Genomic DNA, 61,029 nt, shown 5'->3' on the forward strand with positions numbered 1-61,029 from the left:
TGTGTGGTGAAATGGAATGGAAATTGAGAAAAACAACCTCCGGTGGTAGCGAGCGAAGATGTAATGGGAATTAATTACGGGGTATGATGATCAATGCGCGGAATGAAGCAATGATCCACCAATACCACTACTTGTGGGGGGTCGCTTCGATTCGATGGTCAAAACACCGTCGACTGGCTGACTGGTGAATGGAATTCTTATTGGACTGGTGTGGTAGTCATCATCCAACACAGTTTCCCAAAGCGCGGTGAATGAAACCTTCCAAGTGGCTAATGATGTGTTGATGGGTGGTTCTGTGGTTTCGGTAGACGCAGAGGTGGATTGCAGCAGTAGTGATACTGAAATGGTTGCACATCTGTGTGTAGGTAGATGAAGGTACAGGGATGAATCGATGCCGATTATAGGGGCTTTCTTTGGAAATATGCACTCATATTATCGTATTTTCAAACAATCTTTGTCTTTTTTCTCATACATTGTAGCACGTAAACGTCACTTCTGATCGAAATGACGTCTGATAAAAAAATATACACATTACATTTTTTGGTAATTAGGGGAACTAGGGGCATTATGGCCACCCTAAGGATTTTGCCGATTTGACTTTATAGGAATCAAAATATCGCGCTGTATTATTTAATACAGATTTTTGACACTAAATTTAAAAAAATAACTTTTTTCTTCTTAAAAAACATTTTGAAAATTGTTACATTGTTATCGTTTGTTTTTAAACAAGCAGGTTAGGGTGGACCCTAGACAGTCGGCATTCTTTAAATATCTTTGATACGTTCATTTCTCGTGAATTTTTTATACTATACACTTAAAGAACTTTTTATGACGCATATTTTTGCTAAGTTGTTATATTTTCTAATTGAAAAATTATGGCTAATTTGTGCTGAAAAAATTACTTATTTTAAGTTAAATTAAATGCTTTAAACAGAAAAGAAAAAACAATTTCCAATGAAATTAAATGTTTGAAAATCGGTTTGTTCCATTTTGAGATATTGACAATTGAAAAGAGTCATTTTTCGAAGAAAATAGCCTTTAACTGTCTAATCTAAAAAGATAGTAACCTAGTTGCTTGAGCAAAAAAATGCGTCATCAAAAGTTCTAAATGTAATCAGAACAATGTTTTTACGAGAAATTAACGCATGAAAAGATATTCAAAGAAAACCGATTTTAGTGGCCACCCTAACCTGTTTGTTTAAAAAAAAATCATAGCTCATGAACCATAAGAGATAAAAACGTTGTGTCTTCAACAAAGTTGCTTTGAATTGATTGTTCTACAACTGTTTGCAACACTGCTTTGGTCTATCTCAAATAATAAAAAAGTTTGGACCACCCTAATTTTACGAACATAAAAAGATTGAACAAAAAATATGAAGCAACTTTTCCTAAAAAACCATATACCTAAAACTGACGGTTTGGGCGCAAACATTTTTGTCTTCCTAAATACGGCTTTGGGACCATTGTGCATTGGTTTTGGTTCTACTATTATCGTTTTTGTGACTTCTTAACTGTCAGTTTTCTTTGTACAGCTAAAAAACATCTATTTCAACTGTTTTTTTTGTGCCTATTTGCAACAATTTTGAGGTTTTGGCCAACTTTTGTTCTAAGGAGAACCACTGTGCCCTGGTCAGCCGTACGACGCAACTTAGTCGCGATGCTCTTACAAGAGCGCTGGACGGCACTGAAATCATTCTCATTTTTTATTGAACATCCGTTATATTCCATATGTCTTTCTTTCAAACAAATTTACAACAATTAGTCAAGAAAATGAATCTATGTCTTAAGAAGAAAGGTTGAAAACCTAAAAAAATATATATATATTTGTCAATTTGTTTGACTTTTGTTAATTTAAAATGCAATATCTCAAGAACTACGCAAATTACTCTGTGCCGATAAGTGTTTCTTAAGCAAATAAGGATGCGAAACACGATTCTTACCTCACAAAAACCTGATGTCCTCTGCTGTCCGAAGAAGTCGTCTCCACTCTACTCGATCCATGGCCACACGTCGCCAGTCTCGAAATCTGCGAAGGGTCCGCACCTTGCCCGCAGCGCGCCTCTTCTTCTTGTTCCTGATGGGTCGCTTTTTCACTGGGCCGTCGTCCGCCATTCTTACGAAGTGCCCAGCGCATCGTAGTCACCCAATTTTTGCAGTGTGGACGATGGATGGTTCTCCCAGCAGCTGGTGCAATTCGTGGTTCATTTGCCTCCTCCACGTTCCGTCGCAATACCTTCCGCTCGAGAACACCAAGGAGCGTTGGTCCCCACAAGCCTATTCCAGGTCTCGTGGCCGTAGAGAACCACTAGTCTAATCAGCGTCATGTAGATAATCAACTTCGTGTGGCGTCGAATTTGATTCGACCAGAGCGCCCTCCGGAGTCCAAAGCAGGCACGACCCAAGTAGCAATTCAAGCTGAGGAGTAAGAACTTACTGAACAGTAAGCTAATTATTGGTTGATTTAATGCAGGGCTGTCATCTGATCACTCAATGCGCGCAATGTACTGATTTTCTGAAATAAACAAAGTGAGAATCAAGCAAACACAAAGTTTGATTGTCTTTCACCCTGCACAAGTGTGAAGCAGTGGAGAAGAGAAGTCTGACACACAACCAGAAATGACGAAAGCTCAATGTGTGGCCATCACTCCGACGGCTCCGACGCAAAGAGCGCCACTCAGTGTAGGCTTGCAAATGGGAAACCCAGCAAAAAGACAAAATTATTCTTCATTATACCCTTCTTCATTTCCTATGCATGCAGTCGCGGTAAGCAAAGTCTGCAAAGAACTTAAAGAAGACATAAGCGCTTGTTGTATTATATTCGTTCCCTGCGCCGCACGGAGTGTACCGCTTAAGGTGTATTCAGATCTAAGCGTACATTAGCGGAGCGGAGCAAAATTTGCGTAAGAATGAGAGAGACACTAGTACTTTTCTCCCTCTCGTACCTTCGCAAAATCTCTCTCCGCGCTGGAAATATCGCTCAGATCTGAATACACCTTTATTGTGTGGATCGCATTCTCACAGATTAGTTGGAAGAGAGTGTGCGAAGTAAATGGGAGAACCACACACTCTTTGTCGATTGTTGTGAGATGCATGCACAAAGTTGCTTTGCTAACGCTCTGATGTGCTTTCCAGCCCTGATTTAATGTGTACAAAGCTGAATAACAGCAGGCTGAATATATAGTTGATTAGTAGTGCATTGCAAGGTAATTGAATGAAGTGCAAGGTAACTGTATCCCAATATTTCAACTTCAATAAATTAGCTGATCTAAAGATTGAACAAGCCTTACTTTAACTTAACAATACTCCACAAATCAGCAAATATTTTGATAGCCTGATTTGTTAAATTTAGTTTGTGTCACTCGTTCCATTTCCGGAATTTTAGTTCTTCTAAATTCACTGCCAACCTTTCTAATCCCAAGCAGCGACTGCAGTAGAAACAAGGTAGAGGAGATTTTTTGGAATAGCTCCAGGTAGGAGTGGGCTGCGACGACGTCGGAAGTATTAACATTTGTATTTGTGTGTTTAGACTGCTATATTGCACTGAATTTTCAGACAGAATTCCAAAAATATAACTCTATTATGACACTAAAATAGCTTCCACATGACCATCGAAATAAATCGCGTACTTGTGTCCACATTGTGTTAACTATGCTTGAAATGAGAGGAATGTTTTACTGTCACCAGTTGTTGTTTACAATTCTGCATTGCTGTACAATGCTCTTCCGGTAGCTGTTATTCAACTTAAATTTAACGTGTTTCAAGTTAATGATCATACCTTTTGACATATGCTTAAGTGGTCCAGTATTTAGGTATGATTGATGCCTGTAAATTAGCGACTGCCGGTTCGAATCCCGAAATACAAAGGTAATTTTTAGACTTATAATAACAATATAAATATGTAAATCCAATTAGTCAGCACCAGTGTAGTCCCATTAATATATAAGACACGAAACGGTCTTTCATTTTTTTCTAAATAAAACTAGAAGGCTGAACAAGGGTTGCAGAAGACTGTTATTTAATGCCTTAAAAAGCTTAAAATTTATATAACTGTTAAGATTTTGGCTGATTAAAATGACCAGATTTACATATTTAAAAGGTGAACAAAGGTTAACGTGGTATATGTACATCAATTATTCAAACTAAGGCTGAATTAAAATCGATTGAATAACACTTGTTCAGCATCAAATTGTTACCTACACACCAAAAAAATTATGAATTTTAATGGTGATGTAAATATCCATGCATGCTAAAATTGAAGCATAAAAACTTCCTTTTTACGTAAATTAGCAACTTGCAAGAAATATTGCTTACAAAGATGGATGGTTGCATACAATATTTAGAATATTTCATGAAATGATTCATAAATTTACACGATCTGTAATATGAATTTGTATGATATGTGACGCTCCATTTATGTGCATCATAGTGACAGAAATTTACACTACTTTTTCGAACTGTGTAGGGATTCGCTACCATAATGCGTCTTTGAATTTCTCTTCTGGTACAATTTTCGGCAAGGGGCCATTCAATAATTACGTAAGCATGATTTCCAATATTTCAGACCCCCCCTCCCCCCCCCCCTTGTAAGACATAGTAAGATTTTTCAATACCACCCCTCCCCCCCTGTAAGATCTTACCAACTTTTTTTTTTTCTTAAATCGGTATTTCGAAAGAATCGGCTTTTTGGTGATCAAAACAACACTTTTTTATTCAAACAACCATTTAAAAGGCAAAAAGAACTTCACCGATCAGTTGAAGCAGCCTGATTTAAAATAAACGTACAGTATAAGGTAAATGAAATATGTTAAAATGTATGTGTTGTTACTTACTTTACTGAAAAATAACGCATAACTGCTGCGTTTTCTCAGTTTCATTGCTTCAAATTTTTGAATTTTGATACTGACTGCATTTTGCAAGTCGTCAAACGATTTATTGGCTTCTTTGATTTCTCGCCAAACATCATTCGCTTTTTGTTGTGCAATAACTGCTGAAAATTCCGAATGAGCTTCCTTAAAAGCCCGCTGCAGCTTGATGTGTAGGTCCCCTCGCTTAGACATACCGTTTAAAAAACGATAACAAAACAAAAACGTTTTAAAAATTACGGAAATTACAAAACTATGTACTTAAATCGATCAATTTCTATCACACCAAAACAACTTGCAACTCTCGACGTAACCAACAAAACAATCGCCATATTGTTATGATATCAGTCAGTTTAGAGCAAGGTTTTAGAAAATCAAATACCAGGTAAAAAAAAACGATTTATAATCGTAATAGTCCTTGACGTATTGGTATTCATTATTCAAGTATTGTTTAGAGCATTGGTAAACTGGAAGAGTGGATGACATTATTAATAAACGATCCATTAACGGGAAGATTACCGCCGGGTCCGTAGAAATCGACCTTGACGCGCATTTTATTTTTTCTAAAATTCTTTCAAAAAAATCAAAAATTCAAAAACATCCGTTTTTTTTCGTAGATTTCAAAGAAAATTTACGCATAAAACATTTATTTTTATCTCATTATTTAAAAAAAGTTGGATATAAAACAAATAAAAAAAATCTGATTTTTCGATATTTTATATCCAACTTTTTTAAATACAGAAAAAAATTTGTAATACGTCAATTTGCTTTGAATTTTGCGGAGAAAAACTGATGTTTTTACAGATTTTTTGGTATCTTTTTCCAATATTTTTAGAAAAATATAAACGTGAATTTTTCGGCGGTGGCGGTAAGCTTAATTCCGCTTAAGCTGATGGCGAAAGTAAGGATACTCAAATTTTACATAGGTATCTTCGATGTCTCTTCAAATATTGCTTCTTGCGGTGAGAAAATAAATATATTTTGTTTTTTTTTTTGACGTAGACTACGTCTTACGGGAAGGTACTGGGGGTAAATCGAAAATCTAAAATTGCGACCGTCACGAAAAGGTGATATTTTTTGAACGCTATAAGCTTTGTCATTTTTAGATGTAATTAAAATCCGAACACACCAATCGATAGGAAATACCTTTCGTAAGCTGTTGCAATAAACTTTTTTTTTTCAATTTTTAATAAAAATCTGTTTTAAAAATGGACAAATAAAAAGTGATAATTTTATCACTGTTTTCATGAAATAACCGTTCTCCCCAAACCCAGTCCTCATAATCAAGTACAATTTGGTTGCACATCGTGATGCTTGAATCAGAAAAGTTATAAAACAGCGCTGCTAATGTGCCTCAACTCATTTTCGTTTCGGACGGCGGGTAAACAGGTAGCAGCAGCAGTAGCAGCAGTAGGAAGGCGGTTCCTGTCAAACGCGCAGAGTTCGAGTTTTGCACCTCGAACTGTGCGCGTCATTCCCGTCGAGATCATTGGCTGCTGGTAGCGACGTCGCCTCGATGGCGCAAGCGCTCCTTGCCTGAATGATAACTACAAATCTCGATTACTTTTCGGAAGGACATATAAGCTTTTGTAAACAACGCATTTTATCGTCGGATTGGCATAACTAATAGGAAAATTTTCCCCTATCTGATGGTAGTACTAGAATGCGTGGGCGAGCTACCAATTGCGCCAAATCGACAATCAAATGCGTTGTTTACAAAAGCTGATACCACTAACGAAGTGACAGACGACTAACTGGCGAAGAAATCAATTAAAATAATGTGGTTCGCTGTAATAGAATTTTCATAGAAGCTTGTGCCATCATCCACCAGATGGGATAGTATTTTTTTTTTGGTTTTGCACAAAGTTGATTTTGTGTACAATGATTCTTTGACAGTGTGCAAAGAGTGTATCATTTTGTCATTTTTTTATGCATTTATGTTTTGAGTAGAGTGAAAGAGATAGAACCAAAACATTCAAGTACATTTGGTGAAAATGCTAGTTCAATCCAGTAGTAGCATAGAGGTAACTCTAAGACTAGAAGGTCCCGAAATAACGTGCTCAAATTTTTGGCTCAGCTCTGGTACTCTCTTCGGTCCCAAGCTAATCGATTCACCCCTCGAAACATAGGAAAAACGAATAACCCCTCATTTCATCTGTCAAACTTTCATAGCGAATCAAAACAAACATTGCGTAGTACTAGAATTTTGACTAGAATGGGATACGTTAATCGTTTGCTTGGGACCAATAGGCTAGTCAAGTAGTGAGCCAATTTAAAATCGTTAGTTTCTTATTGATTGTTGGTAGTAGTGTTGCCATGTGGTACAATCCAGTAGTAGTGGTGTTACCATGTGGTACACTGAAAAATTGCAATAGCAGGTTAGTCACCAAAGTTTTTGAGCCGCTCCGTCTGTCACTTCGTTTGTGCTGATACGTTCCTTCGAAAAAGTAATCGAGAAATACTTCTTGGGCTGTGTACCAATTGCCGAGTTAAATTTAACTCGTGGTTAAACATGATATTTCGTAAGTTATTTTCAATGTTCGAAAATGCCGGAAATTGATCAGTTTTCAAACAGAACTCAGCCCCGGGTACCAAAATTTAACTTCTAGTCAGTCCGAAATAACCACGCTCGTATAGCAGGGTTATTCGATAACTCATCTGTCACTTTTAACCACGAGTTAAATTCAACTCACCCATTGCGACACAGCCTTGGAAGTAAAATTAGTTGCCTCTTTATAAATTCAGGCTCTTTAGGTTGGACCTTCATGCGAAATTTCGGTATTGGTAGTCAATATTTCACGATCAGAACATTTAAGCTTGAAATCCCTCAATTTAATTCTCGGTACATCTTTAATCTATTGATGGAATTAAAAAAATCTTAATATGAATCCTGATGAATGTGGGCGTCTTAGTGGAATACCTGTATAATGAGATTATATCTTATCCCCGACCCGACTTGAAAAGACGATTATACCTCATTATATCTTATTATGGTTTTTTAAGATTTCGTGCGTTTTGTGAACGCACATTCATTATTTTGCATAAGAACACGGGTGTTTCTGTGGTGATAAAAAGGATAAATTATCAGACGGTACCTCTATTTATGCATGAATATATATTCGCATTTTTATGAGGTCCTGAATTTAACCAAGTTTTACTAAGTAGGAAATCCAAAATATGTACATAGGACCGATATCATAGGTTACTTCTACTGTATTTTAAATCAATATCTCAAGGGGTAGGTCACTCCGCACACCAATCTTGGGTCATCTTTTTGTCAGTGTGCCGCAAGTTTGTCGATTGTGCCGGTCATAGAACAAGCTGCGATTGTTTGTAAAACACCCATCCCGGCAACCCGGTATTTCTGACACCTTGAATGTTTTGGTTTGAAATCGCAAGGATAAATCGGATTGAGGATGACGCGGGAAGTGGCGAGTGTGCAAATTTCGGTGTTTTGTGATCCATAGGGTAATTAAAGTCCTGTGTTTTAGTGTTTTATAATGGCAAACCAAAGGCAAAGGCAGACCAGAAACCTAGCCTTTCGGCCGGAAAGAGTTGGAACCGGTGGGGAGCATTGTTGAAGACCGACTATAGAGGGTGATGAATAGGCTTCTTAAGTTTGTTTTGTGGGAATTGCAGCATTATTTGAATTAAGGGTACTAGAGATGAACTAGTCTATGGCTAAAAATCTCTTAAATAAAGATAAAAAAAAAAAAAATTAAGGGTGCTAATGAACCTACATTTAGTATTTAGATCTATAAGTGAACTGCTGGTCTGAGTTCCTCTGGAATATTCAAATAGAAGATGTTCCTGAACATACAGTCAAACAGCACGTAATGTTCTGAACAACTTCAATGACAGTTGTCCAGCAGTGGTCCCATTTCATTAACAACAATCTAATGCCTACGAGATTGTGCCGAAGGTATGCTGAAAATGTGCCGATGGATGTTCCCAAGCTGTGCCGAATATAATGTAGGCACAGTGTGCTGAGTGACTTACCCCTTGCAATATCTAGAAAAAATGCACGAGAATTTCACTACACAGCTTAACGTAGTCTACGTCAACCCTGCGGTCGTGTCTTGTACACAACCCCACCATTGTTGGTATTATTCTTTGGTATTTTTCCTCTTATGTCATGCTGGTCAATACCAAATTTTGGTACTAGATCAGAATTAGGTATTCATTAGTTATTTTCTCCTGCTCGGGTGATGGTGATTACTGTCAGAAGTACGGACCAGCAAATTGAACATTAAACGCAATTCTAGGAAATACTAGAAGTGTTATTTGGAAAGCTGCACTAACAATCTTTTCTTACGTAAGATTTGTATGAACCCCCCCTCCCCCCATCATAAGAGATCGTAAGAAATTTGAAACCCCCCCCCCCCCTAAATGCTTACGTAATTATTGAATGGTCCCCAAGTCACCAGTGAGTCCAAATGCATGGGCTTGTCGACCACCTCCATTTCGTCACCGTCAATCTGAATTCGGGGTGGGAGGCTAACATTGTCTTCCCTAGAACCTATTCCTCTCATGTGGATGCGTTGATGGCAAGTCCAATCCGCCTGGCTTCAGCCTTCAATCTGTTAAATAGCAAACACGAAAGTCCTTCATCTTGCCGTAACCCACTTCAAGATTCAAAGGGCCTCGAGAGTGTCCCCGATACTCGAACAACTCACATCACTCGATCCATCGTCACCTTGACCAATCGTGTCAGTTTATAATAAAATCCGTACTCGTGCATAATCTGCTACAGCTGATCTCGATCGATTGTGTAGTATGTGGATTTGAAATCGATGAACAAATGATGTGAGGGCACGTTGTTTTTGTGGCATTTCTGCAGAACATTGGCAGTTTCAGTATGCATGCCTGCTTTTCCATACCTTTATTATTGCGGGAGCTTCAGCATAGACCGAAGAATTCCAAGGCAGATAAACTAATTAAAGTAATTTTCAAATATTCTCAGAAATTTAGGGAAGTCTACACGGGAAAAATCCGATCTCCAAAATGAGAAAAATGACTCATGATTTCATGAACACAGCGTATTTTCATGTTATTAAAATACACCATGAATAATATTCATGATATCATGAGCAACTTTTGCGTAACGCAGCAAACATTCCCAAAATAATGAATCATCCGAGTTGAAATCATGAGCTAAATTCATGGGTTTAAAGTATAAAGTAGAGCATCAGACTGGATTCGAACCAAGAACCTTGGGATCATTAAACCCAAACTATAACCACTCGACTACACTGAGGCAAATAGACTTAAGAATTTCATAAGGCTCGATTTATGAACGACACATATGAATTTCATAAGCACGACTTATGAAAGATTTTCGTCTAACATGAGGTAGCTCTTATACGCCTTTAGCCATTCCATTTACGAAAGCGTCGACAGACGAGTGGTCCAGACATAAGACCCGTAATTTCAACGTCTATGGTTCGGTTCCAGTCTGCTCCATTTTATTATTTTTTTTGTAGACATTATTTTTCATAAGGCAGATCTATGAAATTCATACCGATTTCTTGTGGCTGGAATTCATGGAATTCTTACGTTCTTTTGCCTCGGTGTATCAGTATTTGTATAAAATGAAAGACAAAAGGCGTATATGAGATACCTATGCAGTGCGGTTTATGAACACGGTTTGCCAAGTACGTGTAACGCTTGTAGCGGTATTGATTCCACTGCATTATGAAATCATGAATTTCCATGACGAAATCATGAATCATTGTTACGATTTCATGGAATGGCAAGTTTTTTTTTTCATTTCATGATTTTTTATTCAAGAAAATGGAACCGGATTTGTTTCCGTGTAGAGAACTTTAATGAAGATAAGTGATTTTTAGGCTATGAGCATGAGGATATGCATGATTTACCGGCCAAGGATGCAACTCCGTTATTTCCAGATCAGCTGTAGCTACACAGAAAACCAATCAACGTTGCTTGAGACTAGCAATCATTCTCAATGTGTAAATACTGGTGACCTAAATCCAGGCAATACCAGCGCTGGTCACGTCCAAATGGAATATGTTAACGAAATACCCGCTTTAATGAAAGTTGAGAACACCCCTGCACTTCCAAAATCGAGGAATTACTGGGATGTTGGATAAACGGGTTAGAATTGCAGCAGGATTCGTTTTGGTAAACAATTTGCTGAACTGATGTCCAAACGATGCAATAGCTCGAAGAAGCTTGGGTTTGAACACTTGGTTTTCTGCACAGTAAGCAAAATTGATCGCCACTAGGCCACCGAGCTCCCCATTTCACAAAACAATTACGATAAAGTATCCGATCATCTTTTAAGTACCCGTTCCTCCAATCGAATTCCATGACACTTTTAATCATAATCTGAAAGAAAGCCGATTTAAAGTATGACTCTATAATGTGAAGGAGCTTGGGATTGAGCCCATGATTTTGTTCAGTAAGTGAAATTGGTCGCCACAAGGCCACCGAGCTCCTTATTTCACAAAACAATTACGACCAAGCTCCTGTTCAACTTGCTGTTACTAGATTTCGTTTCCTATCGGCGACGTCACAGATGACGATAAAAAGAACTCTTGAAAAGGATTTGTTATTGATTCACGATTATAGATTCACAGATAAAAATTCTGAATTTTAATTGTGATGTAAATATTCATTCACGTAGATTTGTATTTCATTTCACGCAACCGAGCAACTTGCACACAATGTTGTTTACAAAGATGTGCTTTTGTATACAATATTTGCTACATTGCATGAAATGTTTCAGAACTTTAGATGACATATAATGTGAACGTTTTTTTTTTTCCTTGATTTGTTTTCCTTAAATCTTGTTTTACACAAGACCTGTAATGTACTTAAATGTACAAAACATTTTTTTGCATGTGAATTTTCTCTAGAAAATTAGAAAAATTGTGATTTTTTAGATTGTTGATTTCTTTCTCCAATGTTTTTAGAAAAATCTAAACGTAATTTTTTTTTAGAACGGTAAACTTCCCCTTAATAAAGGAAATGGCTCTCATGTTGGCCTAAGGATCTAAGATTGGGCCCACCGCTAAAAATCTACTATTTATCAATTTTATCTACATGAACGCGTCATTCGGGTGGTACTAATGGATATTTTTGGTCTCTATTGAATATTTAGTCGATTGCTGAATTTATGTATGGGCCCAAATTAGGTGCATTATATAAATACATTTCGCACCATCTCAGAATTAATTATGAAAATCTCTAATAGACTTCAATTTTTGTATGTATGTATGTATGTAAGGTAGCCACCATCCTTTCAAGACTTGTCTTGTATGCAGCTCCACTTAATAGCAAGATCAATTTGAGCTACCGATCTGAATTCACTATATCGCTGTATGAAGGGCCAAAAACGGAGGGGTGGACCCGTAAGCAGAGACACTTACGCGAAATCCACGGGAATTTAAGAATCTCCTTCCAACGATACGCTCCAACAAATCGAATAACACAATTCGCAATACTTATTAAGCTTCCTACTGGATGGTTTGTTAAGAAGGGCGCGTCAATCGCCCTGAAACTGTTGGAGTAGAATTCACACCACCATAATCGAATCGGTAGGATAAAGAAAATGATAGTGACGGGTTTCACGCCAACTCATCCAGTGGTTGGCAGCACCCTCTCAGTACCTTATGGAACTTTGTGGGTGTGGAGACTTAGCAATTTTAAGCAACTTTGCGTACTTATTTTTTTCAAAATTTATCTCGCCTAACATTTGATAAGGGTCAAAGTTTTTTGTCGATTTTTTTTTTCAAATCGATATAGCTTAAAAATGACAAGCCCTACAAAAAAGTGATGTATGGCGAACTTTTAGCAAATAATCTGAAATTTTATAAAAAAATTTAAATAAAATAAAAAATCGATTTCTACACTCTAAAAAAATATATTTAAAAATTAAAAGTCATTTTCCCAAAAATGGTACCCATCAGATTTGCTTGATATTTTTTCTCAAGAAAGGCAATATGATTACCTAACTTTTCTTCATACATTGCAAAGTGGGCGCTTTTAAGGAAAAAAAGTTGTTCGAACAACAACTTTTTCATGTTAATTTTTTTTTAGCGTGTTTCACTCAAAGTCGAATAGTAATACGCGCACAACCTTATTAAAATTCGATTAAACTTTATGGGTATACTTTTCGATAATCCAATAAGAGTTCAGAACAAAACGTTCTAATGAGGAACAGCCATCTCAGCATGGTTTGCACTTTCCTGTGATGGATTGTATTATAATATATGCATACACTCTATCCAACTTCTATAAAACCACCCTCAAATTGTTCCAAATCAACAGGTAAACTAAGTAAAAATCACTTAGTATGTTTTATTCATGAAAAGATTTCAATTCATGTATTTGTGATTAATTTAATTAGAAAAATGATCATTCATTTATTTTTATGTATTAGGTATGTCCATTAGTAAGCAATATGCATATATGTTTATACCTCATCTCTCAAGTGAATACATATAATAGCGCAGGTTACTTAACGATTATTTAAGGCATGCCTAAAATAATCGTTAAGTTACCTGCTATATAGCAGTTATATAACAACGCAGGTAGTCACATGAGAGATATAAGGTATAAACTTAAAGCACCGCAGTCTGTTTCTACCGACATAATCTAATATTTAAGTTTGGTGATATCACAACAATGCTCATAGTTGCTGTAGTGCATAGTTGTTGAAAGTGTAGTGCTGCATAGTTGTTGAAACGAAAAAGTGTTTATATATACAACAATGGAAAAATCTGCTGAATTGATTATTAAAAGGGTGCAATGTAGTGCCAACATAAACAATCCCAATTGCAGCCGCAATAATTTACGTAATTTATCATCAAGTCTCATAGAGAAAATACATTCATGGGGCTTTGATCATCAATTGGATGTAACAATGCGTATTTGTGAATCGTGTCGTGGAATTTTAGTGCACAATAGGACACCTCTCCCGAAAAAGAGGCGATCGGATGGAAAAGAATCAAGCCATGCTCGGAAGTTTGAAGAGCCGCAACCATCAACAAGTCATCAGCAATCAGAACATCAGGAATTTGATGATACACTAGGTAAATAATAATAACTTTAACTGTTTCAACTGTGTGGTTTAAGGATTGTACATCGAAGATACAACTTCATTTTCAACATTTTTTTAGAGCACGAGCTGGATGAACCGCTTATCGTACAAATTTGATCGATTGGTAGGCCAACCTCGGTGAACAATCTATCAAATTTTCACGACTGTACGATATGCGGTTTATGCAGCTCGTGCTCCACAAACATGGGGAAAATTCAGATGCGGCTTCGATGTACCGTAAACGGGGATGTCTTTGATAATGAAGGTAACTTTGATAATGCAGCTAATCCAAAAAGTTATGACTTAATGCTCTTAGTATTCATTATTTTGGAAGGGAACATCGGTTTCCTATCCAAAATATTGCGTACGATGTGCCTTAAGTCATAAATTTTTGGCTTAGCTGCATTACCAAAGTTACCCCTATTATCAAAACCACCCCCGTTCATGGTACTATCACCTTAACAGCGTTATATATTAATGTGTGGTAATATTTTTTTTTTCTTTTCTTTAATTTTACAGATACAGATCCATCGCTAGAATCAATCCCATCAGCGGATCAGATCCAAGGTCCATATAATGTGGAACAATTCAATTGTATAGCTTCAACCTTACAGTTATCACCAATTTCATCGAGAAGTATGAGAAGTATGAATTATCGTGTTCAAAAATCTGCAGAGATCACAAAGGCAGTGCGTAAAAATATATTTGGGATGGATTCAGACGATGTCAACAAATCAAATGATTTTGACGAAATGATCATGCAGTTAAAGGAGAAATTTAATTTGCCTTCTACGAGTACAAATGACAAATTAAAAGTGTTATCAGTGCTCCCTAAATCATGGTCAGTGAATCAAATAGTTAATGAGTTTAATGCACCCCATCATACAGTGAAACAGATGAAAAGGCTAGTCAGAGAACAAGGTATTCTTTGTAGTAATAAAGCAAGAAGTGGTCATGGATTTAATGATACTGAAAAACAAATTGTTTTAAATTTCTTTGACAGTGATGATATTAGTAGGCCTTTGCCAGGAAGTAATGATTATGTTTCTGAATATCGAAATGGATATAAAGAGCATGTTCAGAAACGTTTATTGATGATGTCTCTTAAAGAGGCTTTTATGATTTTTGAAGAGAAATACAAAAGTGTTAAAATCGGATTTACTTCGTTCACTCAGCTCCGACCAAAGCATTGCATACTGTTGGATAGTACAGGTACACATAATGTATGTGTCTGTACTATACATGAAAATGTTAAATTGATTATTAATAGTGTAAAATTTGATTCATATAAAGCAATTGCAGACAAAATACTTTGCAGTAGTCCTATTAGAACCATAGATTGTTTTTATCGTACATGTGAAGAATGCATTTCCACAGATAGTATCGTGAGGGAACTTACATCAGTATTAGAAGCAGATGATATGGAAGAAGTTTTATTTCAACAGTGGTTGACTACCGACCGTTGTAATTTGGAAACTATTATTAAACCTGCAGATGAGTTTGTTCAATATTTGACGGAAAAAGTTGAAAAGCTCATAACCCATGATTTTATTCATAAAGAGCAATCATCTTACCTAAGTAATAAAAAAATTATCTTCAAAACGGTGAAATTTTAGTTATTTGCGACTTTTCTGAAAATTATTCATTTATTATTCAAAACTCAGCACAGGGGTATCATTGGAACAATAATCAAGCTACGATACATCCTTTCGAAATTTACTACATAAAAGAAAACAAGTTGGAAAATTTAAGCTTTATTATTATTTCAGAAGTATTGAGCCATGATACAATAGCAGTTCAATTATTTATATCAAAATTGTTAGATTTCATTAAACAATCTATTAGTTTCACAAAAATTGCTTTCATGTCAGATGGAGCAGCGGCTCATTACAAAAATAAAAAGAATTTTGCCAGTTTGTGCAACTTCAAGTCCAAGTATGGATTGGAAGCAGAATGGCACTTCTTCGCAACGTCTCATGGGAAAGGCCCATGTGACGCAATTGGAGGAACTCTCAAACGAATGGCAAAGAGAGCAAGTCTTGCTCGAGATTATGGAAACACAATCACAACTCCACAAGAACTGTATGACTGGGCAGTTAAACAAACAGATACAAGCATAACAAAATTGAACTTCTGCTTCATATCAAATGATCAATACACAAAGATGTCCGATGAACTCAAGGAGCTGTTCAGTCATGTTAAAACTATACCTGGTACACAAAAATTTCATTGTTTTGTACCTATTTCTCAAAACATAATTTCTACTAAGCGATTTTCACATTCAAAGGAAACTCCGAAAAATTTCACTCTGTTTCCGATAGACTAATAATCAATGAAAAACTCAAATTATGTATGGAGAATTATAGGAAAATAAATTATGCACTAAACAAAAACACTAGAGTTTTCATTTATTAAAACACCATTCGAAATGCAGGAAAATCCTCTGTATTAGGCCCTTTCAAATGTTAGGCTAGATTTTTGTTTTAAGCACGCCCAGATTATCAAAAGGTCAAAATCTTTATGCTCATTAAGTTTCAACGGATTTTAATAAGGTTGTGCGCGTATTACTATTCGACTTTGAGTGAAACACGCTAAAAAAAAAAACATGAAAAAGTTGTTATTCGAACAACTTTTTTTCCTTAAAAGCGCCCACTTTGCGATGTATGAAGAAAAGTTAGGTAATTATATTGCCTTTCATGAGAAAAAATTTCAAGCAAATCTGAGGGGTACCATTTTTGGGAAAATGACTTTTAATTTTTAAATATATTTTTTTAGAGTGTAGAAACCAATTTTTTAATTTGTTTAAATTTTTTTATAAAATTTCAGATTATTTGCTAAAAGTTCGCCATACATCACTATTTTGTAGGGCTTGTCATTTTTAAGCTATATCGATTTGAAAAAAAAAAATCGACAAAAAACTTTGACCCTTATCAAATGTTAGGCGAGATAAATTTTGAAAAAAATAAGTACTCAAAGTTGCTTAAAATTGCTAAGTCTCCACACCCACAAAGTTTCATAAGGTTCTGAGAGGGTGCTGCCAACTCCGAAGACGAGTTGGCGTGAAATCCGTCTAGTGTTTATTCCCTCCTAGACTTCGGCTGTCAATCATACCATCGTCGAGCTTCAGTTTGAATGATACCCTGATGCTCCCTCCCAACCCAGTATTTATTTATATAATGAAAATATATGCAATGGAGAAATGAAATATATCAGAACATTAAAATATGACATAATGAAATACATTTATATGGATAATATAGTTGCTACTGCAATGAAGAAGTATTTTACATATAATAAGATGCAGCTCTACACCTCCTCAGCTCACAATAGGTGGATGCAACACTGAAATTTATAGTATAAATATATTTTGCTCGAATGATACTAACAATAGTGCTAAAAATTGTGATGAGTAACTAACATGACGAGAAATAACCTGCTTAATAATTATAAACATATAATATTATTTAATGTTTCTGCTTCATCAGCTTCATATTAATTTCGATGACTTGCTTGTGTAAATTGAAATATTAAGCTAAAGGTAATAGTATATCATGCAATGTATGATTTATATAATATATGTAGTGAAATGCAAAATGTATGTATGTATGCAGGTATTTTCTTAAAACACAGAAAATATAACAAAATACCAGTGGCGTCCCGTAACCTCACTATTTACCTGTGCACCAACTTTCAAAACCAGATTTAATGCCATATTCATATTCGAATCGGTTGAAAATACACTCAATCTTCTAGTTTACTCGATATCTATCTATTGCAAACAATATATTGATTATTATTTATGTTTTGAGAGTTGGTGCACAGGTTGATCGAGGTTAAGGAAACGCCACTGGAAAATACAGAAAACTTCGATTTTAGTCACTCAAATTCTTTACACTCAAGCTATATATGAATATTTTAATTGCATGGTATGATTGAACTCAACTTTGCCAATTTAATGAATCCACAATTTAAGTAAAGAATCAATTTGCTAAATAATCGAGGTTGTTTGAGCATACAAGAGTTATAAAAATAAGCATCAATGATTAATTCTTGAAATAGCAAAACTCTGCAAAGGTCAAACAATTTAATAACATATGGTGATATTCAATTTATTCTCTGGGTAATCAAAATTCTGAAAACCATAGATATCATATTATATTATTATAAAATAAATGTAAATAGCAATGATTTGATATTTGATACACCTTCTGTAAATGAAAATTATAGTTACAATGATATAATGAGATTTTAAATATGTGAAATAGAAATAATTTACTAGTCATGCAATATATAAAATATAATGAATGTGAAATAAACAAGTACCGTAAAACAATGAATAATAGACTTCAATTTTTGTATGAAAAAAAAAATCTTTTTTTTTTCCATAATTTGGATTGAAGTTTTTCTAATGAATTGGAAAAATGACTAATAATGTTTCACTATATTTTAAACGGTTTAAAATCAAGCCTCCACAACTCGTCCTTAGACACCATTTCAGTACAATCAATAGTTTTTGAGATACGTAATATAGTGCTCATGAAAATGCATACGCCATTTACGGAAAGATGACGCTTGAGTTGAAATGGTCGAAATAGCTATGGAAAATTCATATTCCCTTTTCGAAAACAAAGACAAAATTTCATTTAAATCGGAAAGACTTAATTTGGTTACGATCTAGTTTTGCGGGAGAGCATGGAAACTATGTATGGGAAACGGCCCGGCACTGTTCAGCTGTTATTCAACAACTAAAAAAAAAAATGCTCTATTTTTACCTAACCTGGAACTAAGGTTGAAAAAACTATACAGCACAACTTCGTACAAGACCATAAATCGATTCGACGTCGGTGCAAAAAGTTGTATTCTATTATTATTATTATGACCATGTGCTTCGTGCATACCTACTGGCGTGCATATAAGCTTGTAGGTATGTGCGGAGCCCTAGGTCTACAGTATAAAAAATAAAAACTTTTTGTACAGATATCGAATAAATAAATATCGAATCGCTTTGTGGCCCTGTTTGCCTGGATCTTATAAATTTTCAAAATTTATTTGAAAAATGTTTGATTAAGTCGAAGGTCAATGTCTGAATTTCCGTAAAGTTCCAAAGTCTCTAAAATGTAGTAAGTCCGATATTTGACTTTTTACAATAGCTAGCTTACTATTTTGGAGCCTCAAACTAGTCAATCATCTTGAATTGATCTCACATTCGCAATCGTAAATTCTCCAATTCCAACCGGTGCTAAAATCACGCTACACCTGTTCAGCTACCTGTCCCAGTCGCGGGAGTGCTCGGTATCTACATTGGTAGTGCCGCTTTACCTGTTGTTTACCTGTGCCACAGGTTGTTTGCGTGTGCTCTATCTCTCGTTCACCAACACCAGTACCGCTGAACAAAACCCACCTTTCCGCACATGACTGCGATGACTGCTCTATCCGTGACGATGATCGTACATTTGTACGTGCTGGTTGGATGTTATTTGGATAAGTTGTATTATGTATATACCAACTTGCAGCCAGCCAGCAAGCGATCAGTGAAGAGAGGAACCCTTCTCTGTGCTTGGGCTCGGGAATGTATGTATCAATAGTATTGGTCCATCCCGACCGGAGGTGACTTCTATACAACATTAGAGGAATTTTTCATCTCCCGGAGTGATCTGCGCGGTCAATTATGCTGGCGTTGAAGTGAAGCTGACGGTGAAGAATCCAGTCAAACAGTTGCAGATCGACGTGTCGTGTGAATTTGAGGATATTTTTGTTTTGGCTTGTTTAAGATAAAAGTGATTCGCGGAAGTGCAAACAGAATTCATTCCGCTGCGGTTGTTTTGATATCCAGATTCGAAAGGTGGTGAGATAATGATGTGGTGATGAGTCATCGGTGGCCCTCCAAATTGCCCTTATGATATTTTTTTTTTTTGGAGCCTGAGTGCCACGGAAATAATCTTGTGGTAACATTTCGATCTTATGACGTTGTATAAAAACTAGTTCCATTGGGTGGCTACACATGAAAGCGTGCTAGGAAGTGTGATTTCTGCTTTGCGCAAGTGAGACGTAGAACGGTGGCTTCAATCATGGTAACGAAATTTGTATGGTGTGGAGCTTTGGTAGCGATACTGACCCTGCTGGTAGTGCCGGTAGCGTCGGAACAAGCTTCCTGTCATGATGATAAACCCTGTCCGGAGGATGAGTATTGTGATCAACACAGCTTTTCCTGTTCCCCATGCAGCGATATTTGTTCCAGTGTTATGACTCGAGTGGATTGCAGTAAAAAGTGCAAAGGTATGTTTCGATCGAGAACCATTCTATGTAAACGAGGCTTTACGGGGTTACATATTGTGAATTTACTTTCGATGGCACTGGTAGCACATCAAAAAAATTGTCCAATAGGCTAACAAAAACTAAATGTGAAAATCATGATTTCTGAAAAACCGGAAGTAAGGCAGGAACTAGGTTCGGAAGTCGGAGGTTAGACTTTCGAACTTTAATTTAGTGCTGGCGACATAATATACATAACCAACATTCTTTCTATATAGATTGATACTCCTGAATCCACATTTATATTTATGCTATATACCGGCAGTGTGGCGACAAGTGCGGGTTATTTTTATCCCTAAGGCTAATAAAAGGATAAAACTTCACCAAAATCCTTCAGGCCAATAAGCTTATCGTCTATTTTGCTAAAAATAATGAAAAAAAAAAAACAATAGATGAACACATATAGTCATCATATCTAGTTACAAATCCTCTGAGCAAATGTCAGTTTGCATACCAGGAAGGTAAGTCATCAGTAACAGCACTCCATACGGTTGTTACAAAACTAGAAGATCTTTTGAAGCAAAAGAAATTTCATTTGCTGCATTCCTTGACATTGACGGTGCATTCGATAATTCATATTACGATTCAATGACTACAGTATGATATAAACATAATTGTACGTGGCAAATATGATTGCATTATCGCTAACAGAAAGCAAATTGCCTTAAGTTTTGTCTCAACGTGGTGTGATAGGGAAGGATTGAACATACTTGAAAACTACTATTGTGCCATTTACGCGAAGGAAGAAGTTTTCATTAGACAACATAAGATTGGTGCATTTCAATTCATCTTTTAGAACTTTCAAATGCTGTCAAATATCTTGGAGTAATCCTTATCTTATCTTATCTAACACCAACACAGCCAGTTCTTGAAAGCATCCTGGAAGATGATATATATATAACTACATCATTTTTCTTGTCTATTTAATATATGTTAAACATCGAAGATGCGTCACACATATCAAAACGGCCAGGCCTACTGTGCAGCATTTAAGGGGCAAGATGATTCAGAAAACATCGGGCCTGTTTAAATCTAAGATTTAAACACGATGCTTCAGAATTTTTATAAATGGAAGAAACGTGGACGTACCGTACGTTCCGATTTTGGTAATTTTATGGTTGGTTGGTCGTTGGAAGCATCAAAGCTAGAAAGATTAAGTGATGCTCCATTTTCTTCTGACGGTTGGGACATGAGCACTAACTCTTGTCCTAGCCTTTTATGGCTTATGGCTATAGCATCATTACTCGCTTTCTGAAAAGAGAAGAGGGAAAGGAAAAGGAGAAGGACAAAGAGAAAAGGATTATGTGAAATCTATGAACATAAGCAATATTTTTGATTTGAAATATACAATATAGAAATGCATAACGGCGCGGTGGTCACTACCCGAGTCTTGTCACTATTATCAAGTCATAAAAAGTAACAAGGACTAAAAAGTGATCCTTTGATTCCTAGAAAATTCTGATTCCCTAGTTTGAAGTTGTCACGACTAGGGTTCGGTGGTAGATCTTATACCAGTAACGCATCACAAAAAGGTGATTTCCCAACATTACTGGTTTGAAAAGATAAAAATTTACAAAATGGAACGAACTCACCAAGTTTAGCCAATTGAACCAATTGAAGGCTGCCTGACATGTGTTGATGTAGAAGTCCAAATTGTAGACGAAGCTTCACAAAGATCAACATGAACTAGTCCGGTTTATGGTAGTTGCACGGACAAATATCTTGTAGTAATCCTTGATAGTAAACTTAATTGGAATATGCATCTAGAGCAGGCAATAAACCAAGCTACTTATGCTCTATGGATATACAAAAGAACATTCACTTAACAGTGGGGACTGAAACCGAAAATAATCCATTGGATTTACTCGACAATTGTGAAACCCAGGATTACTTATGGTGCATTGGTCTGGTGGCCAAAAACTAAAGAGAGTGTTGCTCAGAGAAAGTTAAAAAACTCCAAAGGTTAGCAACTCTCTCAATAACAGGTGCAATGAAAAGTACACCATCGAAGGCATTGAATGTTTTGCTTTATATGCTACCATTGCATCAATTTGTACAATTAGAAGCCGAAAAGTGTGCCTAAGGATTACAAGGTCAGTGAAACTCTTTGAAGGAGACCTTAGAGGACATCTTAGGATTTTAAAAACTGTTAGTATCAACTCTCTAGTAAGGAACAACGAAGACTGGATGGAGAAAAGATACAATTTTAATCGACTTTTTCAAGTATTTGTCCCTGAGCGTAATTCATGGCAATCTAGTTGCCCGGTTCTTCGTCCAGGATCGATTGTTTTTTATACAGATGGTTCAAGATTGAACAATCAAGTGGAATCAGGAGTAACTGGCCCAGGGATAGAAATATCGGTTCCTATGGGCAGATGGCCAACTGTGTCCAAGCTGAAATCCAAGCAATTTTAGAGTGTTCCATTATATGTCTGTGTAGAAACTATAAGAGTTCAAATATATGCGTCATGTCCGACAGTCAAGCTGCTCTAAATGCTTTAAAGTCGGTGATATGTACATCAAAACTTGTCTGGTGTGTTCAATCACTTCAAAAATTGTCTTGTCATAATCAAGTCAACTTATATTGGGTTCCTGGTCATTGCGGGATTGAGGGAAATGAAAGAGCTGATGCACTAGCAAGACTCGGATCTTCTCATAAGTCCATCGGGCCAGAGCCCTTTTGTGGCTTATCGGCTGCATCTCTTAGAATGGAGCTAAAAGCGTGGGAATCTTCAAAAGTGGAGGAAAACTGGAAGAACACTTCTATTGTTAGGCAGTCGAAGCGATTCATTAATCCAAACATTTCTGTGACCCACAAAATCCTGGAACTTTCTAAGGAAGGTCTTACTATATATGCAGGTCTTATAACAGGTCTTTTTCCGAGCCGTTATCACTTGAAGCTGATTGTAAAACTTCAAGATGATGTATGTCGCTTCTGTGACATAGAAAAGGAAGACTCGAAACATTTGCTATGCCACTGTCGGGTAATTTTCATTAAAAGGCAAAAGTTCTTCGGCAAGGGGCTGATAGAACCCTTTGACATTTGGAGAACAACTCCCAATACGGCAGTGCACTTTATTCGAAATATAACGCCGTGCTGGGATTATGCTATTAGTCAAACGTTGGCGATCACACCTAATAATAGTGATAGCTAAAGAAAAAAAATGGGAAATATACCACAATAGATCAGAAAAATGGTCGCAGTGATGAAAATACCCGACAACGAATAAAAAATCCACAGTTACGTTCAAAATGATGTATTTAAACATATTTTAAGGGTGATATAAAAATTATATTATGGGGTTTTAATTGCAAATATCATATAAAGCTGAACATAAAAATTGAGTCTTTTTTGTGTTGTCGTCTAGATTTTTTTTAATAGGGTAAATTATGGCTTCGGCACCCATTGACTGTTTTCGGCAACTGAAATTGAAACGTTAATTTCACTGTATTTTCCCATCAAAACTCTTCGCTGAATGTATTAAGCCGATTCCTTACCTTTTCAGCTTCAATCTGATTACATTTTTACGACTGTGCAATCCTGTTCTGCCATATTTTTCTTTAAATGAAATATACACACTACAAAATACGGCTGATTTCGAGTTGCCGATAATAGAACAGCTGGTTAACACGCAGTTCAAATGGAAAGGGTGCCGAAGAAAAAGAGACTGCCGACAATAGTCACACTCACCTGAGCAAAAAGTGGTCCAGATATTTAGAAAGGTCTTGGAAACCCCTTTTTGTACGGTCTAATCCTCATATTGACGCAATCGGGCGCATTTTAGTCATAGATGTCTAAAAATAATTTTCAATATAAAATTGTGATTTAGTAATATTGCAAAGGCAAACAAAGCTAACAACGGATTTCACCTCATCTACACTCTAATCCTTCTCGCGCTCCCACTCCACTGACGCTGCTGCTCAACCAGTACTCTTGCTCTATTTCCACTTCCCTCCAGGCCTGTCATGGTAGCTTCTCATGGTTACTCCATGAGTAACCAGCTCCGAACACTGTTTCTTTCAAACCAATTCTTAGTGGGCGTACAAATTTCAATTTACATGTGGAAGTTCCGAAAACTAATATATTTCAGTCTAATATATTTCAGAAAAAAAAAACAAAAGAGTCATCCAGAATTTTCTAGATCTTCAGGGAATTCAAAAAACTTCAAATTTAAAGATTTTCGGAAGTTTCTCTATATTTAGGATAGTTTCGAGAACTTCCAGTGAGATCAAGGAACATCAAAGCACTTCCATTAATTTTAGGAAAATTTCAAAAACCATCATAAAGCCTCAAGAAATTATGGGAAATTCCAAAAAAAAATCAGAAATACTCCCAAAATTTCCGGAATTGGCGTGGCTGTCAGGTAAGTTCCATAAATATCTGAAAAATTGCCGGACCATTTACCTTTTTCAAAATTTAAGGAACTTCAGGGAAGCACAAAAAACTTATAACCCACCAAACAGCTGCAGATCAGCCGTATGCAGCTTATAAAAGGCTTCTTTGCTTACAAAATTGCTTGTTCAGCATCTTGGGGAAGTTTAGAGATTATTATGAGAAGGCACTTATTCCTTGGCTCATAACGAAAAAGTGCGCACAAGACACCAAGACGATACAACATAAAGCACACTTTTATTAGTGATTCCGCACTTTTGAGCAGTCCAGCTAGAAATGCAAAATTCAATAGTAGTTTTCTCTTCTTCTTCTTCCTCCTGACATAACCATTCGGCTTAATAATGGCCCAGGATCGGTACAGTAATTCGTCTCAACTTCTATTTATTTTGATCTCTCCCTATGTTGAAGAGCACAAGAAAGCAGAGGTGAAAATTTTTCATCGCTCTCTTTTTGAGAAAAAAATGGGATTGAAATCATGAATGTACGATTTTTTTAATATACCCGATTAGCAATTCCCGTTTTTTTTTCCGGAATTTTGAAAATGCGAAGTGTACATTTAAATTATGTATAAAATCCAATGCGATTCAGCTGAAGAAGCATTAAAAGGAATCTCTGAAAAAAGTCGAAGGTCAAATCATGAAAAAACAAAAGGGCAAAATGTCGAAAGAACAAAAGCTCATGGTGAAAAGGTCGACATGACAAAAGGTTGAATCATGTAAAAACCAATAGGACAAAAGTACGAAAGGACAAAAGGTCGAAGAGATAAAAGGTCGAAGGGACAAAATGTTGAATCACGAAAAAATCAATAGGACACAAGGCCTCCCTTAGCTCAGTCGGTAAAGGCGCAGCTACAAAGCAAGACCATGCTGGAGGTGGCTGGGTTCGATTCCCGGTTCGGTTTAGGAATTTTTCGGGTTGGAAAATTTCTCGACTTCCCTGGGCATAGAAGTATGATTGGACTTGCCACACAATCATATCAATGCAAAAATGGTACAGGCTTCGAAAGCTCTCAATTAATAACTGTGGAAGTGCATCTAGAACACTAAGTTGAGAGCACGCAATAAGCTAATATGCGATATGCAATAAGCTTGAAATGCGAAGAAGAAGAAGAAGAAGACACAAGGTCTGAGGGGAAAAAGTTCGAATCGTGAAAAAAATAGAGCAAAAGTGCGAAATGACAAAAGGTCGAAGAGAAAAAGGTCGAAAAGACAAAAAGTTGAATGGACAAAAGGTCGAATCGATCCAAAAGTGAAACAAATAAGATGAAACTAAGGCCCTTATTATCGATGTAAAGTAAAGAGATAACTTGTCACTCACAGTGAAGTGATTCGCCATGGAAATCAAATCAGAGATGCTCTTGTTTAAAAGAAGGAGTCAACTCTTTGAGGATTCAGTTGTTCGTTTGATTTTATCTATCACAGAACTGCTCAGGTTTGCAAGAATGAGTCAACTCTAAGAGATAGAAACATATTTTAACGGATAAGATTGATTGCTCCAAATTACACGAATTGTTTTGCCTTTAATGCTTTACAATTTCATCCTTTTTCGTTTCGACGTTTTCTACTGTCAACCGTTTTTCCTTCGACCTTTTGTTTCTTCGACCTTTTGTTTCTTCGACCTTTCGTCCCTTGGACATTTTGTCCAACTGGTTTTTAATGGTTCAGCCTATTGTCCTTAAACTTTATTTACTTTCAACCTTTTGTCCCTTCGACATTTTGTCGCACTGTTTTTTATGGTTCTACCATGTGTCCCTTCGATCTTTTGTCCTTTCGACCTTTTGTCTTATTAGTTTTTAGAAGATTCAACTTTTTGTTCCTTCGACCATCGGTCCTTCGATCTTTTGTTCTTTCAACCTCTTGTCCTATTAGTTGTTTATGACTCGACCTTTTGTCCTTCAACTTTTTGTACTTGGACTGCTCGAAGACATTTATTAGGTTGTTCGACTGATATGTAGGGAGATTTCTTTTTATTAGCTTTCTCAGAGTAGAGTAATCCAAACGGTCAGTTATACATTACCCGACGATTTGGCCGTTTTTTGTGGCTTTTTTCAAGGGTAAAACAGTCTACCATTTGTTGTTAAATTTTGTTTGTTTGTTTGTTGTTATTGTGGCAACAAACAAATTTTTAACAAAAAAGTAAGAGGTTGTATCCAAAAAACGACCGCAGATTTGACGTAGGATTACGAAAGGTAGTTATGATGTCATAGCAAAAGTATAGTAAATATTCAATTGATTTCTTAGCTCGTTATCAGTGAAAAATTTCGATAGGTTGAAATACGGAAGCAATTTGAGAGTCCTCAGAGTTGGTTGGAAATGCTAACATGAAGTTTTAGTGTGATGATTTATTAGCTAGAGAATGATCTTTAGAAGAGTGTAGGTGGATAGTTGCGTTAGAGTACGGCAGTATGAAAATTGAATAGAAGTTGAAAATGAGCGAAGGGCCATTAAAGCGACAGTTTTCAAGATGACGCACATTTTTGCCTAGCCCGTACGATGTACGCGGGGACTTGAAGTATGTCTCCAAGTCCACAGGCAAAAATGTGCGTCCCTCTTGTTGCTCATAAACTGACTGCGGCTGTGGAATAGTTCTAGCGACGTTTTCATCACTACCTAAAGCCCCACGTTTGCGAGAGCATTTCCAGTCGATGGTGTGTTATAATGCAGTTCTTCTTTACCCAACTATTGTGTTGCTCCTCTCGTCATGACCAACGTGATCATCTCAGAGAGGAAGCAGTAGGGTGGTTGTTGCGTGCTGTACCATCATCAGCATTGTTGACGGCTACTCCCGCCTTGAGTTGTTACATTCAAAGTGTTTTTTATGTTACTTCATACGCGAAGTTAACGATTTTCAGAGTTGGTTGGAAATGCTAACATGAAGTTTTAGTGTGATGATTTATTAGCTAGAGAATGATCTTTAGAAGAGGGTAGGTGGATAGTTCCGTTAGAGTACGGCAGTATGAAAATTGAATAGAAGTTGAAAATGAGCGAAGGGCCATTAAAGCGACAGTTTTCAAGATGACTATTCTATTCAATTTTCATACTGCCGTACTCTAACGGAACTATCCACCTACCCTCTTCTAAAGATCATTCTCTAGCTAATAAATCATCACACTAAAACTTCATGTTAGCATTTCCAACCAACTCTGAAAATCGTTAACTTCGCGTATGAAGTAACATAAAAAACACTTTGAATGATTGAGAGTCCTGTTTGTGAGGTGCTCTGTGGATTTTCATGTAGTACAAGCCAATCCTGGTCGATATGTATTGGATTCATTCTCTTACTCTTTAGTTTACTCTTTTATTAGTCATTTTTGGTCCTGAAAATGACCGATGGGTTGGAAGCTTGGAGGCTAGTTAAGAACAATGCTGTGAAAATTTTTCCACGATGTTTTGACATAGGACTACGTCTTTAATTTCTATACTGCGGGTCACATTAAAATATCAAAATTCGGACATGTAACGAAAAATCCCAATCACGGACGCAACGATAGAGCGCAAGTCGAACACATTGCACATGCTCACATGAGCGTACTTAATGGTCGGTTGACCGCTCACCATTTCACCAATGAAAGGAAGGGAGAAGAACGACGTATGAGTGGAACAGCACGCACCGCACCAATACGAAGACGACGAAGAAAGCACTCACATCGACCGGAAGAATGGCTTCCCGCAATAGGATGACAAGGTCACCGTCATACGGTCGGCATCGACTTGCACCTTTTGTAAAACAACCGGCCCTTTTCAGGGCCACTAAATCAAAAACGGGAAAAGTGAAGAATTAAATGATCAACATATTTGTTTCGTCCACTAGCGGTCCTACGTCGAGCTTCCGTTCGTGCCCCTAGGCACAGACCCTTCTACTTTTTGGAAATGATAGCAGTGCGGAAATGAAATATTTAGGGGAAATGAAAGTAATGTCGGCCTAAATGGCCCATACATAAATTCAGCAATCGACTAATTTTTCAATGGATACCAAAAATATCCATTAGTACCGTCCCAATGACGCGTTCATCTAGATAAAGTTGAAAATAGCAGATTTTTAGCGATGGGTCTTAGATCCATAGGCCAAAATTAGAGCCATTCCCCTAATAGGGAGAACAAATCAATCACAGAATATAAGCCTACTTTCGTTTATATTTTTTGATGCATATTTTAAGCCCCTTGTATTAAGAGAATTCGGCAAGGTTATTTTTTGGCATAATGCTCTTAATAGGAGGGGCTTGAAATTTACACCAAAAGGCATAAAGATCGGTACCGTCTGGCATGCTCAGTCCTTGGTATCAATATTCGGCGACTGTGTTAGGGAAACCACTTTTACGTGCACAAAACGAACGGAATTTTTGTTTTACTCAATAGATAATTAAAAAAACCAAATATTGATTGGAAGATTTTCTTGTTTAATTTTTTCCAATCGCGATCAATCATATAAATTCGAGTTTTTTTGCTTTTTCTAGCTTCCTGGAGAAAACCTTACGGAGTGTCTCTGGTTAATTGACATGGTCATGTGGTACTCGGTCATTACGAGAATAATTCTTTGTATGTATGGGGGGATGGGGGCAAGCAGACCATACGGGGCGATATGGGCTACCGTTCGTTAATACCTAATACCGTTCAATGAAAATTAACTCTAAAACAACAATAATTTATGGTGGTCCTTATAAGGACCGTTTTATCGTGATGGTTGACTAATGCTGAGCTATTAGGGTGTTCAACAAAGATGAGGCTGGTGAGCTGTATGTTATTTGAAGCAAGGGTCTGCGACTCACGAAGAAACTTATTTCGATCCATAACGGTTCGGCTTCTTCCTCCTCTTGCTCATGTGGGCTCTGCAGCTCGCTGCTTGCAGGCTGCCTTTCGTGGTGTACTGGAGAACAACGTTAACGCCACACGCTGAAAGCACTGCTGATGCTGCTGCTGCTGACACCGACGATCGGACACCACCACACACGGTGATTGAATGAGCACCGTTCAGTGAGACAGACTCTAATTCGATTTTTAAATCTGTGTTAGGGAATCCGCTGTTTGCAGGCAATCGGTGATAATTTTGATCACCATTGCAACACTTGCACATTTGCGTATTTTTCAATAGCAACCTAATGAAAATTAATCAATTATTCATTTTAACAGATTGCTAGATAAATTTCCAATCGATTGGCTTGTTAGGAATTAAAATCCCTCTGCTATTGACAGAGTTATATGTGGTCAAAACCTTACCTCTTTTCGTAATGCGGTCGATTTTGGTTTTTTTGATGTTGCCGAAAGACGTAATCCTACGTCAAAAAGGGTGGCTTATTTAACCCTTGAAAAAGGCCACAATAAACGGCTGAAACGCCAGGCAATGCATAACTGACCGTTTGGATTACCCTAGAATGAGAAAGCCATAGGAAAGGAATCTTACAGAGACAGTTATATTTTTCCAGGGTACTGAATTTATTTCTGCATTCGGTCCTCTAAATTTTCCAAACTTTTATTTACTTTGAAAATTCGCAAGGAACTCTGTACAATATTGTATTGAAATGTTCTTAAGAGTTTTCTTTTAATTCATCCTCCTTCACAGTGTTTTTTTATTTTTCTAATATATATTGAAGATTCTCTCTGGGAGTTCCTTTATCTCTATATAACAGTCTACACAACACTACAAGAAATGATGGAGTTCATTCTAAGATTTTCTTCAATTATTTCATGATTATTACAGGAGTTCACAGTTCACAGCTTCTAAGCTTCATTCAATAATTCTGGTTGAAACTCGCTTCTAGTCAACATACGCCTAAATAATAAATAAATAAATAAAGCTCATAGACATTTTTCTCTTACTTATGGCTATGTTCTTCTTTAAATTATTTAGAAAATTTTCATGGAATTCTCCTTAAAATAGTCTGGAAATTATTATTGAGATGACCTTGCAATGCAATTTAACATGGCGTATCTTACCACTCTAATTTTGCCTTGCAACATTATTTTAAGATTTTGTTTTCTCCTTAAAATATCAGCTATTAGGTGCCTAATTTTATTATAATCTCTGGTAGAAAGTAGTTCCAAAACTGCTCGACTATGCGACAAATTATCCTATGAGAACTCGTTTGGAAATGTCCACTCAAAATTCGATTCCTTTAATTATTTTTGTGGATCCTGAAATCCTGTTCACAATCATCATGGATTTTTTTTTACAGAACTTTTTAACAATTCTAGTTTAAACTCACTTTCTAAACTTCAAATTCTAGTTAAAACTCTCTTAGGGTTCTTCCCAAAACTCCCTTGGAAATTTTATCTGAACAATTTCTAGCATTCAATATGAAATTAGAAACACCCCTAGTTTGGACTCTTGGTGAGAATTCAAGGGATAGTAGGTAAAAGTTATAAGTAGAATTTCATAAATATTTGAAACTGAATTTCATAGAAAATTTTAGCAAAAATTTTGAAATTTCGACCAGAATTTAAGAAATAATTCTGCTTATAATTCCAAAGAAATTCTAATGAGTATGCCAAGAAATTTTTCAAAAACATTTAAAGCATCCTCACAGGAATTCCAAGGGATTTCTACAGGAATCTGCATTTGATGATTCCAAAGGATCATTTTTTATGTTTTATAATATCTTTAACACATTTAAGGTGATTCGAGACTTTCCAAAGAAATTCTAAAGTGAACTGAAGTGAAGAAGCCGCTGGGATTTTCTGTGGCATAAAGCCTCTGATCACGCCTTGTTTCGGAGAAGTTTTTGAGAAAACTCAATTTAAAATGTTTTAGTAGTTTTTATTTTCAGAGTACAAATACATTTTTTTTAATACTTTCCTACAAATTATCCTTTGACAACATTTTTGTAGGACTTATCAATTTTGCCTTTTATGATAGCAGCTTTTTCACATTTATCACATTTATGTCACTGTGAAGCAATTGAACAAGTAAAATCTGTAGATGTAGTTCTGTAGTTTGTTTTTCTGCAAAACTGATATGGATGTTTTGAAATATATATTAACATAACGATAAATCGTCTAGCTCAAACCTTTGAATGGGGTAAGTGGCAGGATCATCGCCATCATCAGCTAGATTTAAAAAGTTAAGAAAAGGGCGTCATTTTCATGGTTTGCCGAGAGCGTAACAAACTCTCATTACGCCTCTGTCTTCCCTTTACAAGGAATATAAATCTTTTGACATAGTTCATTTCTAGAAATCGTACCTATTTCAACAAATATGTAAAATCATAAGGGTCAAATTGCTTCCATTTAAAAAAAATCTTATTATTGATGCATTATTGTATGCAGTAGTGGTAAGTAGTGGCAGTAAATTAATTATGGTATACCACACCATTGCAAATACATCGATAAATGTATTTTTCCCATGATTTGTTTTCCGTGCTGAGCACCAATGCTACCGACGCCAGGGAGGTAGCTCCCACGCCTGGACCCTACCTATCAACCCATCAACGCATGAACTGGGGACCAACGGAGTTACTTCTCTTCCGAAGGAAGGCGTGATCAGTTCGATCGATTTAGTAAATGAAAGATTGGGATATCTTTGGGTTAATCTCTCCAATAAAGTAAAAAAAGAAAAAAAAAACATTAGCATTACTATTTATTCACTCAGAACTACCACCAGACACAGCTCAACTTCGCTTTAGCTTTGTCCCCTTTATCGAAAGTATTCTGCAGCAGAAAATATTCAGCAGCACCCCAAACACCATAACGCCTGCCATCGCAATACCTCCCACATCCAGCATCATATACTGAACCACCGAAAGATCGACTGCATTGGACTTCAAATGTTTCGCTCCCCTGTGGCGCATGACGTACTCCATCCAGTAGATCGATTCGTTCATCGGATCCGTCAGTCGATCGCAAAACACTACGGAAATTTCCCTTGCCTTCTTCGAATAGCTACTGTTCTGAACCATCTCCTCAATATTCGCCAGGAATGAATCCTCAGTGATATCCTTGAACAGCAGTTGCCGAGCGTAGCCACTTCGGACTCCTCGTGCTGCATTCCGTGGCTGATCGGCGAAAAACGGTATGAACAACGTAGGCACTCCGTGGTGCATCGATTCAAATGTCCCGAACAAACCACCATGTGAAATGAATAGAACTACATTCCCATGCGCCAGGATGTCATTCTGGGGAGCCCACTTGCGAATCATTACATTCTCTGGAACGTCAGTTAGGTCATCGGTTTCGAACTTCCAAATTACACGTTGTTTGAGTTTTCCAAAGACCTTCAGCAGAATGGATCGTTTCTCCGTGGGCATTTGAGAGCTTTGCAGATACGCTCCAAGAGAAAAGTAGACGACTCCATGATTGGCTCCATCCATAAACCGTTGTAGATCTTCCGATAGAGGTTTCGGTGGTTTGATGTGAGCACCGGCGATGTTCACAAGTCCAACCATAGACGGGCGTGGTTTGGCTAGTGTTGGATGACTGTTGACCAATATAGTTGAAATGGATTTTTCCAGTGATTGAATGGTGGGAAGGGGACCAAGATCGTTGAATATTTCCTTCGCCAGTTTATTCTGCTCTGGAAGATAGTGGAACTCTCGTCCGATGTAATCAAACGTTGAGAGAAGAGCATTGTACGATCGCTGGAAGACGTTCATCCGATCTTCGTAGTCTAGCAGCATGTGGGGAACGAAAGACCACGGGGTCAGTAGTCCCATCGCTCGGTCCATGTAGTCCGAATAACCTATGGTGCTGATGGTTACAATCGGTGCCTTGAACTTGTGGGCAAACATGAGCAAACTTTCCTGGAAGAATTGCTCGCTAACGATGAGATCGAAATGCAAATCTTGTCGTTGGATAAACTGTTGAACGTTTTTGTTCTCCAAAGCGTAGCGACTCGTTTCCAGTCCCAAACGCCAGTACAGAAACAAGTTTTTGAAATCATTCTGGTAGTCCTGCGAACTGTAAATGGCTGAAATCGGAACTGCGAAAAAAACTTATCATTCACAAATCGGAACTTTTTATCCTCACAAATTCTCACATTTCTCTAGAATCGGATAGCTCGGATCGATCAGCACTTCGGTGTAGTTATCGATCAGTTCGCCAAACTTGTAACTTGTGATAGCTGTAACTTCGTGTCCTCTTTGGGTCAACTCCCGTATAAAGTGCTTGAACATTAGCCAATGGCTCGAACCGGGAAATGGGATCAAGAATAGTACACTGTAACTACTGACCGTTGTTGTCATACCGAGTATAACGATCAGCAGCAGACCAACGAAGGCCTTCGAACTCATCTTCGACAAGGTACGGACTCAACTGATGATGGATTGAAATAAAATTGAAATTTGTGAGTCGACCGACAGGACAGTGAACCGTTATCAGTAGGACAATAAAACGTTACGAGGACTGTGTGGCATCGAGGGGCATAGGTTTTTTTTTTCGGAAACCTGTTATCGCATGATTCGCATTCATTTGGGAATATTTAAATGATTGCAACAATGTTGCTGTGGTACTCTAAGAAATAAGACCTTACTGCAGTTAACGTTTAAATACTTACTTATTTATTTATTTACTTCACGTCCAAATGAATAGTAGTCGGACGCAAAGATAAACAATTTCCTTTTAACAATTAAATTATCCTCAGAGCAACATTGTTTCAATACCAAAATGAATCAATTCATAGTCGCAGGAGATTTACACTCCCAATAATAAAATTAGGGTCACCCTTCAAAAAACATGTACCGTAAGGCACTGAATATCTGACAGTCTTTTAATCCGGACGTTGCATTTTTAATTAAATATGACACCCACTTGGCAACATAATAATTATGTTAGATGAACATGGACGATCGAATAGGATCCTAATAAAATTGTCGTGGCATTAGAATAGTATTTGCAATGAAAGCGGTAGGAGAACTCCATCGAGATACGTTTGGGAAAGATTGGTTGAGAAATAAAGAATATGCTCTAAATCAATCAAATTATTTTTGAAGACGATCAAAAGTGTGGGGTCACCTCACAGTATGGTTTGTCACTGTTGTAATTTTACTTGGAATTTCAGTATAAATTAATGGAATCATATCATTAATCACAAAGCAGCGAATTAAGATCAATTCATTGTCTTTCAAATAATGCAAAGCCAGTTTTCAATCGGCTGTTGACAGAAGCAGGCCACTCTCGATGTGTGCCACGCGATGGGCTGTTTACTCGACAGCAACCATTGTGTGGTCCTCTTCATTGTTCTTCATCAGCAGTTATTTCGGTCGATGCATCGTCGATTTAGGAAATCAATCGTTTAGTGATGTGTGTGTGAGTGCTGATCACGTTTTGTGTCCATTTCTGTAATGGAAGCACTTTGCTTCTCGTTGGCGATACTGCCATACAATGGAATTACTGGAAGCGGATCCTGTTCTGATGGAGGAGGCTTATTGGATAGCGAAAGATAAAGCGTTTATTGTGTTGTACCTTTTCACTATAGTTTCAAGATGTATTGTATAGTGAACAAGAATCCTCGGCTCTGCAAAGCTAATTCGATTGAGCCTTATCAAATAAATTAATGAACAAAAAAAACTGCAAAGAGATTTTAAAATTGGGGACTCCCTTAGTCAGTAAAGGCGCAGCTACAAAGTAAGACCATACTGAAGGTGGCTGGGTTCGATTCCCAATTTTTGGGCATAGAGTATGACTGCACTTGCCACACAACAATACTAATGCAAAAATGGTACAGCCATCGAAAGCTCTCAATTAATCATGTTACCATGCTTTTGCGTTAATTTCCTTCAGATGTGACTGCTGTTTTTAATGGTGACATCTATCAGAAATTACCCATACACTTAGTTCCTGAACCCAAGTAACAATTTTGGTTTTATGAGGGTTTTGTAGACCATGATTTAGACTTGTAGAATGCCATAAAACCGCGATAAAACCTGCAATGTTACTTGGGTATGGTGTCTCTATATATTCAGTTGGATTAAAATCCGAAGTCCCTCCTTTTTACATATTCTGCACAAAAAATACTTTCTAAGTCCCGCCCCTGGCAGGATTTCCCGCCGGCGTTTTTCTATGAATAGGGTGGGGCAGAAGGTATATTTTATGTAGAATAAGTAAAAACAGTGGGACTTCGAACTAATCGAAATGCATAAATAGAGGTACCAAACATGTTTTGTAGTGATAGATACTCTATTTTGTAGTCTGTGAGAGGGAAATCACAAAGACAGCGTCGTCAATATACATGGCATGTTGATAGATTGAGCTCGTGAGAGTGAATTTTCTCTCAAATTATTTTTTTCAGTTCTTTAGGGGACTGGTCATAAAGGTGGTAAAACTGTATGGAGAAAAATAATTTTTATTTAATTTTAGCTTGTTTAACAATAATTTCCGGAAACCGGGACAAAGCCCATGAATGATTTCTTTAGGCTGTCGTTCACTTTTTTAACCTGAATGTTATAAGAGGAACACTGAACCGTATGGCTTCTAAAACAAGTCTAGCTTGAATATCTGATCAAAAATGCATCGAAACTATACGATTGGGCTCAGATCGGAAACGAGGAACAGCTAACTCAAGAAAGCGGTGCCGGTGATGTAGTGGTAAGCGTGATTACCTCTCACCCCAGCAGGTCTGGGTTCAATCCCAGTAGGCGCCGCCGGGATGTCCTGAGACATAACATCTCTGATCACGCCTTCCCCTTTGGAAGGGAAGTAAAGCCATTGGTCCCCGGTTCATAAGTTGATAGGTCGATAAATAGGGTCCAAGTGTGGGAGCTGCCTCCCTGGCGTCGGTAGCATTGGTGCTCAACACGGAAAACAAATCAAGGAAAAAATAAAACTAACTAAAGTTTTCTTTTGTTATGCAACGGCAGCCCTAAGTATGCACCTTTAGAATTGATAAAATCGATCCATAAAATATTCAAAAACGTTCCATTAAAAACATTCAAATGATCCATAAAACATCGGAGAAAATCCCTTAAAAAGTGTGGATGATCCATAAAAAATATCAATATTATCAATATTTTATGTAAAATTTAGCAATAAAATTGTAAAAATGTACCACTAAATTTCTAAATAATGAGCATTAACATTGTACGAATTACCCATAAACATATTGCAATTGATCCATAAAACATTCAGGAATGAACCTTAAACTAAAGGAAGTGATCCATAAAAAATCAAGATTGTACACTTAAAAATATTGGCATAAATTAGACGTAAATTATTCATGTTTAGGACACTATTTTTTTTTTAATTTTGATCCATAAGCCTTAAAAAATTGCTCTACTGCATATCTACTTAGATTTATTGTTCTGCCCGTGTATTTTAGGTAAAGGTACGAAGTGACGGGCAAGCGTCTAGAATTAGCTTTCAAAAGAAGATTCTATAATAATATTCTTAAGAAGCTTCCTATGGAAGTTTAATTTAGGAACTTCTTTAAGAAGTTTATTCTAGACGCTCGCCCATCGTTCCGCTCTTCTGACAAAAAAAAAACAGGGGCAAAACAGTACAGTACTATAATTTTAACACACCATAATAGGAACGTCTTCCAATAATTGGAACGCCTACACTAGGTATGATCCATAAAATTAACATTTATTTTTCTTATTTTCTTAGGAAAATTATTATAGAAGCTTCTTTTGGAAGCTGATTCTACACGCTTGACCATCACTCTGCACCTCTACCTAAAAACACGGCAAGACAGTAAATCTAAGTAGTTACGCAGTAATTGAGTAATTTTTCATGTCTTATGTATCAAAATTAATAATATAGTGTCCGAAACGTGAATAATATACGTCTAATTAATCTGTTCGGAATATCTTCAAGCCCAGCAACAACCTTGTGGGAGATTCGGAGAGCTATGGTACGGGTCGCTGTCAGAAATGACAGACGTCAGGTTTGTTTCAACGGAACTTTGAGTTTAGCTGTGGTGCCAGATAAACAGATATGTCTGTATTTATACAAATTTTTGAAGTCTCGTACAGACCCAATAAAGACTACTTTTTTGACTTTGTTTAAAGCAGCATGTAAGACTAAATAATAACATCTGTTCGGTAAGTTCTGATCGTTTCTCATTTACTATTATTTAAAACAATAGATTTGATTTTTTTTAAAGCTTTACCCCCATGTTACTTTTCTAAGTTTTTACTTTATTCCGATGGTTCGTTACATGGATCTTGAATGAGATATTTATCTTTTTAAATCTCGTGATTTTCAACAGCAAAATGCTTTTTAAGTTTTGACTTCGTATTTTTTGTATTAGGAATAAAAACTAAAACACATAACCGCACTTTTTAAGTACAAAAATACTTATTTATTCAGTTTAGTGTGTGGCGAGCAATTTAATAGCCAAAATACATGGTGGAAATATGTAATCAGAAATGAGGCGATTTTTCTAGTGTACAGATGAATACAGACATATTTTTTGACACTCATACAGACTTTTGAAAAAATCATCTGACATCCCAGGGTCGGAGTAAGACCGAAAAAAAGAGGAAAAGAAGATACAATTCCAAACCATCTAGCACACGTTTTACTGCTACATTAAGTTAATTGCCTAAATTTGTAACAATACCTATCGTTTAATTAAACTGTAGTGATTTGTAGTGAACTAGCTACTGAAGTACGTTAGTTGGAGGTGAAATTCGTGAAAGTATTGAATTTAATAACCATATATTTGCTTAATCTAGATTTATGATAATCTACCATTTGATCCTAAAATCTGGTAACCTACAATTTGTTCCTAAACGCTATATACATGATTAACCTTAAGTAACTAGTAAGTAGCTCATTCTACATCGTTGGCGTGCCTAACTAAAAAAATATTTGAATCCCTAAATCTTATATCTAGCAAAATCTTTGTTGAAAGAATGACGGAAGATAACTCTCGGTTTGAAAAATCTCTTGTTCGGCCGAGGGGGACGACTCTATCTACGATGCAGAGAAGATTGTGTTTTCCTCTGCGCGCTCGCTAAGTAGATAAAAGAAAGAAGATTGATGACGATTCTGAAGATTTCCTGCAAAAAGATGATGCGCGATGCAAGTAGATGCGACAAATAAAAGAAGATTTTTCGAAGATTGATTCGTTAGCGTGAGATTTGTTGAACATCTAAACTTGAGATTTAGATGTGTCGCCCCCTCGTGTTCGGCCTCCTATCGCTTTTCGTGTCTTCTTCCAGCGCTTTCTCCTTTGCGCTTTTCTACTGCTGCAACTGGTCTAGGGATTCCTCCAGGCTGACCTCATTGGTACATACTTTTCCAGATTCGGATCCTTTTGGCACCTTCAGCATATTTTTGCACTTCGAGCACGTCTACGGAACCTTCTTTACAGCTGTTGTCTTACCAGCACAACTATTATGGGTCCGGAAATCGCAGACATCACACTGGACCATATCATCTACGTGGCCTTCACAAAGCGTACAGTTTCGATCGCTGTTCAGTTCTTCACTCAACGGTGGTGTTGATCCCTCTGACATTTTTAGATTATATCCGATGTTGTTCTTCAAGAATGTTCGGATTAATGAATGCATCTTCCTCAGAGCAGTCTCGTTTTGGGCAGCTTGAAGCGGAAATAGGTTGTATTATAAGCATTAAGATTTTATATTTGTTTAATAAGACCTATATCAGTTTCAAGCTGCTCAAAACGAGACTGCTCTGAGGAAGTTGCTTTCATTAATCCGAAAATGGCTATATTTTTAAGTGCGCAAACTTGATTTTCTATGGATCACTTTATTTAGTTTAAGGTTCACTGCTGAATGTGTTATGGATCAATTTCAATATGTTTATGAGTAATTGGTTCAATTTCAATTTTCATTCTTTAGAAGTTTAGCGGTACATTTTTACATTTTTATTGCTAAATTTTACATAAAATATAGAACGTTTTCCAATATTTTATGGAGCATTTATTGGATTTTATATTCAAAAGTATGTTTGCCTGATGCAACTAATGAAGAATATGACATTTAAAATCAAGAACTTAACGAACCAAACGCAAAAGTTGACACAAAATACTACTTATATATTCCTATTTCCACAAATCAGATTGTAGATAGACATATTTTTTAACTGTCATGGTGGAAATAAAATTGTTTGTATCAGTTTGAAGTAAAATAACAGCTAAATCAATTAATTTTCAAAAGATCCCAATAATTTTTTTTTTGTATATATTATCCATCGAAAAAAGAATTTGAATAAAATTAAATCCCATTGTTTAGAAATATACACACAGTGTTCACTCGGCTGTCGACAAAAGCAGGCCACTCTCGATGTGTGCTACGCGATCGTCTGTTTTCTCGACAGCAATCATTGTGTGGTCCTCCTCATTGTTCTTCATCAGCAGTTCTTTCGGTCGATGCGTCGTCGACTTTGGAAAGCAACCGTTTCGTGATTTGTGTGTGAGTGCTGGCCACGTTTTGTGTCCATTGCTGCAATGGACGCGCTCTGACCCTCGTTGGCATACAACAATTTGCCATACAATGAAACTACTGGAAGCGGCTCCAGTTCTGATGGAGGAGGCTTTTTGGATAGCGGAAGATAAAGTGTTTATTGTATTGTACCTTTTGACTATATTTTTAAGATGTATTGTATAGTGAACAAGAATCCTCGGCTCTGTAAAGTTAATTCGGTTGAGCCTTATCAAATAAATTAATAAACAAAAACAAAAAAAAAGAAATATACACATGGGTCGGATTGTTTTGATCATACCATTAAAAAAAATTGATCTTTGAAAAAAAAATATTCTTGTAGTCGCGGACCACATTTTAATAATGCCAAATATTGTCAACATTAAAAAAAAATTCAAAGTTTTATCTTAGTGTTATCTTAAAAAGTCTGTCATCGAGGCGAATTAAAATGCAGCGTATGTTCGTGTTTGATGTCATCACAAGAGGTATTGACTGTCCTGCACTTCTTGAGCAGATACCGATCAACATTCCTCCACGTCGCTTCCGAAGTTCACCTCTACTGGCAATTCCGTACCACAGGACGAACTATAGACATCACAATCGACTTGATTCGTGTCTCCGGGCTTTTAATGAAGTTGACGACAAATTCGATTTTAACATGTCCAAAACTGTATTTTCACATAGGATTAGGAATTAAGTCTAGAAAATAGTATTAAGTAGTTCAGTCTGTGCGACTTAGTCGAAGGCGGTGATCGTAAATAAATAAATAAATAAATCTCGAAAGCGGTGCAACTTATAAATAATTTATACAGAAGCTTTTTTACTGTTAATTTACAATACTTGTCATTATATCAAATCGAAAGAAAAAAATGTCATTTTTCATATTTTTGAAAAATGTAAGATTTTTAAAAAACCGTAACTTTTTTGTGTATCATTTTTTTTTACTATGACCTATAATGCAAAAGATGGTATTTTTTATCCCCAAAAAAATATAAAAAAATTCAAATTTGGAATAATGCTAACTATCCCATTTTCAGCCTGTTAAATACAACCCGCAATTATTATTTCTTAATCTTGCGTAGTTTAGCACCAAACGGAATGTTATGATTACTAATGGCTTTCAAATTTATTTACCTTTCCGTACGTACCATAAGATTTGATAAAGAGAAACAAATTGTTGAGATAATGTTAAAAGTCTAACACTGCTTCTTGACGACAAACTCGGTTTACGGATTCTAAATTCGGCCTAACGCATTGAATCGCCTATGAATCCACTTCGGCCTATCGGATGAAGATAAAGATTTTTTTCGGTCGGAGCACTACATTTGTATTTGAGAATATTGGATGCAAACCTTCATATCACGCGTTCTTATTGACTTCGTTCGGTAGCATTTGAACTAAAGTATCGTACCAAACGCATAATTTACCTGTTGACGCCGAAATCATGGATTTATTTGATGTTTTCTGCTTGATCGGCCCAAAATGGGCGCTTAGGCCGAAGTAGTTCTCTACCCTATCAGTTTTTTAGGAAAAAAAAATTATGGTTTTGTTTGTATATGGCACAATTTTTTTTAGAGTGTACATATTTTTTTTAAATAGTTCCAACCATTACCTATAACATTGCTCAAGGAACCAAACCGATCGGACAAACCATTTTCGAATAACAGTTTTCCGAACATAAGCTTAATGTCTTCTACTCTGCCTATAATCGCAAATCAGCCCCATATGGAAAAGTAGGCATTGAGAAAATGACCGTCGAAGTTATGACGTGCAATTTCCATGTAAATATTTGAAAAATCATATTAAATTTGTTGATAATATATTCAAGATAAAATCAGTTGCAATGAAGCTTGTATGTTTTGTCATATCAGCGAAAAATATGGCAATTTAAAAAGCAGAACTTTAACTTGAACTATGAACGATTGAATTTTAGGATGGGGCTGATATGCGATTATTTGACTTGATGGGACAAACTGACTTGATGTTATTTTCACATGTTTCATGATCAAAGTTCGAAGTTATGTCACGTAATATGAAAGTAGATGCCATTTGATAGTGGAGCATTGTTATCTCTTTTTTTTTTTTTTTTTTTTTCCTTTGGTTTGTTTTTTCCGTCGATCTTGTTTTCCGTGCTGAGCACCAATGCTACCGACGTGCCAGGAAGGCAGCTCCCACACCTGGACCCTACCTATCGACCCATCAACTCATGAACCGGGGACCAACGGCTTTACTTCCCATCCGAAGGAAGGCGTGATCAGAGATGTTATGCCTCAGAACATCCCGGCGGCGCCGACTGGGATTGAACCCAGGCCTGCTGGGGTAGCATTGTTATCTCGAAATTGACGAAAATCCATATGGGACAGATATGCGATTATAGGCAGTATAGGCCCTTTCCAAAAATAAGGCTTGATTAAATATTGCGATGGATTAGCGAATTAGTATGGAACCGCTCTTTAAGAGAGTCATAATCAGCGATTTTATAATGAATGAACCCTCACGAATCATTACGGGTAAATAAATTGACAAAAACCTGATTCAAATACATAAACCTATTTGTAACTTACAAGTTAAAAATACCATTAAAACATCTACAATTTTTATATCAAGTGAGTGGAAGCAACCCTATAACTGCCTTGAAGTTCTCTGATCTTCACTGAGTTTCTCGAAACTCCCAAGTAACAATTCAAGGTGAACAGTAAGACCAGATGCTGATTATTGGTTGATTCAAGGTGTACAAAGCTGATTAACAGCAGACTGAATATATAGTTGATTAGCAGTGCATGCAGCTAATTGTGTCCCCATAATTCAACCTCAATAAATTAGCTGATCTAAAAATTGAACAAGCCTTATTTTAGCGTAAAACTGCTCCACAAATCAGCAATTCACTACAAATATTCTGATAGCCTGATTTGTTAAATGTAATTAGTGTCACTCGTTGCATTTCCGGCGTTTTAGTTCTTCTAAATTTACTGCCTACCTTTCTAATCCCAAGCAACGGCGGCAGTAGAGACAAGGTAGAGGAGCTTTTTAGGAATAGCTTCAGGTATAAGTGAGCTGCGATGACGTCAGAAGTATCAACATTTGTATTTTTGTGTTTTGACTGCTATTATGAGCTGAAATTTCAGATAGAATTCCAAAAATATAACTCAATTATGGCACTAAAATAGCTTCCACATGACCATCGAAATCAATCGTGCACTTGTGTCCACATTGTGTTAACTACGCTTGATAGTGATAGAAATGTTTTGCTATCACCAGTTGTTGTTTCCAATTCTGCATTGCTGTTTGATACTCTTCCGGAAGCTGTAATTCAACTTAAATTTGACGTGTTTCAAGTTAATGATCATACCTTTTGCCACACATATGCTTAAGTGGTCCAGTAGTTATGGTTGATGCCTGTGAATTAGCGACTGTCGGTTCGAATTCCGAAATGCAGAGATAATTTTTAGACTTATAATAACAAATAAATATGTAAATCCAATTATTCAGCACCTTGTAGTCCCATTTAAATATATAAGATATTAAGCGGTCTTCTATTATTATTATTTTCTAAATGAAACTCGAATGCTGAACAAGAGGTGGAGAAGACTGTTATAAAATGCTTTAAAAAGCTTATAATTTATGTAACTGTTAAGCTTTTGGCTGATTTAAATCACCAGATTTAGATGTTTAAAAGGTGTACAAACATTAACGTGGTCTATGTACAACAATTATTCAAACTAAGGCTGAATTAAAATCGATTGTACAACACTTGTTAAGCATCAAATTGTTACCTTGTTACCGTTTGTAACATCTGTTGTTGTATTTATGTTAGTTTATCGAATTTTGCATGTCTCCGTTTAAATTCAATTTATAATTGCTATAAAGATACTCCTAGTTTAACACTATACAATACCACAGTACACTACCAACTGCTGGAATAGGTGATGAGCCAACAAGTTGAGTTCAGTGGAAAACAGGAGAATAAGTACGATAAGTACAGGGAAAGGGAACGGCGAGTAGCACAGAAACCTCATCCGCCACTGGCCAAGTAAACTTAAACGAGAGCAGTAATATAAGCTGAAACCGTTAAAAGTAAAGTGAAGTAAAGTAAGAGTGTTGTAGTATCAGGGAGAGAGAATCAGGTATGGAATAGGGATTGAAGTGGCCACATGTCACAATCTGGCCTAAGACCGTCTCTTCGTTTTGGAGTGATTGTTTAATTATCCCGCGTGGTTGCGCTATACCGGTCGTAGTTTCCCGACCAAAGGGTTGGAAGCTTGAAGATTAGGATTCGAGTTCCACCCCAAATTGTACCGAGCAGTTCTCCACACACCCGTAAAATCCAAGTCCGCCATATCCAGGCCTGGAACCAAAAACACTCGGTGGAGCCAACATTTGTTCGCCAAAGTCCGTCATTGTGCTCACCGACCGGCGTCGCCAGACGCTCTCACCGAGTCTTCATCACCGTTTCCAGCCATCAAGCTAGCTACCGTCATCGAGACTCATGGGTTTTATGGGGGCTCTGTAGACAATGATTTAGAGTTGAAGACTGCGTTAAAACCTTGATAAAACTTTCAATGTAACTTTGGCACTTTTTTAAGTTATCGTACTTCACAATCTGAGCATAATGTACTGTTAAGACTTTCTTCAAGCAATTGCAAACTTCCCCCAGTTACACATCAGACATTCTAATGAATCACTATGTACTCCAATTCCCATTTCAGATTACCTCATCCTGCAGAGGATCGCAACCCTGGAGAACAACCTCTACACCACGATCATTATATTTGCCATCATTCTCCTTCTGCTAGCCCTGACGGTGGTGGTAATCATCGTTCGGTGGTGCCGCAAAAGCAGCCATTTCTCGTGGTCCTTTCTGAAGCGTCTCATAGCACGTGAAAAATCCAACCCACCCACGATGGAATACACCCACGAAAACCCGCATACCAAGAGTCCAAAACTAAGCACCCGAGCCGGAAGCAACAGCACAGGCCTGCCACCGTTGCCGCAGGTGTCCACAATTGGCCCTCCCAGCACCTACATGGGCTCCGATGGAGCTTCTTCGGTTCAAACTGTCACCACGCCCATTAGTGCACGCTACCCGGCCGAAGACTGGCGGATGAACCATGCCTACGACAACGGGGGACTGGCCATCACTCCCACGGAAAATACCTACGAGTACGTGGAAGCTAAGATGAACCAGCGGCGGCAGCTTCCGTTCCCAAATTGAAACATTTCGGACCACTTACTTAATACACAGAGAGACGAGATCGTTCCTTACAAACGTATTTATTGTCCAGATGGAAAGAAGTATTAAAACAAACTCAACTCGAATTAGATATTATTTAGGACAAACCTTCTCACCCATTTATTCGTCTACATCATTCGCACACATGGCACTAACTTTGTGGTATTTGATTACCTTCTTTAGTCTATTATTGGCAATACACGTAAAATTGCATGGCAATTCGAATCGATCCGTAGTTGTATCAAGCCTGTAAATATTGATTATCTAAGCAACAAGTGAATCTTAATCAGAAAAAAAAAATGATCAAAGTAAGAGCATTGGATTTAAGTAAATTTATGAAACGATAGACTAAGTAGGTTTAAGACATATAAAAATCAAGTACTACATCACACGGAACCTGTACAAAAGCTCGTATTCCTTTAAGTAACTAGGAGTAATGGGAAATTCCCTGGACCCTCACACCCAATACTGATTCCTTCGGAGCAAAGGGTTTGCTTTCGGTTGTTGAAGCGTTGACAGCTGATGTGGCAAAAGTTGTTGCTGCTGTTGAGCTTGCTGCTGATGGTGCGATTGGGCGATGGTTGAGTAGTTTACATCCGGGCCTACCTCACAGCTGGAACTCCATTCGTCACCCTCATCCCCGTACGGGTAGTTTAAGTTGTTGGGGTTCTGAAGCAGATCCCCATGCATGTCCATCATGTCCTCTTCGGTTTCAGAGTCCAACTGCAGTGAGTTGTCCAAACCGATGGGGATGACTTTGCAGTGTGGAATACTGCTGATGATGGGGAGGGGAGTTGAGGCCGTCGTCACCGGAAGAGACTCGTTCTCGGACGGAGTGTACATCCGATTGTTTAGGGTCATAAAGTCCGGAGGTCGTGGAAGGGATGGAGGATGATCCTTATCCGGGTGGTCTTTGTGGGAACTGTTCGATCGGCACTTGAGTAGGATGATTGTCATGAGGAGAATGACGATGATCGCGGCAGCAGCGCAGGCAGCAATCAAGTACTCTAGTGGAAGGCCACTGTCAGCCGTTACAATATCTACGTCGTTGCTACCGTGAGAGCCCCGGGACGGAGAGTAGATTTCAATTGGAACGGTGCCCTGACCGGGCTGGGCAGTCTTGGTTGACAGTACGTACTCGAAGTTATCGTTGATGGATTGGAAGTCCTGGTTGAACTTTCGAGCCACGTAGTAGATCACACCACTTTTCAGTTCCTTGTAGGTGAATGTGATAATGTCTTTATCGCTAGGTTGCTCAATGTAGTCAAGTCCCGAGCTGCGGACGATCTTCCGCAAGCGGCCATACTTCGGCCTGCGAGTAATCGTGATCTTCGGATTATACCGATTGAGTTTCAACTGGGCAGGGTTATCAAAGATAAACGTTGAACTCAACCTTATTCGTTCCCCAGGGGTGATCGTGATCGGATTGATTATGATGAACGGTTGCACGATCACGTTGACTTCGATAATGCAAGCGGAAGTTGTGTCCGGGATGAATGCGTCCAATTGAAAACTGTCATTGGATCGTGTCATGTCCGTCTGCATGTAATTGATCTTCCCGTCGTCCAGTTGACGCTGCGTAAATTTCAAAACAGGCTTGTTGTTGGAGATGATGATCCCTCCCATCGGATTCTTGGTCACATTGTAAACAATTCGACTCTTCTGGACATTTGTCTCAACCGATACATGCTTTGGTTCCAACACGCCAAGATTGGTACCTTGTTGAACCATGATCGATTGACTGTTGAATCCGGGTAGGATCGTAATCGGGAGAACCTTGATGTTAAAAATTTCGTAAGCTGGCTTGAACTTTCCGTCGGACACCTTGAAGTAGAACGTCGTTGACTGTGGATTACCCGAGTGCGTGTAGATGATCCGATTTTCGTTGATATCTGCCTGAGTGAACTGATTTCCGTAGGTTATAATGTCCTGAGGGTAACCCTCATCGGAAATCTTAAGCAAAACTCCCAAGTTAGGTCCACTGATAACGTCGTAGATGATATCCTTGGGATCCGTATCCGCGTCCTCCGTGAGTAGGTGGGATGAAGTGATCGTCTGATTCTCGCCTTCGATCACCGAGATATGGGGAGAGGCCGTCACCAGCTGGAAGGGTTGATCGTTGACGGGATTGATCGTCACCGGAATGGTGATGTTGCACAGAAACAAATTCCCCGGTACCAAGTAAACGGCCAGCGCGATCTTGTCTTCCAGCGTGTCCGAGTGATCATGCTTGTAGAATACCTTATTCTCGTAGAAATCGTTCAACGAAAATCGATTGGCACTCGTATTCGAATCTTCCAGCTCAACAGTTCCGTGAGCCGGAGGGTGAACATCAATGAACAGCTCTGGGTTCTGAATGCCAGCTCGAGTTTCCAGGTACTCCAGCACTTTGGATAAATCCAATTTGATTGTACCGGAATCACCTTCATCCAGGTTGATTCGAGGAACCGGAAGGAACCTCAACAAACCCCCAGACGAAACAGACACGTCAATGTTGAAGATCTGATCCACAAGACTGTTCGACAATGGGGCTGTCACGTCGAAGTAGAATGAATCGTTCGTTTTCAGCTCCACCATGTGATGGGTATGCTCGTAGAAGATTCTACCGTTCTCCACATCATGCTGCGTAAATTCAGTGATTTCATTCATGTAACCATACTCTACGTGTTCGAAGATCAGTTTTCCCGTCTGAGGAGGAATGGTCACGACGTATTTCACGTCTCGATCATCATCGGAACACTTGTAGAACAGTTGCTCCGGAAGGATCTGCTTTCTAGTCAGAGGAAATACATGTAGAATTTCATTTTTCACAAGCTCCAATGCAACGGGATTGGTAACGATGTGCAGCACTTGCTCCGTAGTATTGTGAAGTCCATCACTTACATAGAAAGCGATCTTTCCATTCTGATTGCTACTGTCATGGATGAAGTACACCAAATTGTGGTTGATATCCTGCTGGGTGAAGGTATGAAGCTTTTTGCTGTAGGCGTCCTTCAAAGCCACGTAGCCTCCAATCATCTGCTGGATGTGGAAAGTGAGATTCTCCGGGGAAGTATCATAGTCTTGAACCACTGAAAAAAAAGTCACGATCAATAAGACGATCACCAGAAGAGAAGTTTAACACACTTACTAAGATCCGAACTCTGGATCATACTCTTTCCACCGATCCACATGTGCATCCCAGTATTGGTCACCACCTGTGGAACTTCGTCGTTGATCGGCAGAATCTGAATCTGTAGATTGAAGGGAACGCTTTCCTTGTTCCGTCCTAGAGCTACCAATCGGATGGTGTCCGTAGAATTCTCACTTCCATTGTGAACGTAGGTGATCACCTCGGCCTCCAACTGTTTCTGTGTGAATCGGTTCACCTTGGAAGACTTCCCGGATTTGATGCTTCCATGTTGAGGATGCTCGAGGATCTTGTACTCTAGAATTTTTCCGGTGTAGTACTCGGAATAAGGTACCATGTCGGTTGGATGTATTTTGACGCTTTTTCCTGAAATAAAGTTCAAACAATCATCACTTGGTTTTTTATCCGAGCCAATGAGATCAAGAGTCAAACCTTCTTCCACAACGATGACGTTCGTCCGAATGTATAGATGTTCCGGAATGATGACGATGCGCATGATCAAGTCTCGCAACCATGTAATCCCATTGGTCACATCGAACGTGAAGTAATCGGACGATTGGTTCACCCCGGCCTGGATGTAAAACATCTTCTCCGAGTTGATCGTGGACTGATCGAACACCTTAGAATTATACTCGTCATCGGAGGTGATCGATTGGATTTCCAAATAGCCGTGTTGGGGTTGAGTTGTTACTAGGTACGTTATGTCCCCTGGCGAGATGTTGGGGTGAACAATCTGTAACAAGAATTTTTTGAATTATGAATGCATCACGGATGAGCTCAATCGCCTTACCTCCAAGATATCCCTGGAAATGATCACACTCGTAGACTCTTCAACAAACAACGTTTGATTGCGTCGAATCCTCAGCGGCTCCCAGTAAGCCGGTGGGTAGATCCGAACCATGATCTCCCCTTCCGCCCATACGCCCTTTGTCGTGACCCGGTACTTAACCTTGTCCATGGAAGCCACATCCCTATTCCAATAGACCAACCGCTCCCCTACTATGTCCGCTTGGGTGAAGTTCATCGTCGTAGTTGCATTGCTTAGTTTGTGTAACTGCGTAGCATTAAATCTGCTTCGGAACAACTTCAATACCCCATTGCTAGGTTCATTCAACACCCGGTACTCGATCTCCTCCGGTTTAGCGTTCAAGTTCGTGTCTATGTTCAGATCGTTCAGCGTCAACAGCACCGCTCTACCTTCCTGTACGATCGATGCATTGCTTTCGCGTATCTTAAGAAACGGATCGGAAGCCTCGATCTCCAGTGATCCCGGAACTTCGTACAACCCGTCCGTCACAATGAACGATAGCCTGCCTTGGTCCGTTCCATTGTGCTGGAACAACAACCTTCTACTGTCCAGATCTTCCTGCGTAAAAAAGTCCACGTACTTTCCATTCCTCAGCAGCTCCCCATTCGTACAGGTCACCGACCTGTACTCAATGTCCAAATTTCTCGTCTCAATATCCGGATCAGCGTACTTCAAATCTCCTGACGTCAGCAGCTTGGTCTCGTCCCTCACAATATGAAACACTTTGTCAAAAACCCGATACGGCCCGTTGTCATTTAGCAGTGTAATCTCCACCTGAATCTCACAGACAAATTGGAAGTCCGTCTCGTTATCCGACAGAATCAACAACCGGAAGTTATCCTCCGTCGATTCCGAGTCATCGTGGCAGTAGTGAATATCCCCCAGGTACAGATACTGCAACGTGAACGAAGATATGTCCTTCGCCTCGAACGTCCGAGGATTCACCTTGCAGAGCGACCCGTGCTTGGGAAAGTGCGTCAGATTGAACGTCAACGAGTTGAACTTGTTGAACAGCACTTCAAAGTTGGTCCTCGACAGGGCGGTCTTGTTGCCTTCGTGAACGTAGACTTTCTCCCGCTTCTGGTAGATGATCTGCTTCGCCAGGTAGTCCGGTGGTGAATAGATGAAGTCGATTTTACCCTGAACGTCCTCGCACTCCGGAACGGAGACGATGAACTCGAACGTGTCGATGAAGTTGCCGTATGACGATTGGTAAGTGCGGTATTTGATCAGATTCTTGTCGACTTCCTGTTGGGTAAAGGAATCACCGGGTTTGGCGTATTCCGGGTGGCCATCGACGTAGATAATTCCGAATTTGGGCGGCTTAACAACGGTGTAGATGATGTTCCGAGCGAAGGTTGCAATCGGAGTGGTTTGATGGAATAGGTAGTCTGCGCGGATGACGTTATCTTTGGTGTTGGTGTAAATGTTGTTCTGTCGGATAGTTCCGATGCGCAGCTTGGTGAAAGAAATGCGGAAGTCGTACGTTGGGGTGGTCACGGGTCCGAGGGTAACTGTGAACTGAAAATGAAGGGGAAAATTAGTGCGATCCAATGCTGGGATGGGAAAGTTTACCTTGAATTCGTCATGAAGTGGTAGCTCTGATGAGTGCAAGTACCTAATCTGCCCTAGCAGAAGCTGATTACTGCTGAAGGAGTCGACCGAAATCCATGAAGAATCTACGGATCGCAGCTTTTGAAGACTGCCATAGGCAGGTGACTGAACAACGTCAAATCTGTGAAAGACAAACATTTCAGATAGTAGTGCTATAAGATATACGAAGATGCTCACCTCATATCCACATTCTCCTCGTCAGAGTTCGGCACAAACGACAGATTGTACGGTGTGATCAACGCCGATGACTTATGGATCAACACCAAGCCCGTATTGTTCATCATACGGAGCTGTAGTGGAAGCACGGAAACCCGTATCGAGCTGGCTGGACTTGTTTCCATTCCATCGGAGACTTGAACGTTCAACTCCAAGTAGTCATCCATCCCTTTGCTGTTGATCAGGTAGGTCACCAATCCAGCGTTGACATCCGACTGGGAGAAGGTTGCGACGGCTCTTCCTCCCAACTCGATACGACCCTGTTGAGCTTCCGCCGAATTGGGGCTGATCAGTACCGTGTAGATCAACGCATCGGGGGCACTGTCTGAGTCTTCCGCTTGTAGAAAGTCCGGACCAATTACCCTCGGTATGCCTTGCGTTACGCGAAGTAGTTTGGTTTGTGGCAATTTCAGCACGGGAGGATCGTTCACCGGAGTTACATTTACGTGGAGCACAAAGCGGTGCTTTCCCTCGAGATATTTTGGGAGGGTGTTTCGAGAAGATGGCACCAAATGCATATCGATCGTCATGTGATCGTTGGAGTTCTCCGCTCCATTGTGAGTATACTTGACCTTATCCGTGGTGAGATCTATGTGCGAGAAGAACTTCATCTGCGTGGCCGAAGAGTTGCCTTCCGCGCCGTACGAATGGATAGTGATCTTGCCATGCTTCGGTGGCTGGACCACGTGAAAAATTACTCCAGCTTCCTGAACGCCCAACTTGCTGTAATCGAAAAGCACTTCAATGTGCTTCGGAGCAAGAAAGGCAATCCCTCCCTCCAGCACCTCCAGAGGACTAATCAGCATCAACTCCTTCTCGATTACCAGATCTGACCGCGAGAAGAGCTTGTAGCTGTCCGAGTAGTCCGCTTTGATGCAAAAAGCTTGATCACAATAGCAAATGAAGTCATTGATACCTTGATGGTGGCATTGGCCCGAAGGAATGCAAGGCTGCTTCTCGATGCAGGGATACCGCCAGACGCAGTCGACGGTCACTCCTTGGGTGACTTTGAAGTTGGGAAACCCAACCGTGTGGTCGTCCAGTACGATGTGTCGAATGCAACCCTTCAGGCTGGATTCCGTAGCACGGGCTCCCTTCAGGAAGGCCTTACGCTTCTTCCGATGATCGAATCCACCGATGAAAAATTCCTCTTCCAGTTCGATCACCTGGCTGCTTCCGTTGGCAAACGTTGCACTGCTCGTCACTTCGTCGATCGTTATCTGCAATGGTGGAGGTGGTTTGAGGGTGGTTCGATATAGAGGATTTAGCGGGGTTCGATGTCTGAGCAACGTGGATGAATGGGTTGGTTGACCTCTGTACAAAGGTAAGTTAAAGGAAGTTGAAAGGCTACCAAAGGAATTGTGATGCGGTGTGTCTACTGAACTCATTTTGTAGATTTCGCATTTTGTTAGATTTTTGAGTGCCAAATCTAATACAACATACTTGAAGGACAAGTGCAAAGAAGTTAGGGGCTGTACATAAGCTACATAGACAATTTATAGACCTTTCAGCTGTTGTTGGATAAACCCACAAGAGTTGCTCAAACCCACGTAATCCCACCAAACCCACTAATAGCAACAATCAATACGAAACTATCGATTTGAAATTGGCTCACTTCTTGACTAGCCTATTGGTCCCAAGCAAACGATTAACGTATCCCATTCTAGTCGGAATTCTAGTACTACACTATGTTTGTTTTGATTCGCTATGAAAGTATGACAGATAAAATGAGGGGTTCGTGGATTTTCCCATGTTTCGAGGGGTGCATCGATTAACTTGGGACCAAAGATAGTACCAGAGCTGAGCCAAAAAGTTGAACACGTTTCTTCGGGACCTACTAGTCTTAGAGTTACCTCTATGCTAATAGCCCACTCATCTTCCTTTTTGAAATTTAAGGTTCAAACTTTATTGTGCCTGCTGGTTACTTGGAAAGTCCATAGAATTGACATGTGGAACACGTTACTGAATCTCAAGAATGCTTTGTGGTACAAGGCCTCAGTATTTAACTGTGAGAAATTTCTTAATTTTCATTAAGTTCTACAGCGCTTGAAGATTTAGACATTCTTGATGATCTGAGAATTGTAGGGCGATTTAGAAGTTCACAGAGTACCAGAAATTCTAAGTTCCTAGTGTTCTGAAAATTCGTGCGATTCGTGGTGTTCCGATAGTTCTTTAGTTTTACGTATTTAACAGAGTTCCTAGACCTCTAAGGATTGCTGACATTCTTGATGCTTCTGAAGTACTTGTTATCTTAAAGTCCCATAATTTCTCAAATATTGACAATTTCGATGAATAAGAACCCACTGACGGTTTAGAAAGTTCTCGTAGTCCTCATGACGTGCCTAGTATTTTGAAAATTCTTGTAGATTTTAAAGTATAGGAATTCTGGTACTTGTGGATGTTATGAACATTTTCAGAATTACGGCATTTCTTGGAGTTCCAAAGAGTTAAAACGCTCTCTGAAGTAGCAGAAGTTTTTTTTTTTTTTTGATTTCTTGGAATTGCTATAGATGTTTATAGATCTCGGAGTTTCGAAGTTTCCTGAATTATTAAAGGTTTGCGTTTGGAGTTCCGTAAGTTCTCGTGATTCATAATTTTCCTGGTGTCTTGAAGAAAGTATTTGAAGTTCTCAGAGTACCGCAGTTGTCATGAGCTCTTAGGGTTGCTTGAAGTTGCTGATGCTCCTGAAGTTCTTAGTGGTCTCGTTGTTCCGCTTGCTGGGTGGTCCAACCCATTACCAAACCTGCTCACTCACCCTTGAAGCTGCTCCATCCGTTCCTAGATCAACAAGGCATAATTCGCGTTGGTGGCCGGCTAAATCTCGCCGATGAATCATACGCCGTCCGACACCCCATGATTATTCCTAGTAACCACTATTTCTTGCGGCAGGTAGCTGTCGCATACCATAACCTATCGCTCCATTCTGGCCCCCGAATGACGCTCGTTCAAATACGGCAAGAATTTTGGCCCCTACGGGGTAAGGCACTGGCAACTTATACTTTCCGAAACTGCGTTCGCTGCTTTCGAAGCAACCCTGTCCCTATATCCCAACCACCTGGTCAACTCCCAAAACCTCGTACAACTCCCACTCGTGCATTTGCGGTCACTGGTGTGGATTATTGTGGTCCAGTCTACCTAAAGCCCGCACATCGTCGAGCAGCTGCGCTGAAAGCCAACATCGCAGTTTTCGTGTGTTTTAGCACGAAAGCGGTCCATCTCGAGCTGGTAGGGGACCTCACCACGGCTGCTTTCATGGCTGCGCTGCGACGATTTGTATCCCGTCGAGGGTTACCTACTGAGATCCACTCGGACAATGGTCTGAACTTCCAAGGGGCTAGCAACCATCTACGAGAGCTTTACGACCTTCTATCCGATCCAGTTGCAACCTCAGAAATCGCTAATGAAACTTCTAAGCGTGGCATCGTTTGGAAATTTATCCCACCAAGAGCACCAAACTTTGGTGGCCTTTGGGAAGCCGCCGTGAAATCTGCCAAGACGTCATTGCTCCGAGTCTTGGGCCAACGAAAATTGTCGTTCGAAGATATGACCACCATCCTCACCCAGATAGAAGCGGCCATGAATTCTCGTCCGCTTACGCCACTGTCGGAAGATCCTGATGAGCTAGACGTGCTCACTCCCGGACATTTTTTAACCAGCTCATCGTTGCTGGCGATTCCCGATCCAGACTACACGGAGGTTCCTACGAACCGGTTACAGCACTACCAGGAACTACAACAACTAGTACAGCAGCATTGGAAGCGATGGAGGCGAGAGTACATCTCACAGTTGCACAACCAGAATCAACGATTCCCTCAAGCAACCCTGCTGAAGGTGGGTCAAATGGTGGTCCTGAAGGAGGATGGATCCGCAGCCATCGAGTGGCCTCTAGCCCGAATCATTGAATTCTATCCCGGTCCCGACGGTGTAATCAGGGTAGTGAAGGTACGCACACCGAACGGTGCCATCTACAAACGACAGGCGTCACGTATCTGTTTGCTGCCATTCGAGAAGGCCTTGACTGGGCAGCCCACCAACACCTGCTATTCTCAACCGTCAGAGGCAACCCCGAAGGATGTAAACGCTGCAAGCCCGGAAAGTGCAACGTAGTTCCTGAGAAGAATACAGTATCATATCGTGAAACTTCCAGCATCTTTAATCTTAAGCAGCTTAGTTAAGATTTTTGAATTCATAAATCCCTTAACAGAATTTAGGTACATTACAAAAAACCTTCAGATGCGTTCCTTCCGAGCGCCCTTCGAGTAGCATAACTTCTCTTGCTTTCGGTTGTCTCTCTTGGATGTCTACACGGGAAAGCTATTGATACTGAATTGTAACGCTTCTCAATTAGATCTACACACATATTGTATTTTTAGTTGATAGGTTTTTTGCCTAAGTCAGTACCAATAAAAACGCCAAGTCGATCGGTCACCGTTGCCGTAAAATTATAACAATACAGTTTCGCGAGTGTTTTCTTTCAATAACGTTTCTCGACAATTCCACGGCCATAAGCGAGACTTTATACCGAAGTCCGAAACAGAAGTTTGCAGCAAAACGGGTGTCCAAGGTGCGTTCTTGAAGGGTCCGAACAGCTACAATTTCTTGAAACTTCCAAGAGTATAAATGATCGCTGTTTTGAAAGTTCACTAATATCTCAGTAGTTCAATGGATTGCTGGAGTTCCTAAAGCTCAAACGGTCTCTGAAGGTCCAGAAATTCTTTGATTTCTAAGAGTTGCTGGATTTTTTTTAATTCAAAGAGTTTTGGAGATTCTTGAATAATTAACGGATTGCTCGAGCTCTTGAAGTTCCTGGAGTTCAAAAAGTTCTTGTGATTCGGAATATTCCGGAAGTTCTATAGAAAGTTTTTGAAGTTCTCAGTGTACCAGAGTTATCATAAGTTCTTAGGGTTGCTGAAGTTGCGGAGGCTCCTGATGTTCTGAGACTTCTTGCCATGAGAGTTTCTGAAGTTCCAGAAGCTTCTGTTCTTGTATTCGTAGAGTACTAAAATTTCTTAAAGTTCATAACAGTTCTAGGGATGTTAAGATTGAACTTCTAACAGTCACTGGATGTTTTGAAAGTTTTTATTTTTGGTTTTCAGGAGCTCTATCGATTGCTGGAGTTCGTAAAATTTCTTGAGCATTGAAAGGCGTTGCTTTCCTACTGCTTGGAATCCTACAGATCTTGTGTTGGTGAATGTTTAGAAAATTTTCAAAGTTCCAAAAAGTCGGAGTTTATTGAAGTTCCAAAAATGTTAAAGAGCTACTGGATTTTCAGGAGACCTTGGTGGTCTTAAGAGTTCTTACGGTTTTTAATATTACGGGAGTTCTTAAGAACGTTTGAAAGTTCTCAGTGAACCAGAGCTCCTAACGGCGCCGGTGGTGTAGTGGTAAGCGTGATTACCTCTCACCCCAGCAGACCTGGGTTCAATCCCAGTCGGCGCCGCCGGGATGTTCTGAGGCATAACATCTCTAATCACGCCTTCCTTCGGATGGGAAGTAAAGCCGTTGGTCCCCGGTTCATGAGTTGATGGGTCGATAGGTAGTGTCTAGGTGTGGGAGCTGCCTTCCTGGCACGTCGGTAGCATTGGTGCTCAGCACGGAAAACAAGATCGACGGAAAAAAACAAACCAAAGGAAAAATAAACCAGAGCTCCAATGATTAGCTGAAGTCTCAGAGATTGAAGAAGTTCTGAAGGGCCACCTACATAAGATCCCTTTGCGTAGCGTTGAAGTGAATTTGACAGTTAAAGGACAGATTTAGCTGTCACTTTGTCGCAACGCGTCAGATCCGGAGCTAATGTGGGTGGAGAACTTGAATGTGTGTGATATTCCCAAGAGTTAAATTTTTGTTAGATTGAGAGGTTCCTGAAGTCCTGCTTAAAGCTCTCAGGGACTTCAGGAATTTCAACAGTTTCAAGAATTTCATGTGTTTAGAGTAATTTCATCTGAATATCCTGGCAGCTCCGAACGCTACTGGAATTAAATAAATTCATGTATTTCTTGTAGATCTTTAAATTTAGGATTTTCATAAGTTCGTCAAGTCATGGAAGGTTTATTTTTTTTTTTAAGAATTTCTAATTCCGTGAAAATCTTTAGAGCTCCAAGCAGGGCTACGAGCTGGAGGAAATTTGGGTTGTAACCGTGCTCGGAGTCAGAGTTGAAATATTGTTGTCGGTACAACGATAGAAATACTACTGATTTAGACTCCACATGTTTGAAAAACGCATTCGACTCTGTCGACTTGACAGCTCTGCTTCAAATGGGTGCTGGAAATCTAGAAGTTCTGGCCTTACCTGCCTTACCTCAGTCGGTAAACGCGCAGGTAAATAGCAAGACCAGCTGGGTTCGATGCCCGGTCCAGTCTAGGAACTTTTAAAGGGGAAAACTCAACTTCTCTGGGCATAGAGCAGGGATGCCTGATTTGAAGAGATGTCTTAATTTTGAAGACATTTGAAATTTTGTGAAGATATTATTTTCCGCAGACATTTTGAAATCGAAGAAGACTTCTTAAGGATTTTCTTAAATTTTCAGCAGATATGTGAAGTATTTTTTTATCGAAATGACAATTTTGAGTTCGTATTTTATGCTCCTTCTTGGAAATGTTGGTACTTGATTGACCTGAAAATGCACAGAAATTTGCTGAACTTTGCAATTTGAATACTTCTAAATCTTGGGAGAATATCTGAGTGCCATCGTTTCAATTTTTCAAAAGTTTAATAATACACGATCAACCTGAAGAATTGAAAAGATATCCAGAAAAAATCCTTCGATCAGCTGGAAATATTTTCAGTACTCCCTGGTCAACCTGCCAACTTTGGAGAATATTTAAGAGACCACATATAAATGTTTCAATACCTTGAGTTCTTGATAGTCTTGGGAAAATATCGAGAATTATTTTGTCAACTGGAGATCTTTCGAATACGTCTAAATCAACCTGGCGTATTGGAATAACATCTGAGAAGCTATATATAAATTTTCGATAAATTGTCGATCTTTAGAATAATAATAATGTATTTAAAAATATCAAGAGGAGTTTTTTTTTAATCTTATCGAAAATCCTTGTGTATCAACAAAGTTCTCTAAAATTCTATGTAGGTTCTTGTTCTTCCATAAAGTTTCTTGATTTCAAAATAAGCTCCCTGAACTTTTTTCGAATCCATTGAGCATATCCGAAGCGCAGTTTCACAAACTTTGAAAAAGAGCTGTGAACTTCAAAAAGCTCCCCAAACTTCTTGGATAAATTATCCATAGCTTATATAAACTTTCTGTCTCCTGGACATGAATTTTCAGAACTAATGGAATGTTCGATGAACATCTACATAGTTCCTTCTTCTTTTTTTCTCTTTTATTCTTCTTCTTCTTCTTCGCATGGCTTCGCATGGCTCCGCAAAGCTACAACAAATGAGCCTGGAAAAATAAACGAATTATTAAAAAAAAAATCCGGAACTTCTGATGCAGCTCCAGGTTGTTGTTGATTTTTTGAGATCATGTTCATTGATGAGATTTGATCTTAAAATATTTTCTTAACACTACTTACGAGAGCTCAAATTCCAAATAATTACTCTGCAAACTTTATGGAAATCCTTTAGAACATTTGTTAACCTCTTTTGAACATGCATGCAAAATTAGTTGGAATTGTCCTTTTAATAACCAAAATATACCGTGGAACATCGTTGACCTGGTTTGAAATTAATCCCAATTAATCCAGAAAGTCCTTTGAAGCTCTCCAAAAGCTTTCCCTAAATTTCTGCAGTATTCTTCCAAAGCGAACTGTTCCTGCTTTTTCTGGCAGTCTTAAGCTTTCAGCAGCATTTAATGACATTAACCAACCATGTTGCCCCCCCCCCCTCCCACAACACACTTACATCCACCAGCATCGGAGTGTAGGTCACGGAAACGTTGTGCCACTTGCCATCAGACACGTTACGGTCCGGTATCAACTCCACGGCATTCGATCCCTTTCCGACCAGCAACCGCACCTGGCTCTCGACGATCTCCAGTGCCATGAAGTCGTACCTCGCACTCGTGGGAATGTTGCTCAGCAACATTCCGTAAGGTTCGTTCGTTCGAAATTCCATACTCCAGCGATCACCGGATCGCGACGGTGCCTTCTGCAGTATTACGTAGCTTTCGTCGTCCAGGAAACTTATCGGCGTGCTGACGTCCGCGTCAAACTCCGGTGCACAGATCCACGAGACCCGCTCGTTCGTCACATGACCGGTGCGTTCCCTGGCTCGCTTGAAGATGTTGATGTTGTTGTAGAAGATCTGAAATTGACGAAAGCTTTTTATTAAACTACCGAACAATCCACCATTAGCCGCAGCTTACATCAGCGATACATCCTCTAAAGTTGTCCATCGTCCCCAAGTATGAGGCCGAGTACGCTCCAACCCCACCGATAAACACCCCAAAGTGCACGTTCAACTCCGCAACATTATCCGGTAAGGTCTTGGTTGCAAAGTACTCGTCAATCTGCATGGTTAAATTCGCTGCGTACCTCGATATCGAGATGTCGTGCCACTGTAGATCGTTGAACTTCAGTGTCACCGGTGACCATAGCTAAAATTAAGACCAAACCTCTGTAATGACAATCAACGGCTATCACCCAAATACCCATACATCGGTGTGGTACTCATCAATCTTGAAGCTGAATCGAATCCGTCCGCCATCGATGCTGAGCAGCGAGTAATCCGTTCGTCCAGCCGTCAGCAGCAGCAGTGCATCGTCTTGCCGCGATCGGAATCGCAACCGAATGTTTGTGGATATTTTGGCTTCCTGCAGCGGCATCGCTATATGACTAGCACCGTAAAATGAGACTGCAAAAGAAACGGAAGAACGGGAAAACAAATTAGCTTTTTCCAAGGTTTACGCACATCAACGGCAAATAAATTCTGGATTAGTGGCAAATGTAGCATCTGCTTGGAATTCGTTCTGCCAAGTCACGTGCGGTGATTGGTCGCGTTCCGAAAACAAAACACCAAATTCCATCCGACAACGACGACGACGCCTTGGACCAATCCAAAGGGGATCACCATTCCTTCTCGAAAGCATCCGTCGCCATGATTCATCGAATGGTTGAAATTTCTTGCGGGACTGAGGCCATTACCGAAATGTGTAAGCCTTTAAAAATACCATAGCAATCAAGAGATCTCTGCAGAGGGGCGACCCACCAGCGTTATTAACGTTTACAACCGGCGAACATGAACTTAAGCCACCGCCTTAATTGTAGAACACATATGGTATAGACCATAAAAAAAATCGTCGACAATCAATTTGTATCATACTACCACAGTACGAATGCATCATCCTCACCATTGAGATCGCGCCGAAAAACTGCTCTAGCATAACGCAGACCGCATTGATGCCGGAGGATCTGTATTCATATTTTTCATTTTCCTACACTACGCTCATTCAAAGGCAGAGAGTTGGTTCTCTCTCCCCCATAACCTAGCTATTGCTGGCTGCTTGTTTATTTTTATTCTGCTTATTGACTTGTGTATCGCACTTCTCTGCTATGTTGTTTACGATGGTTTTAAGAGTACGCCACCGCCTGATGGAAGGCTTCATCGTTCACTGTAGAGGGGGAGATGAATGAACGGAATGATTCAGTTCATTTTTAACAGTGATGGGTGAAAGGTTTAGAATGTTTGACATTTTTCAATAAATCGTAGTATGAAAATGTCACTGCTAGTCGAAATGACGTCTCAAACAAAGTTGTAGAGAAACATAAAGTATTTCTAGGAAAACATACACACTGCATTTTTTTTTTCAATACATTAAAAAAATCAAAATAGTGTTCAACATCTAAATAACTCCTTGTTTAATATTCATAGATATTTCATTTTTAAAAAGACATTTTTAAAAAGAGAGATGCAAACTTTAAACTTCAAATAATTTGCACGACCTCTAATCCATCATCAATATTTACGATTTTTTGCCGAGGCTCATATTTTGGGGTCATGAATCGAACTGGATGGTGACCTATCACAAATTCATCACATTTTTCAAAATGAAGTACTCCAATGTAGCTATTTGAATAGCGTAATTTTATTAGAAACAAAATTATAAAATTCATCGTAGCATCCAAA

At 38.9% G+C, this 61,029-nt stretch overlaps 3 protein-coding genes across 3 annotated transcripts; 1 reads left to right on the forward strand and 2 right to left on the reverse strand.

Moving 5' to 3' along the window:
- Positions 1-19,453: 19,453 nt before the first annotated feature.
- LOC135702876 (protein grindelwald-like) lies at positions 19,454-45,316 on the forward strand. The gene is made up of 2 exons (XM_065223929.1): positions 19,454-20,205; positions 44,654-45,316. The coding sequence occupies exons 1-2, from the start codon at positions 19,998-20,000 to the stop codon at positions 45,157-45,159; spliced, it is 714 nt and encodes a 237-aa protein (XP_065080001.1). The 5' UTR covers positions 19,454-19,997; the 3' UTR covers positions 45,160-45,316.
- On the reverse strand, positions 32,235-33,869 carry LOC135702865 (UDP-glycosyltransferase UGT5-like). The gene is made up of 2 exons (XM_065223906.1): positions 33,599-33,869; positions 32,235-33,541 (listed from the first exon to the last, which is right to left on the reverse strand). Exons 1-2 carry the CDS (start codon positions 33,849-33,851, stop codon positions 32,235-32,237), a joined length of 1,560 nt encoding a protein of 519 aa, XP_065079978.1. The 5' UTR covers positions 33,852-33,869.
- On the reverse strand, positions 45,203-59,757 carry LOC135702888 (chondroitin sulfate proteoglycan 4-like; the record flags this gene model as incomplete). The annotated part of the gene is made up of 9 exons (XM_065223943.1): positions 45,203-48,248; positions 48,308-48,673; positions 48,740-49,040; positions 49,098-50,636; positions 50,691-50,850; positions 50,907-52,165; positions 58,807-59,208; positions 59,270-59,500; positions 59,561-59,757. Coding segments are annotated over 9 exons (7,070 nt in total), but the record flags the coding sequence as incomplete, so codon positions are not given.
- Positions 59,758-61,029: the final 1,272 nt, after the last annotated feature.

The sequence above is a fragment of the Ochlerotatus camptorhynchus genome, unplaced genomic scaffold, assembly GCF_037179485.1.
Source record: "Ochlerotatus camptorhynchus isolate MF236.1 unplaced genomic scaffold, CSIRO-AGI_Acam_v1.1 ptg000202l, whole genome shotgun sequence".
NCBI classification, from domain to species: Eukaryota; Metazoa; Arthropoda; class Insecta; order Diptera; family Culicidae; genus Ochlerotatus; species Ochlerotatus camptorhynchus.

Excerpts from the sequence above, each read along its gene's own strand:
- LOC135702876 (XM_065223929.1), top strand. The coding sequence starts at position 19,998 with ATGGTAACGAAATTTGTATGGTGTGGAGCTTTGGTAGCGATACTGACC. Across the intron at positions 20,206-44,653 it reads TTGCAGTAAAAAGTGCAAAG|ATTACCTCATCCTGCAGAGG; the intron begins GTATGTTTCGAT and ends TTCCCATTTCAG.
- LOC135702865 (XM_065223906.1), bottom strand. The coding sequence starts at position 33,851 with ATGAGTTCGAAGGCCTTCGTTGGTCTGCTGCTGATCGTTATACTCGGT. Across the intron at positions 33,542-33,598 it reads CTATCCGATTCTAGAGAAAT|TTCCGATTTCAGCCATTTAC; the intron begins GTGAGAATTTGT and ends TTTTTTTCGCAG.